This window comes from Enhydra lutris, unplaced genomic scaffold (assembly GCF_002288905.1).
Source record: "Enhydra lutris kenyoni isolate GAN:26980312 unplaced genomic scaffold, ASM228890v2 scaffoldscaffold58, whole genome shotgun sequence".
Lineage (NCBI taxonomy): Eukaryota > Metazoa > Chordata > Mammalia > Carnivora > Mustelidae > Enhydra > Enhydra lutris.
The window spans coordinates 12535630-12607718 of record NW_019154142.1 but is presented as its reverse complement, the minus strand read 5'-3'; positions in this window follow the sequence as shown (position 1 = coordinate 12607718).

Below are 72089 nucleotides of genomic sequence, written 5' to 3'. Positions count from 1 at the left end.
AAGCATCTGACTGTTATTTTGGCTCAGGTAATGATCTCAGGGTTACGAGATTGAGCCCTGGCATCAGGCTCCACACTGGGCATGAAACTTGCCTAAGATTCTCTCTCTCCCTCTTTCTCTGCCAACCACCCCTGTCTTTCTCCTTCTCTTAAAAAAAAAGAAAACAGATATAAGCCTAGTCATATATAAATACTAAATATATATTTTAATTATATGATATATAATATGTAATATATGTAAATATATATAAATTATATAATATATAAATACAAATTATATATGTATATATAATTTGTGTCTTTCAAAACATTTGCTCATTTCATCTACGATTAAATTTATGGGCATAGAATTGGTTGTACTATTCTTTTATTAACCTTTTAATGGCTACAATATCAGTAGTACTTTTTCCTTAAATATTTGGACTACTCTCTTGGTAAATGATTTCATCGGGGATTTTGTTTATGGATAAATTTTTTTTTTTAATTTATTTGACAGAGATCACAAGTAGGCAGAGAGGCAGGCAGAGAGAGAGGAAGGAAAGCAGGCTCCCTGCTGAGCAGAGAGCCCGATGCGGGGCTCGATTCCAGGACCCTGGGATCATGACCTGAGCCGAAAGCAGAGGCTTTAACCCATTGAGCCACCCAGGCGCCCCTCTAAAGTAATATATCTAGGGAATTTTATTAATCCTTTCAAAGAAGTAAGTTGTGGTTTTGTTGATTTTATATATAGGAATATATGTTTCTGTTTCACTGATTTCTGTTTATATCTTATATTTCCCTTATATTATCCATTTTATTTTATTTATTATGTTTCTTCATCTACTGTCTTATTAGTCAAATAAGATCACAGATTCCTAGTCTCTCTTTTTATTTTCATATATACACACACATTATACATTTATAAGACTGTATATTTAATTAATAAGCATATGATATAAAAAGACTTAGAGAGGTGGTACCTTTGCTAAAAGTAAATATATCTACTAATCTATATAATTAAATAAAATGAGAGTACATTTAAATTCATTAGAACTAAACATAATTAGAGAGGAGGCATTGCTATTTATTTAAAAAATGGAAGATAAGGTTATTGCAATTCTTGAAAAGAACTGTAACTTTATTTTCTTTACCATTTTATATTGTCTCTATTTTTCAAGGTTAATAATGCTTGACCTCCATGTTATGGCCTCAGAGAATATGTTTAATAAACTATATGATAAATTTTGTATCTTAAGAAGCTCATATGTCTAAAGCATTCCATTATAATATGACATATTAAAGCTCTCTGGTGATATATAAAAAGAATTATGCCATCTGTGATTTAACTTTTTTCTATACTGATGCTAAAATCTAAAAGTAGTAACCTTTTGGATGATTTTTAAAAGATAAGCTCCAGATGTTGCAGTAGGTTATGACCATTAGTAATTTGAGATTTTACACTGTAATTAACACCTGTGATTCTTCTCTCTTGGTGTACTTTATACACTCCAGAACAATCCCACAGGAAGCATCGCTGATGGTCACTGGATTGATTTACAAAGGACAAAAGTACAATGAGTAGAGGAGGAAATAAGCACTTTTAAGAAAATAGTGAGTATAAAAGAGGCATATGAAAAGACGTTGAGAAAAATATTTCTGTGGACAAAATATGGATACAAAATTGTGAAGATCTTTATAATAACAGTGTTTCAAACTCTAAATTATCAACATCCTTCCTCTAAATATTCAACACCAATATCCTTCCAATATTCCCTTACATTTTATAAGTTTCCTGGTACACTTTATTTATGCCTTCTCATTCTATTAACTTTTAGTAATTGGTAGAAATGATGTCAGGCCAAGAGAAAAATTTTTACTGAGCAGAGATTCATTCATATACGGTCTATTTACATAGACCTTGAAAATCAATATTTTTTACTACAGTTTTATGTTAGTTTATGTTATTTTAATAATTTTCTCATTACTTAGATTCATTCCATTAATAATTCATAAAATGGTACTTATGGGTTGCAGCATGATATGCCTGTAGCCTCTCCTCTCAATTTTCCACTCTGTGGCCCTCTGTGAGACAATAGTAGTGATATCTCTGTTTTCAACAAAAAAGGTGTGTGGGGACTGGGGAGGGATATGTTTATGCATATGTAACACGTATCTAGATTTATTTACTTAAAATTCTCAATTAGGACTACTTCTCCAGTGCGTGTCCTCTCTAAGTTGACTCCTATTTTTATTTCCAACACATTTCAAACATATTTGAAAACAATTTTGTTTTCTGACACAACAAGAGTCATTGTCTTTTGTCTTTGTTTGTAATGGTATGCCAACATTCCACCAAAGCTCTGATTTCCATCAGGATATGAAAGTGAGTTGGCTAGGGTCTGGTTGCTACACAGGAATTGATAAAATAACTACAGGAATTTCCAGCAACTATTTTCTTGTGTCACTGATGGAGTATTCTCACAAATTTTTAGTCATTAGATCACATTGATGGTCTCAACTGACTCATAATGTCTCCTTACACACACATAGACACACACTTCATAAAATTTGGTATTGTGCATTATATACTGTTATAAAAATGTAACTAAATTGTAACATAAAGGACTCAACAACTGGATTTAAAGACATTATAAAGGTTATATAATCAAGATAGTCTGGTGTTGTCAAAAGAGTGGACACATATATCAATGGATGACAGCGGGAATCCAAAATTACACCTCTGCACACAATTGATTGTATACAATGTGCCAAGATAATTAAATGAAGAAAAGTTAATCTCAATAAATGGAAATGGTAGTGGAACAATTGGGCATCAATATATAGGAAAATATAACAAAATTTAACTCAAAATGTAAAATAGATATAACTCAAAAATATCTAACTGTAATAATTCTAAAAAAATACACAAATATTTCTTAGGAAACAAAAATAACAACTATGGTTATCTTAACTGATTCACAGAAAATCTTGAAAATAGAAACTTTATTTTTGCCCTGATAAAAGATGTCTACAAACCCCCACAGCAGAGTGTTTGATTAAAAAAAAAAATACACTGGAAATATTACCATTATGGTCAAGAATAAACAAGTATTCCACTATTATCAATTCTACTAAACATTGTACTGTTTAGGAAGCTAAGAAAATTATATGAAAATTAGGAATATTAGAAAAAATGTGGAAAAAGGCAATGCTGTGGAGTTTCCTACTAATCCTTAACAATTTTACAGAATAGCAATGTCATACACAGTCATTCTTTGTTCATGATGGAGTGAGAGAAAATGGAATCACACTGTAGTATTGTTTATGAAGACAAAATTGGAGGGCTAGTCCTATCATACATCCTGATGTATTAGAAATCTATAGCATAAAAAAGAAATGACATTTATTATGCAAATAGAACAATTAAATAAAATATGAAGCCAGAAGAAAACCACCTACATATGGACACTTGTTATGTGACAGATGGAGTTGCAGATCAATCAGGAAACATGAACTTTTAAATAAGTGATAGAACAATGGCTAGCCATGTGGAAAAATAAAATACAGAGCCCTACCTCTCATTATTCAAAACAAATACATCTCATAGATAATATATGACTTAATATTAAAAAAGTAAAAGTCTAGAAGATAGGACAATTTCTTTATGATATTGGTATGTGAAATGATTTTTTAAAATAAAATCCAAAAGTGTAAATGATAATGGAAAATATTGATGATTTTGATGATATTTAATTATGAAATTCTGTTAATCAAAATCCATGTTCAAACAATGAAAAGATGTTTGTGATATGAGTAACCGACAAATGGGACACCTGGGTGGCTCAGTCAGTTAAGCGTCTGACTTTGGATCAGTTCATGATCTCAGGGTCCTGGGTTTGAGCCCCTTGTTAGACTCCCTGCCCAGTGGAGAGTCTACTTTATCTCTCTGTTCCTATACTCCACTCATACACTTTGTCTCTCTCAAATAAATAAATAAAATTTAAAAAAACCCACAAAAACATAAATAACTAAGAAATGATAAATGTCTATAATATATGGAAATACAGAAGACATGAATAAAAAAATGACATAATAGAAAGTGAACCAATGAAACACACATTTTTTTAAAAGATAGGCAAACTAGCAATATGTATTTGGAAAGGGAAATGCAAAATAAAGTCATAATATAACAACATTTTGCAAGAAAGTAATAGGAAGAAACCAGATAATTCGGAATGATGGTAAGAATGAAAACTAGTGTATTCTCTTCCCTTTCTAGCTTAAGTGTAAACTGATACATTTATTTTACAAAATAGTTTGTCATTCCCTAGTAAAGTTAAACGTTTGCTTCCTCTAAAAGCTGTAGTAACACATGGACATAAGAAGACATGTTCAAAAGGACTTATATCACTATTGTGTAAAATAGCAAAAACTGGAAAAGATAATATCAATAGTAGAAAGGAAGAATAAATTAGGGCATCTATAGGAGAGAGTAGTCTATAGTAGTAAAAAAAATGGCCACAACGATCAATCTCAAAACAAAATAAATATGTCAGAAAAATATGTGGCTTAGATTTCATTTATATGCACTTCAGAAGGAGGTATTATAAACAATATACTTGGGGAGGAATATACACAGTGATAGTAAACACTATAAAGGAAAGCAAGGAAATAATTCATAGAAAATTCAAGGTAGTGGTTGCTATTTGAGGGAGAAAGAGGCTATCCTGATGGGGACGACACCTCGGGGTCTTTTGAGATATGGTACATTTCTCGTTCATAGGTGTATGAACTGAGTATAAACAGTAGGAGTCCCAACTGTTATTATTCTTTAAGTTGCATAAAGTGTTTCTTGTGTGTTTCCTATGTTTATTTCAGTTTCATAAAACAGTATACAGCAAAGTACTGGTAGAGGCAGAGACATGGAATTAATTCTATGTACTTGGCATAAATATCATCTTGGGCACAGGTTCTGAGGAACCACATTTTGGAGATTATTTCTTAGAGTTAGGGTAACTATAAAATAACTATGTCATAGGAGAAATCTTTCCATTATGCAGTTTGGGGACAACCAGATATAGACATGAATATTATATAATAAATCAATGACATGAAAATCACTAATTTATTTCTAATTTTATGTAGGAAAAATCATACACAAGAATAGTAAAGCTGAAAAAAAGAAAGTTTTTAGGAACGAGTTTAAAGATTATAATCAAGGGTGATTTGACAGATTATGGCAACTATGATAAAATATGTAGGAGACTGAAAACATTATGTGATTTTGCATTATCTCTCCATACCCTCCTCCTGTTGCTTACATTCCTTGCAACAGAAACACAACTTTCCCTCCTTTCAATTGGGCCAAATGTTTCTATGATAAACTTAGAATCTTTTTTCCTAGTAATTTAATGAGGAAACTTGGACCAGCTCTCAGGGTATTAAATATGTGTAAACTGAATTACTCTTAATCATAGTAAGATAAGATGATATTAACAATTCTTGTGTGTTTTTTTTGAAGGACACAATATGTGTGACATGATATGTTTAGTTATGTGAGAATTCATAATATTTCTTTCATATTCATACATTCTTAACCTCAGACATTTTAAATCTATACCCAAAGTGCTTTACATAGACAGGGAAGGTTTGTCATATTTGTTTTTCTGAGCTCTCCAAAATCTTTGCTGGCCATAATGTAGCATTCTTCAGTGATAGTACTGTCACCCTGAGATAAAAAAAAAAAAAAAAAATATATATATATGTATTTACTTACACAACATTAAACACCCCTACATACAAACACAAACACAAACACAAATCCAACTTTCAAATATAAAATTGTTACTATAATTGAGATATCCGGGTTAAAAAAATTCTAAAGTTTACAAATAATAATTTTCTCGGTTAAAAATGTTTTGCATTATTTTCATCTTCTAATTTAATTAAAAAATCACTTATTGAGGTTATTATTTCTAAATACGGAAGGAAGTTGTTTAGTCTCCTATCCTTTCCTCCTTGAGCCGCCCCGCAAGATTCAAAGAGGGGTTAAAGTATATACTTAACTACTGAGAGATTAACAGTTAGATAGCAGATAGAATGGATTTAACATTTTCCACTCTTTATCTGTGTTTGCCTTCCAACTCTACAGATCAATAAACTCTGCTTTTAAAGTGAAAAGAAAAGAAATTTCTTACTGAAAGGCAGGGGAAATTATTCTTGAAACACAAATGATGGTGATATCAACAGTGGCAGCAGCAGCATCAACAAACCAATTAAAAAATCAAGAAATTATGTGTGAAATGTAAAAAAAAAAATTGCCACCAAAGAGGAAAATTATGATTGAATAAGAAAATAAATGAGTGATTATTTACATATTAAATGAGTGATTAAATTACATTTAATTGATAAAAATTTGGTGAAAGCCCGTTGTTTTCTCCAGTTCAATGAATCTGCTATTTCTAATAATCCTATTTGTTTGTGTAAATTTTTACTGATCAAGTAAGACATAGCCCCATCTTATCCCAGAGAAGAAAGTGAGAATTTATAACTGCACACAAACAGCTGAGGAGAACATGCAGAAGATTCTGAACAGGAAACACGTGAACCAAACACATGCACAATTCATGGTTTTACAGTGAGAAAACTTATAATTTTAACAATGAAACTTTCTTTTTCCAGTTAAGCAGTGTTAATCATTCGTTTGTAGGTAACTTCCCCAATTTAACTATTTTTTAAACTCTGCAATCTCTTCCTACTGGATTTTGTGAACAAATTTTGATTTTTTCAAATTTTGATTTCTCTTAGAGAAACCCTATTTTGCCATGAAGGCAAAGAAAAAAAAAGTTATGTTCACAGTCTCAAGCTGATTCCTATAGAAGCAAGGAAAATTAAATTGCTTGCAACTTGTCCAGACACATATGAGAGCATTTTTTAAAAACACTCTTCTGTCTTCTTCTCTTTGTTAGTTAACTATATCAAAAAGGTCAGTGAAACATTCCCTTTTCTAATACACTTTCCAGTTTTTTGCCCTTGATCTTTTGATCCAAGATTGGCAGATGTGAGACCCTGAGGCAAAGCCATTGACTTCGAGAATCCAACAGAGCTTAAGACTCATGCTTTCTATTTTTGGAATGTTAAACTTCCCAATTGGGTCATTTACTTTGGTGACTGTGATCTGTGACATACACAGTTCACCCTGGCATAACATGGGGCGGATTTTTTATACAATATCCACCAGGGTCTCCCAATTCTTCTTCTATCATGTCCTATCTCCTGGTTTGCTTTTCTTGCTTACTCCTAGCAGTGGTTACCTGCTATTGCCCCTTCCAGCAGCCACCAGTACCTTCTTTTATTTTCCTCCTGTGTCTTGGGTGCTATCTATGGGTTATAGGATTTTCCTAGTTCATTTTTTAATGATAATTACTCGCATAGCACTGGGTCTCAAATGGGTTGTCTGACCCACCCCCAAGAGGAATATGTTCTTTGCCTAAACATATAAAAGTCACCACCCTTTCAGAAAACTCTCACACTACTTTATTCCCAGTCTCCCTAATTGTCTATCATATATATATGTTTTAATGAAGGAAATAACTTCTTTATCATTCTTAGTCTTCTCCTATTTATTCCTTAGCATTTTCTTGCCTTTCTGGCATATTTTAGTTCTTCAAAAAAACAGGCCATAAACAAGACTAATCCCCTTAAAAGTCTAAGGCCACTAACTTTTGTTCTCTGGGTCTCAGTTTTTTGACAGTTCCTCTGGGAAAACTTCCTGTTAATCATGAATGGGATTTCATCTCAGTTATAACTGACCAAGTATTAAATATAGAATATATTTTCAAGAAACTCCAATATGTATTAATCATTTGCTCTGGGAGTAATACTATATGATGTTCTCTGAAGGGACACCAAGAAAAGATAGCTGCCCTCAGCTCCGGCGGTTGGGGGGGGAGGTATAGCTTGTGCTTTTTGGGGTCCAAGAGCCTCTCTCATGTCCCTACTCACAGAAACAAAATATTAGAAAACATTCCTGAGTCAGTGCCAACGACACACCATCCCTGCCCAATGCAGCCAATCAAGGCGGTGTAAGCTTGGATCATAGCATGCAACTCTGAATACCAGGCTAAGAAGCCTTAGAAATCCTCAAATATTGCCAAGTCCCAAGCTTTCTGCATTCTTAGTCCTACCTATACTTGGCCAACTCACTCCAAAAACATAAAGAACTTTACCAAGATTCTGTAGCTACCAAACTTCAAATTCAGAAAGTCTTCCTAAATATGTTTCTTGAATTTACCTACATGACAAGCTCTGAATCCATCCCATGTAGGAGATAACCTGTCAGGGACCTTAGCCGAAGCACTAAAAACTTGCTTTAAAACCCATATTTTATTTCACTGCCTGCTCTTTCACTGTGATATGCTCTTCAAGTGGTTATCATAAACCTATATCCCCACTTTACGTACTTTATTATTGGGGGAAAATGGCAAGACATGGGATGGCCACACGACTGGCTGAGGTTTCGACCATGATGTAATTATGAAAAGTTAAGAACTATTTTCCTGGCTAGATTTTTCTAACATTATATGAAATGTTTCTAAATATCATTTACTAAAAACCTGAGTGATTGTGAAAGCTTGAGCATGTTCAGTTTCAGATGGGTAATTGTTGGCATGGCAACTTTATGCTTCATGTTTATGCTATTCTTTTGTTTTACCCCAAGCCAGAGATGATCCTTGCTTATTGCTTCTTAGACATTCATACAACAAATATTTATTGAGCTCATTCTAAGCATAAGGCACCATAGGTGATGTTAATTTGGATTAGATGTGGACTCTACATTCAAGAAGAATGCAATCTAATAAGAAAGATCAGATTGGCACATTCTTAAAATAGAAGGTAAAATAATATAAAGCTGCAAATATAGTGCTATGGATTTCAAGTCAGGAATTCCTTCTAGTGTTACTAATAATAAAATCTCACTTCTTAGTTTTCTTGATAGAAATCACTAATCTGTCCATAAGCTGTCTAAATTAAAATACTCAGTATAATTTTGCTATTCAGAATTTTTTAAAAAGAGGTTACCAATTTGTAATATTAATAATGTCAATTTCATATGAACTTTACCTTGAATATTTTAATTGTCTATTAAAATAATAACATCCAGCTAATTCTAAATAAGAATATATGAACAGAGCAATCTAAGAGTTTGTTATTAGAATAATTTGTATATGTGAGTCTAGTATAGTTTTCTTCATTGTTTTTGTTTGTTTATTTCTTTTCTTTTTTGAGGAGCATGTAAGAAAATCAAGATAGTCTACTGACAGAAATATAGAACTGAACATAGCAAAGGCAAAGATTAAAAAAAAAATACTACCATCATTGCATTATCTGTAAAGTTAAACATCTCCTTGGAATTTACCTCAAGGTTTTCTTCTTTTAAGAATTTCAAAAGTTTTTATATGTTTCTTAAAAGTATTGTTCCCTTGGCAGCTACTAAATGAGATTGTGGCAAACAGGTGCTATTATCCTTACCATAGAAAATACAGTGTGGATTATTATCCTAAACTCTGATTGTCTCCTTTTCCCCACTGGGTGAGAAATTACTCAGATAACGTGTGTCTGTATACAGCATTTTTATCTTTTATCTAGAGTTCCTAATGTTCTGTTACACAGGTGAGGAAGGGGACAAATGCCAACCAAACATATGAGTTTCAAAAGAGCTGTCACAGTTTTAGTCCGTAAAGAAAATCTAGACAATAGTCAAGGTCAAAGAAATGAATGCACTAATAGAAATTTCTCCATAGAAGGAGATAATTTCTAGGCATGGCATGCTCGGGCTGTAGAAAAGAGATGATGGCTGGAAAGCAAATAGATATTGTCTTTGGTATCAAAGATATTCTTAGGCTTATAATGCATTTATAAAAAAGATGAGCCCAAGATCAGATTATGTGTACAAATGCTTTCATTGTCCAAGAGAACCCGTCAGCACTAGCAATATGATAAAGAAGATTTTGCTTGGTTGAAGAAAATAAGAGAGTGATCAAAGTTGGTGAGATTAATTAAAGACATGTTCACGGTTAGACCATAGATACTATAAACAAAAACCAGTAACTGGTTTTTAGAAATTGTTTAAAAACCATAACCACAAGTGTGTAATATGCCTGCCTTAGTAGGATATAAGAAGGTGGATGGGGAGTTGATATGGTAAAAGTAGGATATAAAGGATGAAATTTATAACAAATATATGGTAATAAGCCTGAGGCACCTCTGTCTCAAGAGATTAATCTGAGACTCACACTTGTAGACAAATCAAGGAGTATATTTGGCCAATTTTCAAAAATGTGATGTTTTTGATCTGTAGGGTTTTGGCCAGGTTATTAGCCTCCTGCAGTGAACTAGCCAGAGAGGATAGGACTTGGAGAAGTTAAAAGGCTTCAGTGATTCATTGCACTTCAGGGCAATTTCAGAATTTCAGAAACTAGGAGGTAGCACTGAACTAAAAGTTTAGGGTGAAAGCTCAGCCTTAGTTACGTGGCACAGCTGTGCAGGCTACACACATTAAAAATATCTTTTCTTCATTGTTGCTAAGTTATTTGCATCAATAAAGGTCTCCTAATCCAAACACTTGGAGAGGGGGGTGCTTTTCCTTTTGAGAGATAAAATATGCATTGTTAAAAGACACAGATAGGTCCATAACCTAAGAGTTAATAATACTCTAAGTAAAATTACTAACATATCTAAAACAAACAGACCATCAGAAGCAATGCTGGCACAGATAAAGGAGGGTTAGAAAAGTAAAAATAAATAAATAAATAAACAAGTAAGTTAAAAAAAAAAAAAAGGTAGTATGGCTCTACGCCCTGACTTGGTTGGAAGGTGCTCTAAATATGTGTATGGGGCCCTTTCAGCAGCTCTGCGTCTTCTCTAGGATCTGTGAATAGAATAAACTGTTTTCTTGTGCCTCTTCTGGGTTCCCTTTTGCACTTGTACCTGACTGGCCTTTACCTAAAAGAACACAGAACACAAAAATCATTCCTTTGCCTCCGAGTTCACTGAGAAATCTGATTAGAATTAGACTTCCTATGTGGATATGCTCACAAGGAGAAAATAAACAAGTTGGTAACATGGATATCCAGTCCACTTGATTATCGTGTTTAACTGTATATAAATTCATAGACATTATTAAATTTTTATCAGTCTCTTTGAGTTTTGTTAATGTAAATGGGTGAGTACTCTATGAGATTCTAATAATCTCTTGACATAATAATAACAGAAATCTTGAGACTCCAGGGATGAGGTCCAGCTCCTGGACTCTAACAGCCCAATTCAGCACTAAGGTAGTGTCACAGGGTTGAATTAGACCAGTGGGCAGTCAGTCTCCTATAGGCAACACTCTCATCTTGGTTAAGCATCATCTTCATAAAACTGTAGTTCTAAAACCCAGCATAACAAAACTTGACGAGGCAAAATGTCAGGCAATGAGCTATTGTAAAAAGACATAATTCAAGAAGGAAAAATTGAGCACTAAAGATCCCAGAAATTTACAGAAAGAAATAGTCCTGATGCTGGAGTCAAGAGCTCAATTTAGCTAGTCTACATTGAAAGTAGACTGCATTGAGCTAATTCTATTAGACATTCTCTCTTTCTAAATGTTCAGTATACTTTAAGTTGTTACTAATAGGATTATTTAATTGCTACTTATAGAATTATCTTAAATATATTTGGAGAAAAGTAATAATATTTATTTTAAAATAATAATAATATAACCTTAAATAAAATATAAGCTGTAGGTATAAATGTGCTAGAAAGAATCTACAAAAGGTGTGAAAAAAGAAGGGCTATAAACCTTGAATGACTACTGGAAACATTAAAGCTCTCTTAGAGTTACTAATACACCTTAAAATAATATGTGGCCTTAACTACTTAAAAGTGCTAGATTAAATTTTCATGTAAACTCCTTTCTAACTACATGATAAAACTTTATGAAAGTATAGTGGAAATCCAAGTTCATAGCTGGGAAGATTTAGGACACCAAAACATTTCTACCATATATCAGGCTATCCTAAAGCAATGATTTAATAAAAACATTTTTGGTTCCCAATTGTCTAATTGACTTAGTTTTCTGTTTGAACCTATATTGGGCAAACGTAGCCAAATTATAGAGCCCTTAAGTCCTCCTACCCTCAGGAAAATAAATGATTTTTTTTTGGAGAATACAGCCATATTCAACCATATCACTTTCAAATAATAATCCATCCACATTTTGGAACCACTTTTGTTAATATTGTCACTAAGCACAAGAGATATATAAACCTGAGGTTTCTTCCCAAGAATAACAAGAAGTACAAAACAAAAAAAGGGAAGATAAAAATGAGGTAAAGGCATACAAGTACTGGTAATGAAAGCTGGACAAACACAGGATCCTGTGGCAAGGTGCATCACAGTTTAAAGGGGAAATTAATGCCACAAAATAATAATGATAATGACAATGATAAATAATGTAATAAATACAGCAAGTACAACTAGATTGATAATGAGTCAAGGTTTTTAGAGTTTGGAGTAAAAACAAGAAATAAAATTACACTGGGAGGGAAAAATATGAAAGAGACAGGTAATAAAGAATAAGAAAAAGTAAATAATTTAGAATATGGTAGATTAGTATCTGGAAGATGAAGAGGGACAGAAAACTGGCCTGTAACCGAGACAAGGTATTTAAGAAGCTGAGTAAGAAATCAGATACCTGACCTTAGTCATTTCAATGTTTCATCAGAGGGAAGGTACCTTTAACACCCTCTGTAATTCTAAGAGCGCTTAGGATCAAGTTTGGCCTCAGTTTCATTTAACTGGTATCTGGACATATGAAAACATAGGTGTAAATACAAGGTGTGATGTATCTTTAATTTTCACATATACTTGAAAAAAGTACTTATAATTTTATGTAAGGTTGAAATGAGGCTCTTCCTAATTTTTTTAATATACACATATTTGATGTGGATAGTTACTGCAATATTTGAGGTTGGGAATCTATCCCATAATACTTAAACCTGGTCGTCATTCAGATCATCTGGCATGCGTGTCCTTAGGCCCATCTGTTAGGTTGTCATGGTGCCATACTGAGGAAGTGGCAAGCTAGTTTCAAGTAGACACAAATGCCAACCAAAGATTAATTTAGCAGGAGAGCTTGTTGAGTGCAAAAAGTGACATCTCCTATAAGAGGAAACTCTTGACTAACAGTGCCAAATTGGGGCCTTGTGCTTCATTACATGTGAGTGCATCTGCTGCCACTTGCAGGCCTAATGCCATAAAAAAAAATGACTTTCACTGTGAAAGCTACTTTAGAAAAAATAGAAGCATAGGTAATTGCATAGTTTAAGAAAGATAAGCCTAACTGTTACATATCTATGAAGTTGCTGAGATGGACACCTCTGAAAAGCTGATGAAATAAATGAATATACAATATTTCCTTATAGTGTAAAACATTTGATCAAGAATTTAAAAGGGACTGTTAAAAAGAAAAAAGTGTACAGAGGAATGTGTAATTATTAATGTTATATTAAAATTAGAAAAAATGGGTAATATATGGAATGGATGTTAGCATTATAGAATTATATAAACACCATGCTAAAAAGAGAAAGGTACAACTAATGGTATAACTTAGGACATCACTATTTGTGAAATTTGTGTGATTTGGAAACTGACATAAATCATTTAAGATGTCAAATGAGTGAAGAAAAAGGGTTAGTTGGAAAACTAGACCCAAGAAATAAATAAAGGTAATAGATGTCTATTTTATTTTGTAAAATGCAAGAATAATAAAGTGTTTAGAATGAAATTAACAATAAAATTCAGGATGTCATAGATTTTATGAATATGGCAAAGTTCAGAAAGTTAACTCTTCAATTCATTGATAATTTATTGACAGATTCCTTCTGAAATATTTAATGAACATCTAGAAGATGTCAAACTTGGTGACTGAGTTATCTTATTGACTGACCTGAAGTAAATCTAAGTTAAATGATTTTTTTTTTTTTTACTTCTAGATGACAAGGTTTCTTAAACTTAGACTTTTGTAAAGATAGGTAGCTATTGTTAAATGACAAAATACATCATAACCAAATGGAAAATAATAAACTCTTTTCTCCTCTTTTAATTTCTATAAACTGATGCTTTCGAGATTTGCATTTTACATTATTGTTCTCTTAAAATTACCTGAACTGAGTCTTTGACTTGAAATCTCAAAAAGATACCTGGAGAGATCAATTGGTTCCATATCATCATAATGCTCTATTATGACATGTATCATGTGACAACTTTCCAGATAAGAACATGCTTTCTAAACCTGGCATCAAATTCACAAAAATGCTTTCTTCTTTTTTTAAGTGGTTTTTAGGAAATATGCCATAGAAGTTGAGGCTTTTTCATATGTATAAAGTACATAAACTAATTATTTTGAGAAATAAGCCAAGAGCTCTGATTCCAAACTTTGCAAAGTCATAAGCAACTTAATAATTACTTAACCCTGGAAAGCTTCATCCCAAGTCTTTGAAGTTAAGAATCGTATTTTTTTTTTTTTTGTATGATGTCTTTAAATGTATTTGAGGGCAGAATTATTTCCTATAGTAATATGACAACTCTCCACCATATCTGCTGATTAAAATGAATATGTTCTCTGAAATCAAGGCAACTCTACATAATGGACCAATTTGAAATCATTCTTTCCTTAATCTCAGAAGAATTGTTTCTACTTCCTGAAAACCTCATGTTGGATTCAAATAGTTTATTTTCTAATTTTGGTTCTGAAATCTGATCATTTTATTATATTAAAAAAACCTGAATCTTTCCATTTCCAGCACTATTGATTACCAAGTGGTCCATCAATATCAAAAAATGCATGATTTTAACTTACATTGTATATAAGTTAAAATCATGCATTTTTCACAGTTAAGCCATGATGCAGTTATTATTATTTTTCTCCAATATACAGATGAAAAAACTGAGAACCTTGGAATTTTTAAGAGTTTGTTCAGAGTCTTATAACTGATAAATGGAAGAGGTAGGATTCAAACCTAAGCAATCTGGATCCAATATTATTCAGCTAAATTAAATCTTAAATGGTGTGCTGAAAGACTTTTGCAACCACATTAGATAAAGTATGAGAATCTTGGTTTTGACTGTATAACTGCGTTGTAAAGAGAGCACAAGGAAATCAGAGCCCCCAGAGCAGCACGAAACCAAGATTATATGGAAAGAAACTTGCAAAGAATCTGGCAGTTGCCCTGGGGGCATCTGCTAACTTCTGGTGACTATCCCAGACCATTGTTTTCACTGGGAGCAGAAGACAAAGCCTAGGGCCAAAACAAGGACTGAATTTGGTTCTGAGGTTCCCAAATCATAATTTACGTTGGTATGTAATCCGCCAAAACACACACACACACACACACACACACACACACACACACACACACACCTGGTTTGCTGAGAGTGACACCTGTCTCACACTGGGCTCTGGGTGAGGATGGAAAAATAAGTCTCTCCTTACAATTTCTAAAAAAAAGCTTACTCTTATAAGGTCCTCTGACTAGGTTAAGTTGGTCATAGATTTTTAATTCCCCTCTAGTAGCTGGCCGAAGCAAACCACATCCTCTCTGAGGTATTACAGTTTATAAGTGGAGCTCAAAAAATGTGCAGTGTTAGAATTGCAGGTAATGTGAGCTCATGATAAAATATGAAGCTCATGAGAAAACAAGCCACTCTTTATAGCTGGAAAAAACAATGAATTTAGAATTACGCTTGCCAAGACTGTTGTTACTAGATTATCAGTTACAGATTATTAAGTACATGTAATATATCATGATATTATTAAGCAGCAAGGTACCTTGAAAGTGAATTAAGCAGATACAAAAATGCAACTAATTTTATAGAGATAAATATTGTTGGGTTGGAGGGCTTCAGGAGTGCAGGAGGAACAATAGAAATGACCACCGGGTCCCTCCATCTTCCAGCCTCCCCCACCCCCCCCTTTCCTTAACCCTTGACTCTCCTGCCAAAAGGATGTATGCCCAGGTCATGTCTCCATAGGTAACCTGATACCTATGCAGGAAACAGAGGTATCAGGACCCTCCACCCCATACCCTCCGATCACCAAGTACCCTACCATATATGGATGTGAGCCCATACCCTACCTTGGCCCGATAAAAGACCACCACCAACTCCCTCCCAGTGCGACTTCCCCCACTCCTCTTTCCGGAGTCGAGGAACCTTGCTCGAGGGTGCCCACCTCCTCCCCGCGACTTTCCTGGCTCCCCTTCTCCCAAGCCCCGAAACTTCTTCGCTGGAGAGTGCCTTTAATAAATCTTGCCTTGCACCCACTTCGCCTGGTGTTGTGTTTATCTCGCCTATAAAACCTTACAAATATATGATTAAAAAAGTCATAAATGAAATAAACATAAAACATACATTAGAAATATCAGAAAAGAGAATTAGTAGACTAAAGATACATTGTAACAAAGTACAGATAATTCGGTCTAGAGTGGAAAAAAGACAAAATATATCTGCGAATTTAAAGGATTAGAGGAGAGAATGAAATGGCCCAACACCTACCTAACCACATTTTCATTTGGAAATAATAAAGAAAAAAAGGGAAGCAGCAACTGAGATTATGATGAATATGAGTATTTTGAAAATTCTCAGGTTCAAAAATCTCAGTAAATATCCAGAAGCAGTAATAGAAAGAAATCCACATCTACACACATATATGAAAGCATCAAATTCCAAAAACAAAAATAGAATAAAAAATAGATTTATCAGAGAAAATAATAGATTCCCTAAAGATAATAGACTTCTTAAAGATAAGTTATAATCAGATTGATATTTAAATTCTCACTATCAATATGGAAGCTATCAGAAAGTAGAAATACATTCAAGTACTGAGAAAAAATAACCAACAACCTAGAATTTCATATTTAGAAAAAATGTCTTTTTTAAGAATGGAAGCAAAATAGACTTTCTCAGATAAATAAAATCAAGCAAATTTCTGCCAACCGACCTTTATATATATAAAAACAGACAAATAAATCAAAGGAATATAATCTAAGAAGGAAAATGATACCAGAAGATGATACAAAATATGATGTATAACTTTCCAATGGGCTTTATGGCTCACACTACATTTAAAAGAAAAATAAAAATTAAGTTATTTGTAAGCAATTGGCAAACTGAACCATGGAATCTATTTTAACCATCTGTCCTTTTTCTCTTATATAATTAGTCAATATTATGCAAGGATATCTGATTATTAAAATGGAAGACTAGATAATTTTACAACCTTCCCTTTGAGTGATAGAGTAACCAGTTAGCTAGATAGGAGCAGGAAACAGGACTTTCCAACTGCTGAAAGATGGAAACTGCCAACCAACTCTGAAACATGAACAGCCAGGGAAAACCCCAAGGAACACTCATGAGGTCTTCCCTATAACCATTGCCCTAAAGTAACCTATAGCTTCATTATAATACATCTGTATTTCGGTTTTGGACCTTCTTGTGGAAGGTCCATAATAGTTTTGACAAGGACCATATTGGGCCAAAAACTCCCTCTCCCCATTGTTAGGAGAAGTTCTTTAGATGATTGAACCTCAGTCAGAGACAACCCAACCATGACCCATAACCCATGCAAGTATAGCACTCAAGACAACCCTGACCCTGACAACCTTCTGGCCCTGCTGGCTCTTTTGCCTTGAAAGTGTACTTTTGCTTTGAGCACTATTAAATGCCTGCTTGCTTAAGATTTGGCTCTGAATTCTTTCTCAAGAACCCAGGCCAGGGAACAGGGCTTTCCACTAACATAAGAAAAATGAAAATATGAGAATTAAAAAAAAAAAAATGTAAGGAGGCATTGGCTTTTTAAAAGTGGTGAGGAATTACAGAACCAAGAGCCAGAGAAGATAGTGATCCAGAGAGTTAGGTTGGCTAATGTGGGGCTATTTTTCCTCTAGAGCTATTTTTTAAATTCTGGATGAGGTAAAGAAGCCAAATCACACACTTAAAAGCATCTCATTGACAGACAGGCAAATATTGGAACTTGAGGTCTTTTAAGATGAAGAGGTATACCTGCAAACCTGCTTCTGAGTTGGAATCCCATTAGGGGCAACACTTTGGGACTAAGAGTGCCAGCTTCCCTTGAGGCTTGCTGGATGTAAGCAAAAAAACCTCTCGAGAGAGATAATACAATTCTAGGCCTCAAATTATATTTACAGTTATTTCATGAACAATATGCAAAACACAATAAAAAATTACCAGGCACAAAAGGTGGAAAGAACACATAAATGCAGCAAAGGAAAAGAAAGGACAACAGAAAGAAAATTAAAGGGATTCCAGGTGATGGAGTGAGTCATCAGACTCTAAAATATTTTTACTTAGGTTACTTACCTTAATAATATTTTGAAATGTTCTCACCTGCATGGATATCCTACTTCTACCTAAATTATTCCTTATATATTAGCCAAGTACTGCAATCTTAGTCTGAACTACCTTGGGCCCTTATTTAAAAAAACCTTAGGCATGATGTGTTTTGCTATTCAAAAGATCTCAGAGGTGAAGAAAGGTGATATAGAATAGATTATGTAACACTGCCAGTGAACAGTACTGCATAAGCAAGCACTTTAATATTTCTTCAACAAAATGATGAATATTCACAGCTGATGAGATTTTTAAAAGACTATAAATAATCTAAGCCAGTGCAGGACATATTTGCCATCAAATAAATGTACTCCAAAACTTTGAAACAAAGGTTTTTGGATTTCTGAATAGTAAATAAGGGATTTGAGATCTGTAGTATATCCACTACGGAAAGAATGAAGCAATATGAAAATAATTGTTTTGTGAATTTCTTTGTTCTTTAAATGTATATGCTAAAAGAAAAAAAATGAACTGAATTACATACATTTATGAGTCCACAAAGTTTACAATTTTAAATTTAATAAACTTTGTATAATTTAAAATCTTAGGTAACATGCATATTTAAAAATTAAAGTTTCAAAGTTCAAATCCAATTCTGGTTTTAGGCCATAACATTTTTACAACCTTGAGGGACATTTTGGATTCTTTGTAAACATGTGGAGTTAGAATAAGGAATTTATATTTGCATTTATTTATATTTATATTATCCCACAGAGAGAATAGTGAATATTTATTTCGAATGCTGGAATATAACCTTAGGACATTACAATAGCATTTCAGCATGCAAACTTGATTTGCAAAATCTTTTTTGACTGGGGATTATAACAAAATGCATTTTATTGTTTTATTGACAAGTGCAGAGATCCCAGTACATTTTATTTTGCTATTTGACATGAAGTACCAATTGAATATGTGTGTAGGCTTTGTGTTCATTTATCCTCTTAATGAAATCTAATATGACTGTCTCTTTTAATTTAAATTTTTAATATATTGAACAAATTTCAGGTCTATTTATCAAAACTTCTTAAAGATGTTTGAAGATTTTCTTTTTCCATTCTTCTTGCATGAAAAATTTGTAATGTGCTCACAAGAAAAACGTAAATTAAAAAAAACTGAAAAATCAAACAGACCATGACTCTCTACTAATTAATGCTTTTCTTTGGGCTTTCCTCCTTTTATATTATTTGTAATAAAACAAAACATTTTCCATGAGATATAATTTCTAATGATACATATTATTAAAGACTTTGGAATAGGGATAAAACCTGGTTGGATGATAAATAAGTTTTATTAGGGCCTTGAAGTAGGGCTGAAGTAAGGTAGGATCACACAGCTATAAAGAGATCTTCTTAACAACTTTGACAAAAACTCTGTGGGGGGAGATATGGTAGATAAGATTTTTTTTTTTTTTGCCTACATTTTCAGCTATGACAAATGTTGGCAATAAAGTGATTTTCCTAATATTCCAAGGCATTTTAAGGTATCAGAACCAAGACTAAGCCCAGGCCTTCTCATTGTATATTCTCTGTCATTTTGGCAAAACTGCCAGAAAAATTAACTTTGGACAGGATTTCCAGTCTCTTAATCTTGTAATAAGACTCCTTCTAAAAATGCACTGGACAATTGCATAATTCAGTGAAGTTTTATGTGTTGGTTTGAGGTTTGAATAGGTCTAATTTGTTGTTTGCTGTGAAGTAGAAGACTGAACCAACTAAGCACATATGACTGTTAGGAAACAGAGCTGTTTCATGTTAATATAAAAAAATAAAAAAAACAAGTCTTATGCCTCTTTTTATTTCAGTTATATTGATTGTTGTCACTGTGAGGACCTATTGCTAAAAATGCTGCTGATCCTCTGACCAGAGAATTAGACGTTACAAAGCGTAAGTTAATATTATCAGAATTTTAATACTTTTTCCTGCTGGGCAGTGGAAGCACTTTCAAGCTTTTCCCCTGCATAATGCAATACTTATTTGGACAAACTACACACAAAAACATATCTTGAGCTCACTATTACCTTTACTTTTATTTATTTATTTATTTGTAAAGATTTTATTTAATTTATTTAATTATTAGAGAGAGAACATGCCGGGGGTGGGGCAGAGGCAGAGGGGAAGGGAGAAGCAGACTTGCTACTGAGCAAGGAAGCAGACACCAAAGGCAGCCACTTAACTCACTGAGCCACCCAGGAGCCCCACCGTATAACATTTTACTTTTAAATAAACCCCGAATAAACACCTTGAATGAACACAGCTAAATTGTGCATAGGCTTTCTTAAGAGAATAGCAATAGTACAAACAATTCTGAAAGTAACAGATTATTTGATTCATGAAACAAATAAGCTCCTCTACTTAAGACGGCATTCTATAGTGTTGTATTTCATTCACAATGTGACTTAGGATCAAGAACTTCTCTACTTGAATAGATAAAGAAATTAATTTATGTAAATCTTAAAATGTATCATATTTTTATTTTGTTGAGGGAAATTTACTGGAATTAAAGCTCAAAGCAGGTGTACTACCCCATGATTGAAATAGTTTTCTGCTAATCAGGTTATCACTGGCTCACTCAAAACCTCTCATTTTCAAACTACCTATATACCTATATAAATAAAGGCACCTGAGGGATCTCAGGTCATGATTATTTTGGGCTAGTTTTAGAATGAATTTAAAAAGCATGTGTACTCTTATTTGCTTTCTATTTTAACTCATTTCCTTATCAATTCTCTGCATATTGCTTGACACAATTTGATGAAAATTGCTGAAGTGATGGATTGTGTTCTCATGTTTTTAAAGTCAATTTAAATCCTTTTACAGGGATTTGGTTATTATCTTTGGTGAATTATTTCTGCTAAAAACATTCTTTCAGTTTGCCAGAAAGAACTTTTTCTACTTATATATATATATTTTTTTTAAGATTTTATTTAGTTATTAGACAGAGAGAGACAAAGAGAGGAGGAAAACAAGCAGGGGGAGTAGGAGAGGGAGAAGCAGGCCTCCTGCTGAGGAGGGAGCCTGAGGTGGGACTCAATCCCAGGAGAAGCTTAAAAGCTTCTAAAAAATCTACTGCCTTGAAGATAAGCCTGGCTAACCTATTGGATAGTAAGAGATATATGTTAAGTTATTCAAGTCAATCCAATCAGCAGACACAGCTATAAGGTTATCATAAGCCATCTATCCCCCAAGCCAACTGATAAGTTAGCAGTTGACAAATGAGTAACTCTGGCCAAAGTCAAGGGAAAATGGCCCACATTATCAAAACCTCCCAGACAAGGTGTAATTTCCCAAACATTAACAGTGCTTATTCTTTTAAGCCACAGAATTTGGGGAGATAAGTTATGCAGCTTTAACTAACCAATACACAGGTTATTTTATTTATTTATAATTTTTAAGATTTTAATTATTTATTTGACAGAGAAAGAGAGATAGCAAGAGAGGGAACACAAGCAAGGGGACTGTGAGAGGAAGAAACAGGCGTCCCGCTGAGCAGGGAGCCCTACGTGGGGCTGGATTCCAGGACCCTGGGATCATGACCTGAGCCAAAGGCAGACCCTTTATGGCTGAGCCACCAAGGTGCCCCCTCCAGGATAACTTTTAAATGCATTAGTTTTGTTGTAATTTTTTTTCTTAGTTGACAGTTTAATTTAGAAAAAGGTAGGTATCTCTAGAAGCCTATACATACTCTACTTTTTCCAAATGATTGGTCTATGATTTAGTAAAATTGTACTAAGTAATTACTTGATGTGAATTGCCTTTTGGAGGATTTTATAAGAATGTATATTATTGTATCATAAAGATAACAAAGTTTGTTCAAATATATGTAATCCAATTCTTATTTTAAATTCGTGAGAATAGATAACACACATTTCAAAGGAATTGAGTTCACCCTATTTACAGATGTTTACTGAATTTGTGCAAATGCAATTGAGTTGAAAATACCCTAAATATTTTAAGAAAGTAGAGTGACATAAGAATTATGTAAATACATACAATATATTTACCATAATATAATGGAATAAGAACACCAAAGTTATGTGGTGAGTTGAACTAATCCATTAAAATATTTTAAAATAAATCATGTGTTTTGATCCCAAAAAAATTAGCCTGTAATAAAGTAGATAATTTGTATGTTTGATTAAAAAAGATTCAAATGGGTCATGACATCATTTTACCTATCTTTATGACATCTTCCTCAGAGCAGTATATCTATCATACACTCCTATCAAAATATTATGTGAAGCTTTCTCTTCCTTCTTCTGTTTTCCTCTTTTTTAAAATTTCTTTTTCTCCCTCTCTCTCTCCCTCTGGCTCTGTCTTCCTCTTCCCCCCTTCTTCCTTCCTTCTTTCTTTCCTTTCATATATGTAAAATACAAAAAAATCCCATTACTATTTAGAGTTCCCTTAAGCATTCTGCTCATCCTGGCTCAATTCATTTTCAGCCAGCATTTGCAACAGGACTAGCCCACTACTAAACACTTGAAGCAAGGACAATAGTCCTTTTCAGGACTTTGGTGTTTAGTGTTTTAAAAGTGTTTGAAAGAGTTTAAAAAGACTTTTGATGGCTTCATCAAGAGCTTTTCTTTGCAAGGAGAGAAAATTTTGGAAGGTATAGTGAAGTTTTTCTCTCACTCTGGTGTTTATTCTTTGGCTGAAATCCATTGAAATTGGGTACATTTGTAAACTGCAGAAAGACGGATTTTTTAAAAAGTGTGATAAAATTCCCATTTATGTTAGATTCAATGGTCTTTAGTTGAATTGCTCATTTCAGTATAATTATTTTTTTACTAACCAGTAACAAGAAGTCAATGGACTGTCATCATTTATTGTATCTGTTTTTGTTTATTGTTACTTTCTCCCTTTTATGATATCCAAAGTTCTTAGTTGAGATATTGACTCTCTTTCAACCTACACTGCTCTTATCTCAATCCAGGGAGGAGTATCTAAATCAAACTGACCAATCCAAACACCCAATCCAAATACTTCTTCCATCTGCATATTTAGCTTGTAGATTGAAAGAAAGTATGGAGAAGAATACTGGAGATTTATTTTGGTCCCAGAAATGCCATATATCACTTTTGCCTAAATTCTACTGGTCAGAACCCAACCACATGGCATCTGCTAACTGCAAAGAAGGCTTAAAGATGATGTCTACCTGTGTGTTTAGGAGGAAATGGATTTCTGATCACTTTGTAGGTTCTGCCTCAATGCTTAGGAAGTATACAGATGAACAAGAAAAGCAACATAAAAATGTAAGTGAAAAGAACAGATGTTGGGATAGTCAGATAGTATGAAAATAAAAGGAATTGGGCCAATGGGATTTCCCCCCCATAAGAGTCCATGAATGAAAATCTTAATTCAACAGGGTAGAATGAAGAAGACCTGTACTTTACATCCTACTCCTGAGAGTCATAGTCTGTGAAAAAGCAATTTTCTTCCTCCTGAAAGAAAAACCATGAAAAGTATGTCCTCAAAATGGAGACAATTTTCAATTAAGTTGTAGTAAAGTCTTCAACAAATTGTCTGAGGATGCCAGGTATTGGTTTACAAAATAATATGGGTTTGATCTAGCACATTAGACAGTGATGGGGCAGCAAGGGAAGGTTGGGTTGGAAGAAAAGTAGTAAAAAACTAATATGGCAATGAGTACATGAAGGGACACATGCCCAGGGTCGCTTCTGTCTTGTGTAGTGACCATGGATAACAGTGAGATGAGGATGGTACACTTAGTTTAATGATGTAATATATCTGAATTATCTAATGAAAAAACTGATAGTAAAAGATTAAATGATATCTTCTAAGGTTATGTAGATACTTGGGTAGTAAATAAGTAAGAGAAAACACATTTTCTTGACTATATCAAAAACATTAATTTCAGGAGCACCTGGCTGGCTTAGTCAGTAGAATATGCAGCTCTTGATCTTGGGTCATGAGTTTGAGCCCATGTTGCATGCAGAGATTGCTTAAACAAACTTAAAAAAAAAAACACAAAACACATTAATTTTAATAGTGATTTATATAAATAAAATCAATGAAAGTTTATCAAGCATAACAGTTAAATCAGATGGATAAAGTAATAGCAAGACATATTTGAATGACACAAGCAAGAATGAACCATTTTGAAATGGTGCAAAACTGGGGCACTTGGGTGGCTCAGTCAGTTAAGTGTCTACCTTCGGCTTAGGTCAGGTCCTCAGAGTCCTGGGAGGGAGCCCCATGCTGGGCTCCCTACTCAGAGGGGAGCCTGCATCTCTTTTTCCCTCTGTTGCTCCTTTGCTTGTGTTCACTCTCTCTCTGTCAAATAAATGAGAGAAAAAGAGAAAGAAAGAGAGAAAGAAAGAAAGAAATGGTTCAAAACTGTGCAAGGAATTAACTGAGAAGTGAATGAAAGTAGAGAATGATAGTATCAGTAAAAAGAGAACTTAGCAAATTTTAAGAGACAAAGCACACATACATCCAGATGGATGTAAGTGGCAGCACCAGGCTTTGAAGTTAAAAGGAGAGAGTAATGCCTTCCCTTCAAATTCTGCTGAGATCTCTTAAGTTCCACTCAAATAAATAGCCCACCAACATTTGTGTACAGATGTGTAGCCTGTAGAAGACAGACAAAGAGTAAAAGAAAGACATCAGGAAAAATGTGCCAGGGAACAAGGTGAAAACAATGCTAGGGATCTTTTGTCAGTTCTCCTCAGGTTGCCAGGTGAGAGGACAAACCTTGGAGAGAAAGCTTTGATTGCACAACAACTGAATAATTGAATATATTCATTTGACTGAATTTTTGTGCTAAAGAGATGAAGTTGTAGGATTTTAGTCTAAGAGAAGTGACAGTGAGGAAGAAAATTGTATTCAAGATCATCAAACTAGATCATGACAAAACTGACATGAGTACTTGAAATACTTTGGTCCAAAAAAAATCATTAAACCTTGTCTCTCCCTACATCTCTAAAGAGGCAGCTACCCACTGACAACTCCTTTCCTTATTCAACCTAGACTTGAGGTTTCCACCCTAACCAAGGGCAGTCAATTAGTTTCACTTCCTTTTCATTATAAAATGTCTGGCAAAACACTGAACTTGGATTAATTTATCTGTACTATACAATGGTTGCTGGGAGCTGATGGGGAAAATATACAAGTTTTCACAGCAGTACAAAGAAAATATATTCTCCTCCAACTAGGCTTTGAAATCTTCCTATAAGTTTCACTTGTATCCTTAGGCAATTATTTCTCATATGTTGTAAATTGATTTGTTCACACTTTATATACTGAAACATCCCACATCTCTGCACACTCGGGAAATTTGCCTCTTGTTAAAAGCTAAACTCTCAATTGCTGCTTTAACCCTTTCTTATCTTTCTAGGCTCTTACTCTATAGCTATCAGCTTGCCTTCCTATGTCTTCAACTTCTCTTTTTCTACTCATTTCTTCTCATTAGAATTTGAAATGCTCAAGTGTCCTCTACCATTGTAGCAATCACATCTTACCTGAAATATTTCTTTTTGGTTTCTGAACTCTCACAGATTATCTTACCGAGTTTCTGGTTATTCATGTAAAGTTTTCATTTTTTAAAAAATTTTGTTAAGATCTATTTATTTATTTGAGAGAGAGAGAGAGAGAGAGTGAGAGTGAGCACGAGTGGGAGGGATAGATGAAGAGGGAGAGAGAATCTTGAGCAGACTGCATGCTCAGTGCGAGCCCCATGTGGGACTCTATCCCAGGACCATGAGGTCATGACCTCTGCAGAAACCAAGACTCAGAGGCTAACCTGACTGTGCCACCCAGGCACCCAGGAGCCCCTCATATAGAATTTTTAGATAATCTCTTAAGTACCTAAGTGCATATTTGTGAAGTGGATGCACTAGAATTACCTAATTTGAGTATGAGAAAATATAGGTTCCATGGCTCCATGCCATATTTACTGTGTCCTGGGGTATAAGGATTTGTTCATTAAAACTCCTCAGGGCTTAGCTTTACTGCCAGGCTTATGACATTGTTAAAATGCTTTCCTTCCTTTGCCTGTCTCTTCTATGTTGGTATTCTTCAGGATTCTGTTCTGAGCCCCCAGTTTACTTTTCTCTGTGGGCTATTTGACAATTCCTCTGCCATCAATTATGATTGAAAGGTGAAATCCCATTTTTATATAATTATAGACAGGTTATATCCATTATTTCTTTTGTGACTTTGGGCATGTCTCTAATGTGTCTGTTTCAGTTTCCATTGCTCTAAATAGGAATAATAATAAAACTATGTAAGAGTTCTCAGGAAGAATTATAATCATTGCAAGGCTCTTGGAAGAGTACTCAGCATGTAGTAAAAATAGATAGATCATAGATAAATAGATAGATGAGTGAGCACTTAGCTGAACTTATCTTAAATGGCTGCACAGAAAATTGTGAACATGAAATTTGCTTAGTGTTTTAAGAAGTAACATTTTGGGGTAGTTCACTACACAGAAATAGATACCATACAAAAGTGCATGTTTAGATTTTTTTCTTTTTAATTAATGTGTTCTGTGATAAAACCTTTTGTGATTTTTAACCCATAGGATAATACCATACTCTAACTTAGAACTGAATGCCCCCACAATCTGGAGGAGATATTAAAATATACCACTCATTTGTTGATAGATCAAAGATATCAAGTTATTTCTCTAACTTATTTTGTTTCCCATATATTCCACCTTTTAGCCACCCCTATAATGCTTTATACACTACTCTTTCTATAAGATTTTAATATCTCATATTATTTTCCCATTTACATTAGCCTTCCACAGACTTTTTTACCTAACTGAATTCTATAATCCCTTACGAATCCAGTTCAAAGTTCATCTCCTTTGAGGACATTTCCCTTCGAGGCACAGAAATATTTTGTCTGTGATCTGTTTTAACAAGGATAATTGTCAGTTGAATCTACCCCCAAGGCTTACTTTTCCAGAATCTTCCAGAGAGTATTTGCCTTAAGAAATCTTTCTGCTTCCTTTGCCCCAGGCTCAGGCCATGACCCAACACTTTCAGACCATCAGAGGAGAGACTTCTGACCACTTCACAAGAGAAAAATAAATCATATAGCTGGGGGAAAAAATTATGACTACTGATTTATTTTGCCCGTAGTATGTTGGTATGATTCTAAAGTTTTAAAATCCTTAACATCACATAGAATATACCTGAGCACCTATAATTGTAGATAATAGTTCATTGTTGAAATTTACTTTAAAAATGCATTAAAACTCTCTTAAAATAAGAAAATGTATTTGGTTTTCTAATTCTAGTAATATATTCTAGTATTCTAATTCTAGTAATATAAAAATTTCAGTCTTACTAAAAAAAGAAACAACATGGAAATCTTCAGATTTTTCTAGAGTTAACATAAAACTATATAAAAACATATGTTTATAATAATCAATTAATAGATCAGAAATTAATATTTATCAATGACTATAAATAGCAAGAACACTAAAGTATATTTGCTTCATATTACATGGTTAAATGTTTCAACTGTTACTTGGTAAATAAGTTTTTTTTATTAGATAATTAAGTTATCCATTAACACAGACCCTACTATAAAGCCAAGGTTTTAGTGTTTAACCAGTTCAGCACTTCTGAAGACTATTTTCCTCCTAATCGAGCCATTAAAGAAATATTTCACTTTTCTGACTGCATATACTTCAAATAACATTAAAAAAAGGAAATGTATCAGTTTTTAAAATTGAGTTTTTCTGGGGTGCGAGGGTGGCACAGTCCGTTAATCTACCAACTCTTGGTTTTGGCTCAGGTCATGATCTCAGGGTCCTGGTATGGAATATCCAGTCCTGCTCTGTGCTCAGCAGGGAGACTGCTTGTGGATTCTCTCTCCCTTTCCCTTTGCCTGTCTCCATGCACACATGCACTCTCTTCCTCTCTCTCTCAAAAAAGAACATCTTTATAAATAAATAAATAGATAGATAGATAAAGGTTATTGAGTTTTCTTAATAGAAACAAGATCTACTAAGTACAAGCACTAGTTAGTGTTACTCTCCCTATCAGTTGAAAACCTTGTAACATTGTAAATGAAAAAAATATTGTTAATTTCAGTTGATTCCTGATTTAGCCATGTTGCTTTGGTGATTTTTTTTTTTTTTTTAAATAGAGGATCTGAAGCACTTTTAAGTGAAAGAATTAACCATGATCATGTAAAGAAGAAACTCACAAAATGAGATAAACCAAATTATTTAATGCTGTTTTTATTATTGCTTAGAGTTCTGAATTCTATAAATTATGAAAATTAGAACTAGTACTAATGATACATATTTTAGTTCTCTTTTGTAAATTTTATAGAATTACAGATTAAAATGAGCGTTGGATGTGCCATTCATATAAATGTGTGTTAAGTCAAAAATCCCACAGAAACTGGTTATCTGCCCTGCATATATTTTTTTAATATGGAAACATCTCTTTTGCAGAGGTTTTAATAACTACTTCCTGTCTTGCCATCTCTTTCAGCGTCTAACTGCACAGATTTAAAATGTTTTCTCATCAACTTCTTCTGCTGAGTGTCATATGTTTATTTATTTAGATTTCATCTAGGAATTGGCATTTTATAAATGATTAACCACTTTATCAAAAATCTAGATGTTCTTTTATATTTTAAAAGCCTCATTCAAGGTAAGGTCCATGTTCTAAAATGGACTAAGGGATTTTTTTTTCTTCTGGATGAAAAGAGGCTCATTTATTTTTTTTCCCCAGATTTTAACCCTCTACATGTATGTTTGACAAGACACTCTACTGTCTTTGCAATTTCCAGGGCTAAAAGCTATAACTTTATACTGCAAGTCACATTGAAGGGGACACCCTGTACTTTCATTTGACAGTAATAAAATGATATTCCTTAGGAAATTTAATTAACAAGTTGGGGTTATAAAGTATTTAATGGCATTTCTCATCAAAATATTTCAAATTGCTTTTTAAAGATTAACTCATTAATTCTCATAGCACTCATGGGAGATAATTATGTACTCAAGAATACTTCTTCATTTAATTTCTATTCATGGTCATTTGTAAAGTCCTTTCTTATATCCTAAAATAAATATTTGTGATTGTGTGATTACACAATTAATTACTTTATATTCTCATATTCTTTTTCCTGATTTATTCAAAGTGCTGTGTTAAGTTGAAGAAAGGACATTGGTATAAAAATAAATAAATTGTGGCATCTCCACTCTCTAGGTTTAGACCTTGTACCGATTCAGTCTCTCCCTAGCTGGTATCTGTGTTTTACTGTGCTTTGGAGGAATGGAAAATATAATGAATTTGGCATTTAAAAAGATGATAAAATGTCTGGGTTCTGGAAGATAACTGGATAGGACTGAAAAAAAATGTGTCAGTTTCAAAGCCCAAGAAGGCTCATGTTCAAATACATCCCTTGTGTATTTCACCAGTGGAGATCTTATTAGATTAAGAGACTGAAAAAGCAACTCTACCATGAGTAACAGTTTGAAGACTTATAATTTAATTTAAATTATTTCAATATAATTACTTTATTCAGTTTTGAGATAATGTGTGCATGGAGTAGGGTAGGATGGGTTAATAAATATTTACTTAATGATTGACTGAAATCAGTAATAACTAATTGGTAAGTTCAAGTGAGACACAGGCCCTTTTTAAAGCTGCAGACGCAGTCTGTTGAGGAGTAAAAAATTGGGAAAAATACAGGGTAGGAGAGGGAAATCAAAAGAACTGAAAGTACTAAAAACCTTTGCTTTATGCTTTTTTACTGAAAATGCACACTTTCAAATAAGTCAGTATCATGTGATGAATAGGTTCTCATAGATCATATAGATGATTCCGAAAGTGTTTTTGAGAGCATACTCTATACTCTTTGTTCCATTTGCATGTACTTCTCTTCCTCACTGATTAGCTTATCTTTTCTATCAACAGTCTAGTAAAACAGAACTCATTAATATACTCACAACTTCATTCTTAAAAACTTCATTCTTTTTCTGTACTTACCTTATTGACTTCTCTATTTCATTGCTTTCACTTGACCATACCTGCTGCCAGCTTCTGACACTAAACCCTTTAAGTATTCTTCAAACGTTTTAGAGGGCTACCTATTCTTAATTTCATTCATGGGGCCATCACCCTTTACATAGCCCTTGAATATTGATTTTCCTCCCAAGATCTTATTCTTACCTCTCCATAAAATTTGTAGTAAACGTCATCTATAATCAGCATTCCAACCACTACTCATATTCTCAATCTATTACTCTTGTCCATCCACTACCTTGGTACATACATTTGGATGTCCAGAGACACTGAACACTCAATAAATACAAAAAGGAATTTAATTTCTTTCTCACAGTATCTGCTCCACTTTTTGTATTTTTTACATTGTAAATGGATTGAGTCTCATTCATTTATCAACCCACAATCATAACAAACATTCTAGATTTCTTATTATCCCCTTATCTACTACTTATTCTCTGGTCCTTTATATTTTCAATAGATATAACGTCCTTAGTATGTCTTAAATATATTTCACTGACTCCAATCATATTTTTACTATTCCTATCTCTTTCATGACTTCTCACCTAGCAACTGTTTGGCATCCCTTTATTTTATCCTCTGTGTTCTATAAGAATGATCTTTCTGTAATGCAAATTAGACTATATAACATTTTCTTACGGGTATTTTAATGTTTTGTTGTATTTTTCATCCAAAATTCAAATTCCTTAACTTACTCTAGAAAGCATCTCATGGAGTAATTCCTGCTTACCATTCTAGCCTCAAGTTATACCACTCCAAACATCTCCCCTTTGTTCACCTACATAGAATTAATTACAGCTTTACCCAGGGCTCATGGTTTTAATTAAAAGTGGTTCCCTCTTCCTGGAATGCTGTTCTCTCTCCACTCCCTGTATACACTTAGATGACACCCTGCTTGACACTAAAAATGAAACTCAAATAATACTCTCTATTGGCTTTTTGAAGTTTTCTTCAAAACTTCTCATACACATCGATTCCCAGTTACTTTTTTTCTGTCTTCCTCTGCTATAAAGGACGAAAATTGGAAGTGTTAACTAACCAAGCAACTCTATTGTTAGAGTAAGCATGTAGTAATCCTGGTCAATGAACTGTTACCAGAAATTACAGGGCTCGTTCCCTCGGAAATATTAAGATAAAGGTGTAGAAACTGTTTTCTTCTTTTTGGAATATGGAACCATATGTGTCTCTTGGAGAAGCAGCAACAATCAATTTGTGACTATAAACCAGAGGCAAGGGGAAAAAAAAATGAAAAAACATATTCACAGGATCTAACATTGTGGAGCTCCAAAATCGTTGCCAGAACCACGACTAGTCAACATTTAGGTTATTTTCTCTTATTTTCAGGGTAATGCATTCCTAGTATACCCTTTTAGTTTGATGCATTTACCTTACCTTATAAAACATTCTATTCATGCCTCCTGTCACACAATAGCATATTATAGTGTAACATATTGTAGCAAATGATTCACTTGTCTATATCCTCCATTTGATTTGTTAGGGTCCAGAACAATGTTTTGCCTCTCAAGTACTTGGTCTTACATTATTTATACTGATTAAATATGCAAGTGAATAAATCAACAGTGTTGTATGTTTTGATTGACCAAAGTAATAATTCCTCAAAGAGAATTACAAACTATACAGAGAAACTCTTAATTTTTTAAAAAGATTTTATTTATTTCTTTGACACACAGAGAGAGAAATCACAAGTAGGCAGAGAGGCAGGCAGAGAGAGAGGGGAAGCAGGCTCTCCGCTGAGCAGAGAGCCCAATGCAGGACTCAATCCCAGGACTCTGAGACCGTGACCTGAGCCAAAGGCAGAGGCTTAACCCACTGAGCCACCCAGGCCCCCCGAAATTCTTAATTTTCGATGGACTACATTTGGTTTTTATATTTTTATTGGTGTACCTATTCCACACTTAGCTAAGTATACTTAATGTTCATTCTGCAGAATAAATACCAGAATTCATCTTCATGGACTGGACAGTATACTTACTAAATCTTCCCAGTAACATGAATAACTATAATATAAATTTTTTCATTAACATAGTATGTCAGGTGCAGGAGAGTCAGCACTAATTCTTAATTCATGGTACACTATTTATTATATTAGGTGCTCCCTTCGTTACCAATTTTTTGTCTTATTTCTCACCAATAGATATCTTTTCTGATTTTTTCATAATACATATTTCTATGTATATTGAATTTTGCATACATTGAAAAATATGTAATCATGTTTTATAAGTACATTTGCTTAAAATTTACACAAACTTTTCCCCCAGTTAATATCTGTCCTGTGATAATAATGGCTCTTATTTTTTCTAACTTTTTCATTGAGAACTTTTTTTCTCTTAACAAATGTTTTTGCTGTTTTTATGCCAAATGAACTCCATGTATTGTTTCTTTGGGTCATTATTACATTTGGAGATTCTTTCATCCTGCTGCATGTATTAATAGTTCATTCTTTTTCACTGCAAATTGTATTTCATAGTGAACATTCCAGGAATTTGGGGGGACTATTTTTGATAGACATTTTGCTTAATTCCAGTTTTAGTTAACATGAATAAGGTTCCTATAAACTTTTTTTGAGATTTATGTCCTTATAGATCTATGAATGAATTTCTGTTAAATATATTCCAAAGAGTAGAATTGCTAGGTCATAGGTCCTATGTTTCACTTTCGTACAGACTTCTGGTTTTCAAAGCAGTAATACTAAATACCAGAAGTAATGAAAGGCCCTAGGTTTCTATATCTCTAGCCAAACTTTTTTTTTTTTTTCTTTTTCATGATAACTATCTGGCATCTTGTTTTGGTTAAAATTTCATTTCCTGAATGACTAATTAGTCTCAGTAGCTTATAATGATTTCTGTTGTTTTGAACATGTTATTTGCAAAGTCCCTGGTCAGGTAATTTTCCGATTTTTAAACATTTATTTTTTTACATTCTTTATTCTGTAAGCATGCTGAAATTCAAATCTGATCCTGTTACTTCTGACATGTTTTCTGATTTATCTTAGGATAAAGTCCAAACTTTCAAACGTGGCTTCTTAGGCAGGATATGAACTTGTGCTTGCTTTACTTTCCAAATTCATCTCCCTCTGTCCCACTGGTACTTAACCTTTCATCATATTGAATTTCCTCCCATTAACTGAATGCTCTGTGAATCTCTGAATTCTGTATGAGTAATAACTGCTACAAAGAGCTGACTGAATTAGACACAAATGTTATATACCCACACAGGTTTAGCAACTATGTTATTATTCCAGAGGCACAGCCTGAGTCTCACCTTGGCTGAGCTATCCCAGCTAGCTAGTTCCCCCAACTAGCATGTCCCATAAACTGGATGGAATCGGTTCTCCACTGCCACTGAACAAGAAGCATATCACAAGATAGTATATGGTGGACACTACAATGAGTCACTCGTATGCCCCTCCAAAACAAGGAACTTATTTCTTTAGTGGTAGGAAATATTGCCTACTAGGAACAAAGCTGAGAGTTTTCTAGGTGTTGCCTTAGCAGAAAGACGTGGTTCCTGTTAGGTCTCACAATCAGTCTGGATGTGGCCTGCCTAGAAAGACTGGCTAATACAGAAATAGGAGTCTGGTCCCTTTTCCTGGCCTGTGATTGATTGATGAAGGGGCTCTGTAGCTGGGCTGAGCATTTTGTTGTAACTGCTTCACTGCTCTGCTTCCTCCTACATAGTTTTTCTAAGGAGCATACCGACTAAAATTTTTGCATTCAAATTTCCACCTCTGAGCCTATTTTCCTGGGGAATCTTACTTGTATTCCTGAGCAGCTACAGAAAGTCAGAATGAGGTAATAAGGAAGTGTCTGCGAGTTCACTCACTTTTATGGTTAACTTTGAAATGGAAAATTATGAACAGGAGAGAGCTGAGCCCATGAAGTGCTCTTCCTTCATGCTTAATATATGTTGTCCCTTGAAATATGGCTTATCAAACTTGAGGTGAGGGGGAGGCAAACATCTCCTTTTTTCACTGGGAGAGGAGAGTATATATTATAACATTCCAAAAATATCTTCCATGTGAATTTCCCAACTTCTTCAACATAAGCTTTTTTAGAGTAGGGTGAACTAATGGCCACAAAGTTGGTTTTAGGGCATTTCTTTGCAGATTCTGTTTAGATTATCTAGATTAATCTGTGGGTAAATGACCATTGTAACCTCAGCTAATGATAAGGACAGTCTCTCTCTCTCTCTCTCTCTCACACACACACACACACACACACACACACACACACACACAGCTATATAGATAGGTAAATGGATTTTTTTTTCTTTATTTTCCCCCAAACCCTTAAATATGCTATTATGTTTGCCTGGAAAATCTGCCCCATATAATTACTATTCATTCTCTTCCTTCAAAACTTCCCCAAGGAGGACATTCCTGACCTCACAGAATAGGCAGTATGCCTCTGTTCTGTATCTCAGAGCACCTTTTCTTTTCTGACAAAACACTCATAGCAATTTATTGCTAACTCTAGTGCCTGAGGTTTTCTTAGGGGATATAAAGAGGAAAGGAAGTGAAGGAAAGCAGAGAAAAACACTGTAGCAAGTCTCCAAAACATTTAAAACACTATACACATATTCCCAGAAGTATTACTTCTCTGGGGATTACTTGAAATTGAGGTTTGTTGTACAATTCTGAAGCCAACTGAATTCCTAGCCAAATCTAGGGATGTTCACAAGGACTAAAAAAGGAGTTTATAGAATCCCTAAGCTGTATTTACTAATTTATTTTATAAATACTATGTGAAAAATAAAATTAATTTTTTGGTGATAGTGGTTTATATATTAAGAATACATGTGGTTCAGAATATAACACACTATAGACCGGAAACTTTATCACATATCCAAAGAAAAGTAGATGACCCACTGTGTTAATGATAACATAATAATTTTAATTGACCCTACATGAATCTTAAGATTAGATTTTAATATTTCTCTACTGCTTACTGTTTTAAAGTAAATGACAAAATAACTTGTAAATATTAAATATCCATAAATTTTTAAGGTTGTAAACAAGATCAACTCTTTATCATACTTGGGTTTTCAATTCTTCAATAATGTAAACGGGTCCTAGGTTTTTAAATATGCCTCGTTTAATGATAGAACTATGACATAGAGTTTACTACTTTGACCTTTGGAGAGAATAACTTAAAGATATTACTTTATAATACAACAAAATAAACACATACCCCTAAAGACAGTGAACCTAAAATACTATAAAGGATTTTTCCAGGAATTTTGAAAATCTTAAGAAGAAAGACAACTTATCTCAATTATTTTTTTCTAGATCACACAATGAATCTTCAGTTTGAAATTTACTATTTTTGTGCTATACTCTTTTGGTTCATTAATTTGGATCTTTCTAAATAAATATTTATGGAATTCTAAATATTTATCACTAAACCAAGCTTTTAAAACAGGAAAATGAATAAAATATTTTTTTCTGAATTTCAATGAGCTCATGATCTTTGGTAGGAAGGTAGAGGGGTAAGAAAATGAATCATTATGTGATTTAAGGGGAGTGTCAGTATAGACGGAACTTTATTTAGACAGAAATTTATTTATTTATAAAGAAAAGCTTCTCAGAGTTAGTGATACCAGTGGAATCTTGAGCTATGAGTGGAAGTTATCCAGGAAGCCTAGGGGATGAGAGGAAAGTCAAGGAAGCCTAGCACAGAATATAGTGGTAGAGAGAACATAGCACATTTGGGAGTGATTCAAACTTAAATCCATGAGGCTGAGAAGTTAGGAAAGATCAAAACACTAACAACCTGTCTGCCATGCTAAAGATTTTGGATCTTTCACTGACACAAGCGTGATTCATAAAGGGATGATACTTCTGAAAATGGTCATAATAAAATTTACCAGTTTCCCATAGATATTATAAGCTAGTCACTACCAACCTGATAAAATAAATGAAACTTTACTTAGTCTCCTCATTAAGAAATTCTATTTTAGGGGCACCTGGGTGGCTCAGTGGGTTAGGCCTCTGCCTTCAGTCCAGGTCATGATCTCAGGGTCCTGGGATCGAGCCCCCCATCGGGCTCTCTGCTTGGCAGGGAGCCTGCTTCTCTCTCTCTGCCTGCTTCTCTGCCTACTTGTGATCTCTCTCTCTGTGTCAAATAAAATAAATAAAATCTTTAAAAAAAAAATAAAAAAATTCTATTTTAAAATCTTTGGAATTAACTTGTTTAGAAATTAAGATTTCTACTTGATTTAGAAAGCATCCCCTTTATTTTTAAAATAGATTCCACACAAATACATACAACAATTTTGGATTTTTAATTTATATGGAAATGATGAATGCTAGCAATTTGAAAGCATTCTAAAATTAGGGTATTCTCTACATAGGTAATTAAGTTCTATAATGATCTACACTTCAAGATAAGTAATATTTAACTGTCACTAAAATGACTAATCTCCAAAATATAATAGCTCTTATTTAATTTTTATAAGATAGTTTTTATAATAAAAGTATTAAATGTACCTCATGAACATATAATTTGTTAATAATTAATCCTTTCTATTGATATCAAAATTATTAATAGCCTAACTACAGTCTTGATTTGTGTGGGATATACCTGAAGGTACAAGATGAATAAGAAAAATGTGTGTATTTAAATCAAGAACAATTATCAATAATAGTCCTTAAACAGTGGTCTGCACTGTAAAAACATTCTTGGTTTCTTTTTTTTTTTTTAAAGATTTTATTTATTTATTTGACAGAGATCACAAGTAGGCAGAGAGGCAGGCAGAGAGAGGAGGAAGCAGGCTCCCCGTGGAGCAGAGAGCCCGATGCGGGGCTCGATCCCAGGATCCTGAGATCATGACCTGAGCCGAAGGCAGAGGCTTTAACCCACTGAGCCACCCAGGTGCCCCAGATTCTTGGTTTCTAATGCTCACATTTTATAGATGTTTATCTCTAAAAACTAATACTAAAAAATAAACTGGATGATTCTGGCTATTGTTATAAGAAAAAGTATGGGGGCATCTGCATGGCTCAGTTTGTTAAGTGTCTGCCTTTGGGTCAGGCCATGATCCCAGGATCTTGGGATTTAGTCCCACATTGGGCTCCCTGCTCCAAGAAGAGTCTGCTTCTCTCTCTCCCTCTGCTCTTCTCTCCTCATGCTCTCTCTCTCTCTTTTTCTCAAATAAATAAATAATTTTTTTTAAGAAGAAGTATGCATTTTGCCTAATTTAATACGATTCAAACAAAACGATGACCAAAACAATTCTCAAGAGTCATCCTAAAAATGAATGTTGATATTCCAAAAGACCACTAGCACGTCTAGCAAATGAATGTGCTTTTTGAATTTGGCTCATGGTAAGACAGGCACCACAGAATAGTGGACTATGTAGGCTCAATGATACCCATTCTTGGTACCAAAATCTGCACGAGGTTTCTCCAGAGAAACAGAAAATGTATATGTATATGCATATGTATGTGTATATATATGTACACACACATATATATACATATACACACATAAATGCATTTTTATATGTATGTGTGTATTGGGTAGATGTATATATACATACAATATGTATAAAGAGATGTATTATGAAGGATTGGCTCATGGGATCAGGGTATCTGCAAGCCAGAGGATCAGGAAAGTTGGTAGTGTAATACTAGTACAAGTCCAAAGGCCTGACAACCTAAGGTGTAAGTCCAAGTTTCAGGGCAGGAGTAGATCCATGAAAAGCCAAATCAACCAGGCAGAGATTAAATTCTCCCTTCCTCTGCCTTTTTGTTTTATTCAGGCCCACAACAGATTGGAGGATACCCACTCACTTTGGAGGGCAATCTGCCTTATGCATCTACAGTTCAAAATGCTAATCACACCTGCAAACACCCTCTCAGACACACCCAGAAATAATGTTTAACCGAATACCTGGGCATCCCATGATGGAGTCAAGTTGACACATAATTATCATGAATATGAAAGTGATCTGTTGAGATGAGTTTTGTTTAAAAGGAATGCAAGATCTTTCATCAGGTAAGGAATTTACAAACATAAGCACATTTATACACAGAACACGTTTGAATTTTTCATCCTAAATGGCACATCACCTTAAAAGAAGATTTTTCATAGCCATCCTTTTAACAGCATCAAAACAAAAAAGATTATCTACTAATTCCTCTGAGTCTGGGAGTTTGCTTGAAATTGATCCTTCACTCAATGCTCCTATGCAGCACCACCTTCCACACCCATGGCAATCACTGCTTCTACTCCCTTCTTCCTTCAACTTACTGCAGCTTTATTGTCCAACTTGGTGTGGAGCAATAAATTGCATTGATTTTTACTTAAATATTTTACTTGCTTTCTAATGTATTTATGTATTTCTTTGTGTGATGATGCTTATGACACTGTGCGCAAACTGTGTGTGTTAAAGGACACGAGCCAAAAGCTTAACAGCCCATTTTCATCAGTCATCAGGAAACTAAGTTCTAAGTATTTTACATAATAAATTGCTACACAGGTGCTTTATTGTATTTAATTACATTTTAGGAAGTTAGTTGGGGATTTTAGGCTAATGTGGAATTCATAATACACGTCCCATTTCGAAGAATGGGAAATAGACCATCTGATAGCATCTTGTGGCATAATTACTGCTTTTCCGTAATGGATTACTGAAGTTCTGTGGGAGATGCCTTTATATTTATGCCAGGAAGCCTGTTATTTTTATTGACACACTAATGGCCTTTCATTACATGTAAGATTTTGAGCAAACAAACAAAATGATCTAATTTTCATTCTGAAAAGCCATGTGCACCCTTGAAACCTTTCAAGAAACCAGATTTTATATGTAATATTTTGCAGTGGTAGTGGAACATTATTAGTGCACCTTTAATACATATTGTTCTATATGTAAAGCATAAAATGGTTCATGTTCAATCCCTGTAATTCAGTAACAATAATAATATAAGTATTTGAATTAAAAAATTGATCATCACAGGGCACCTGGGTGGCTCAGATGATTGAGTGTCTGCCTTTGGCTCAGGTCATGATCCCGGGTCCTGGGATTGAGTCCCGCATTGGGCTCCCTGCTCAGTGGAGAGCCTGCTTCTCCCTCTGCCTCTCTCTATCTCTCTCTCTGTCTCTCTTGAATAAATAAGTAAAATTTTTTAAAAAAATTGATCATCACGAAATTAACATTTGAATACCACTTACAACTGACCATTCCATTCTCCTATTTTATTACTGATAATAATTATAGTATAGCTTTATTTCAGAATTCCAAAAGAAAATACCTGTCTCTGAAGTGTCTTGCAAATTTTCATTTACATATTTATTCCCCCTTTCCTTCTGGAACTTGAAAAAAGTGTCTTCTCTCTTCAATTCATTCTACACACAATTATCATTTCAGTATCTGTACAAAATGTTTATTATATATTTGCTCTGTTTTCTAAACCCAAATATCTCCATATTCTAAAAGTTTTATACTGAATCTTACTCTAGGTTTTCGATCCAAAAAAAAGTTTCTCTAATGTTGGCTCTATATCATACATTATTTTCAGTGTTTGGTTTCTATTTAGAATACATGAACGGGGCACCTGGTTGGCTCAGTTGTTAAGCTTCTGCATTCAGCTCTGGTCATGATCCCAGGGTTCTGGGATGGAGCCCCACATTGGGCTCTCTGCTCAGCGGGAAGCCTGCTTCTCCCTCTCTCATTCCCCCTGCTTGTGTTCCCTCTCTCTCACTGTGACTCTATCAAATAAATAAATAAAATCTATTAAAAAGAATACACTTACAATATTTATTCATTCCTATAATCGATGTATATCTATTTATTAATAATATTTTTCTTCAAGATTCAAATAGTCTAAAAGTAGAAGAGTAATAATCAAACTACTCAGAAATATGGAAAGAATATCTATCATCTATCTTCTATTTAATATATAGATATAGATATACACATAGGCATCAAAATCACCTCTAGAGAAAAATACAAAATAAAACAAAAGAACGTAAGATAGAACATAAAAGGAAAAAGCCAAACTTGGTCAGCTGGGGTGAGAATGCAGACCCCAGGATGGGTGTCTAAGGAACACAGATGATAGTTTGGCTAATATTTGGACTTTTGTTTTGCCAAGTCACATATGCAAGATGAAGTTGATAGCTTAATTAATAGGACAACAGAGGGTACTATTTCAAAGACTCAGTGTAGGAAGGGAAAATGAGCTCTCTGAAGGAGAAGGATAAGGGAACTGACTGGGTATTGTGTTTTGTATATGCTGCTTCATATATCCATGACAACTTTCTTAAAATATCCATTTGGTGGTTATTCTTTGGGGTCTGAATCTTTGTTTCTTTTAGTTTTGTTTTGTACTTTTTAAATGTGGGTCAAAATGCCAAGCCCTGTTTCAAGGGGGTTGCAAACAAATCCTGCTACAAGTACTGATTCCATTTTTTGTTTATAGTTCTACTGAAAGATAAGAAATGCCAGAGCAGAGAATATAATAAGTGTGGAGGTATAAAAATGATGTCCAGCAAAAGAGGGATGTAAGAAGTGACCACTGAACATAATGGAAGGGATGTTTTCATTATCAGAATGTTCTTTTGAAAATTTAACTTTAAAATACTGCACTGTCTTGCTCTTTTTTTATTTCGTCAATTTCTTTTGGTGTATGTCATCATTTCAAATGTATATATTTTACATATTGTTTTGTCATCTAGCTAGTCTCTTCTTACTTTTTTTCTGCTTCTAATAATTATTAAGGGTCATTTTTTCATGTATTTTTGTGAAGAACTCTCTAGGAACAAGTATAATGATATGCTTATATAAAGTGGTTTTGGGATTTCTAGAGTTTTGAAAGTCTTGGAACCTAGCTTATGCTGACTAAGACTACCTTAACGTTCTCCTTAAACTGGATTCTTCCTGGCTATAGTCTCCTCACCTCCCTTAGACTATTTACCAAAAAAACTTGTAGGTGTAAATTCCGTCTCTGCCTTGTCAAGATGTAAATATCCTCCAAAACTTCTGCAAGTTTCATGGGACCCAAGAGCCATATCTTTGAAATGTAACTACCAGGAAAGAGAGCACTGCTATTTCCCTATTTCTGTGGGAGGGTGGGAGAAACACTTAAACCATCCTGTAGATTAGTAATAGCCCTTAAGCATTTTGCTTAGATTATATGAATGAATCTTTTATTTGTAGAGGCAACACTACACTAATATGTCATATATCACAATAACATAGGATTTCAATGGAACTACCACATCATAATGACTAGTAGAATAGAAACAATTGCATTTATTAAATGTTGAGCCAGTTTACCGTGCCCTGTAGAAAACAGCTTTTAACATTTTCTAAACTTTAGATCAGAGCTAAGTTCATGACCTCATTATGTTCAATATTAGTTGTCCACATTACAGACTTTTGTTTTTAAGGTTGCTTTGGCTTTACTGGAATATCATGCTAAACCAGATGCTGGGAGAAAGGAAATTACTTTCCCAAATAACAATTCTTGGAATATCAGTGTAAACTGTCTAGTTAAGGACCAGGTATTAAGCCAAACCAGTCAGGCACAGGGTCATTCATATTTTTTCTAGCTCAACTTCTTTTGATCAACTAGTTAGAATACCATTCTATGAAGGAAAAGTCCCATGAAAGTGAGCAGAAAATAAACTAGTAACTAAAGAGCAATCAATCTGAAAGTATAGCCACTATAAGATGCTGTTAACACCACAAAAAAGAACAGAGTCTACATGGTTAAAATAATGGATGGAACAGAACTTAATCAACTGCTACCAAATGAGCTTTTTAAAAATGGCTTTTACTTTGCTCACAGAAAATTGCAATCCAAATATAGTATTTAGAATCTTTTAATATTTATTTCTACTGTGATGAAGACTGTGAAAATAGCAGTAGGTGGACATTAAGTGAGAGAAAACTTGGTTTCTGGGAAGCAGTGCCATGGTCTTAATCATACTTTTAGTAGATTCTCAAGAGTGTATTGAGTATGTGGATCTTTATCTTTGACCACAGTAAAATCTTCTGTTCCAAGGAGCCTTCTGCCAGTTATAACATAGAAAAAACAGTAGTTGTTAACTGGGATCTCACTTTTAATTTATGAACAATCTTTTTTTGCCAGACAAAATGTTAAAACGGACTGTCAATCTTGAGTATTGCAAGAAGTCTATTGATAGATATTTTTCGTAACCTTTTTATGTTTCTGAGAGTAGAATATGCATGCAAATTAACCTATTTATTTTAATTCCTACTGGTTTGATAGATTTAATTGATGTGGACAATTTTTTCTTGCTGTGTTATTGATAATTGCTCTTTTATTGCCATCTGGTATCTGTTTGCTTTTTTTTAGGTCATTGTGCCTACATAATATAATCAGTTAGCTCTGCTCCAGATTATTCATGGGTAACAAAATAGTTTTTCAATAGTAATGCAACAAGATATTTTCTGTCTTTAGAATACAATGCAGCTTTCAGCAAATGTTTGGAATTTTTAGTAAAATTTTGAAAATTAGCTTAATAAATATACTAGAATAACTCCAGGGGAACTATGACTAATCTACACATTTTAGAGATACGTTTTAACTGCTTTATTCATCTTCTAAATTATAACTGTTTACATGTACTTTTATATTACTTGAATTGTTGGTTTATTTCTCCCCTACACTTTAAGACCATATGATTCTAGCTCCCCTCTGCACAGTCTGATATAAAAACAATGGCTATAACCTCTTCAGATTGCTGGCCAAATCCTTATTTCTTCTTTAATAATTTTTCTCTAATTTATTAAACTCAAAATGTAAAACAATCTGTAACATATTATTTTCCCTCACTTATTAAATGTGAATTTGGAAAAATAAATTTGACATGATAATTAGATTTTTTTTAAATATATTTCATATGTATATCAATATTCCTTTATTGGTCATAGAAACAATAATGGGAAAAAACAAGCAATTAAGAAATAGAAGTACTAGATCTTAACACATAATAATAAAACAAGAAATATCATTTCTTAAATAACAGAATTGAAAATACATTAGGCTCTATGTAATTCAGATATTTTGACTGAATGAGATGCTTGTTAAATATGTAAATGAAGAACACAGTGGATAGAGTAGCCTTAAATGAAAAAAAAAAAAAAAAAGACAAACACATGTAAGAAGGTACACTTCGTTTACAAGGGCTGTAAAGTAGCTGTATATGGTAGTTGTCACAAAGATTTTAAAGATGTTCTTGTAAAGAGGTAAATTAGTAACACAGATATCTGATGAACCATAGAGTATAGCTAGAATTCTGAACGACTGTAAGAAATTATATAGCAGAAAATGGCCAGTCTTTATATTACACATATATGGCTGGCATTGATTTATAATGTTCCCATGAGTTTCCTCTAAGACAAAGGAAAAATATATAATAAAATCATTTCTCTTTATTAGGGTCTTTAGAAATCATTTCAGGTTTACATAAGAACTAGAAAAACTGAAAAGTACATTATTACATACTGAACATTCCATTTAAAATTAAGAAATCATTGACTTTTACTTTGATCTAGAAAAAATGAAAAATTTCTCTGCTTGGTAGTAAGCTTCCTTTTTTTTATCTTTTTTTTTTTAAAGATTTTATTTATTTGACAGAGAGGGATCACAAGTAGGCAGGCAGAGAGAGAAAGGGAGAAGCAGACTCCCCATCAAGCAGGAAGCCCGATGTGGAGCTCGATCCCAGGACCCTGAGATCATGACCTGAGCTGAAAGCAGATGCTTAACCCACTGAGCCACCCAGGCACACCTTTTTTAACTTTTCTAAGTTTAATTTCTTTAAAACATTTTTTTTAATTAGAAAGAACTATAATATTATAAATATAATTTAAACAATATGTAAATAGTTAAAAAAAAATAAAACTGACATCATTGAATCTCCAGTGTTCATTCCAAAACCTAGGGTATATCACTGGCAGAATTTGCTGTATAGCTTTCCAAATCTGTTTCAGTATATATTGAACATCATGTTCAATACAGGTATTTCTATGCACACACACACATACACACACACACATACACACACATATGAGGTACAAAAATACATACTAAATTTTATGTTAAAAGTAATCATCTTTTGGGGCACCTGGGTGGCTCAGTGGATTAAGCCTCTGCCCTGGGCTCGGGTCATGATCCCAGGGTTCTGGGATCGAGCCCCACATGAGGCTCTCTGCTCAGCAGGGAGCCTGCTTCCCCCCACACCCCGCCTGCCTCTCTACCTACTTGTGATCTCTCTGTCAATAAATAAAATCTTAAAAAAAAAAAGTAATCATCTTTCTATTCTTGAAATCAATCTTCTCAGAAATTACTTCTTATAATACATCTCTATATAATGTGGATATTATATATATGTGTGTATATATATATATATGTTTGGATTAAAGAACACAAATGCATTCAACATCTATGTACCCAACAAACTTTCCTATATTTTTCCTATATTTTTTAATTTCTTTGTTTATAAAATAGTTAAAAAGATGTGTTATTGCCTTCAAACATAAATTAAATTGAACTATGTGCATATTTCTCTATAATTTTTTTACAATAGTATATGTAGGTTTTCTTCATGCTGATTTAAATAAATATTATTATTTATTATTATTATTATATATTTTATATTATATATAATATATTTTATATTATAATATGTATAATATATATAATATATAATAATATATTAATAATAATATTATTATTATTAAATGAGTTTTAAAATTTACCTTATTCCATGACTTGGCACAGTTTGGGGCAACATTTTCTTTTGAAGCAAACATGGCAGCTACATCCTTTAAAAAATTCTAATAATGCAGGACTGTTGCAGATGAGGGATAAAGGTATGTTTTTTATTACTACTATTTTTATCGGCCATTAGTCAAATTACATCTTCCATTTCTTCTTTCACTTTGCATTTTACATTTTTTAAGGCATTATTTTATAATTTGTTACATTAAAAATTTAATGACGTAATTTTATAGTATTTTATTATTTGAAAACTTTTTTGTCTAAAATTATTTCAATATTTCATTTTAACTTACTTGTGTCTTATATTTTGCTTATTTTAATCAGTTTTAAAAATAATTTCTACAATAATCAGTGCTTATGCTGTTATGCATATATTAGAATATATGTAAAATTTAACCATACATCTAAAACTACATAATAAGGTGTTATTGTATGGCATTAAACTGTACTTTTGGACAAAAATAGAACTTTAAATATGGGGAAAAGACAGGAACATGAGTAAAGATATCATAATTTTTAATGTGCAATTATTATGATGTCTCCAGTTTTGTAATGAGACCATTCAAATTATTTATTATAGTATATTAATGGGGATTTCATTTTTTTAGGTTGGGAGTATACATAGTTGTCTAACATTCTGTTTTACTCTTAAATTAATAACTTAATGGTGCCTAGTTATTAGCCTTGACTTTCTTTTTATATTTTTTTCTATGGCTTTCCTAAATCGATTCTTCTATTTCTTGAATCTCAACTTTTTTTATTTCTTGAATAAGGTTTTTCACTGTATGGAAGTATGAGGAGTATTTGTCCATATAATCCCTTAACCATAATTCACTGATATTTTGGTCAAGCACTCCCTATTTTGAATATTGTGATCTATGTTTAAATTTTTTTTAAAGATTTTATTTATTTATTTGTCAGAGACAGAGGGAGAGAGAGTGAGCGAGCACAGGCAGACAGGCAGGCAGAGGCAGAGGGAGAAGCAGGCTCCCTGCCGAGCAATGAGCCCAATGTGGGACTCGATCCCAGGACACTGAGATCATGACCTGAGCCAAAGGCAGCCGCTTAACCAACTGAGCCACCCAGGCGTCCCTCTATGTTTAAATTTGACTCAAGCATTTATCATAATTAAGATGAAAGTTTGAGAGTTAAACTAGCATATGTGTTAGAACAGATTGTTGTTGTTGGTTTTAAAATTTCACATTAAAAACTCTGGAAAGAGTGAGATTTCCAATTACAGAAAGATGGAATAGAATAATTCCCCATCCACTCATCATGTATGGAAAAAAAACCCCAACATTTTATGTACACACACACACACACACACACACAGAGATAGAGAGAGAGAGAGATGGGTTCAAAAACAAGGAAAAGAAGTTATACTGGTTAGGGATATGAGGACCTAAGGAACAGAACAGTGTTAAGTCCCCTGGGTTTTCTTTTTGCCTCATGTTTCTCAAAGTTGGAGCTAAAGAAGCTGACAAACAAGAAACACCAAGAGATACAAAAGAAGACCCCCTGACTCCGCCAAAGCCTGCTTCTTCTAGCAAAATGAAAGGAGCAACCTATCAAAACAACAACAAAAAATTTTTAGATATAAGCACTCTACTCCACCAAAACACAATAGAAAGGTACCTCCCACCTCACAACATTGTAAGTTGAGTGTGGAGTGAAACTATAGAAAGTTACTAACAACCTAGCTGGAGGCATGTTGAGAAAATGACAGGTAGATTGCTGGGATCCCATCCCTGCCGATTTGAGAATATTATCAAAAACTTAAAGAGAATCAACATTTTTTTCTACACAATCTCTCTCAGTAGAGGAGGGAAAACTTCCTAAATCATTTGAAGAAGCTAGAATTACCTTGATACCAAAACAGACAAAGCCAGGGCAAATAAACAAGTAAAGCCCTTGCAGATCATTATCTTCCATACATAAAGTCACAAGAAATTCTTCTTTTTTTAAAAGACTTTATTTATTTATTTGAGACAGAGAGAGAAAGACAGAGATAGCGTGAGAGAGCACAAGAAAGGAGGAAAGGGAGAAGTAGGCTCTCTGCCAATAAAGGAGCCCAACATGGGGCTTATTCCCAGTACCCTGGGATCAAGACCTGAGCTGAAGGCATACACTTAACCATCTGAGCCACCTAAGTGCCTCACACACACACACACACACACACACACACACAATTAAAAAAATAAAAATAAAAATAACAACAAAATATTAGCAGATAGAATCCAGCAAGGTATAAAAAGAAGTATATACCATGAACAAGTGGGATTTATTACTGGAATAAATCAATCCATGTAATAGAATATTAATAGGCTAAAGAATAAAAATTATTTGATCATATCAACTGATAGAGAAAAAAAGCATTCGACAAAATTAACAAGCATGAAATGAGAGATGTTGAAGAGGATGCAGAGAAAAAGGAAGCCTCTTACACTGTTGGTGGGAATGGAAACTGTACAGTCATTCTGGAAAATAATATAGAAGTTCCTCAAAAAAAGTTAAAAATAGGGCTATCCTATGACCCAGCAATTGCACTACTAAGTATTCACCCAATGGAGGCAAACATAGTGATCTGAAGGGGCATCTGGACCCCAAAGTTTACAGCAGCAATGTCTACAATAGCCAAACTATGGAAAGAGCTCAGATGTCCATCAACAAATGAATAGATAAAGAAAATGTAGTATGAATATACATAATGGAATATTACTCAGCCATAAAAAATGAAACCTTAGGAGCACCTGGATGGCTCTGTGGGTTAAGCCTCTGCCTTCAGCTCAAGTCATGATCTCGGGGTCCTGCCTACTTGTGACCTTTCTCTGTCAAATAAATAAATAATAATAAAAAATGAAATCTTACCATTAGTAGAGGGTATTATGCTAAGTGAAATAAATCAATCAGAGAAAGATAAGTATCATATGATTTCACTAGTATGTGGAATTTAAGAAACAAAACGGGATCATAGGGGAAGGGAGGGAAAAATGAAGTAAGATGAAATCAGAGAGGGAGACAAACCATAAGAGATTCTTAAGTATAGGAAACAAACTGAGGATTGTTGCAGGGCAGGTGGGTGGGGGAAGGGGATAACTGAGTAATGGGCATTAAGTAGGGCACTTAATGTAATGAGCACTGGGTACTATATTCAACTGATGAATCACTAACTCTACCTCTGAAACTAATAATACATTATATGTTAATTAATTGAATTTAAATAAAAATTAAAAATATTTGTTTAAAAATCTTTGGACAAAATTCAATATCAATTAATAATAAAAACTGTCAGGTAAGTAGGAAGAGAAAAGGACTTTCTAAATTTGATAAAGAACATCTAACATCAATCTATAGTCAACATCTCACTTCTTGATGATAGACTGAACACTTTCTCCCCATGTTTGGGAACGAGACAAAGATGCTCACTCTCACCCCTCTTACTAGACATGCTACTAAAAGTTCCAGCTAGTGCAATGATGCAAACAAGAAATAAAAAGGCATATAGATCAGAAGTAAAAAATAAATAAATAAAATGACCCCTAGTTGTAGGATGACATTATTGTTGCTATAGTCCATTCCAAGGTATCTATAAAAAGAAGTAAAACTGGAATTAAGAAGTAATTTAGGCAAGTTGTGAGATAAAAATATACATACTATTTATAGATAGCAGAAACAAACCCATGAACACCAAGATTAAAGAAATAATACTATTCACAATCTCTCAAAAGTTGAATACTTTGGTGCAAATCTAACAGAATATGTACAGAACTTCTATGTTAAAAAATACAAAATGCTGGTCATCAGAGGCTTAAAAATAATATAAAGAGTTGATTAATGTATATTTTGTGTGTTATATATATTATATACTGTATTCTTAGAATAAAGTAAGCTAGGGAAAAGAAATGTTATTAAAATCATAAAAAGAGAAAATACATTTATAGTATTGTACAATATTTATAGAGAAAAAGATCTGCAGATAAATGGACCCATACATCTCAAATTCATATTGTTCAAGGTTGTTGTTTGTTGTTGGTGTTTATTCACTGCACATTAAATTTTGGGTTCCATAGTTTTAAAAACTTTAATCAGCTTTCTCAACTTTCCAAGTTTGTCTATTTTGTAAAAAAAAAGTTTAATTACATAGAAGAAATAGGCATGTGAAGTCCAATTAAAAAACTGGGTAGAGCGAAGGAAGATTTTCCTATATGTAAGAATGTCTGGCACCTGCCATACTACATACCAAAACTAGACTGAAAGTTCTTAATTGAAAAGACCAAAAATATAGTCAACAAAACCAAAAGACAACCAACAGAATGGGAGAAGATACTTGCAAATGACATATCAGATAAAGGGCTAGCATCCAAAATCTATAAAGAACTTATCAAACTCAACACCCAATGAGCAAATAATCCAGTCAAGAAATGGGCAGAAGACATGAACAGACATTTCTGCAAAGAAGTCATCCAAATGGCCAACAGACACATGAAAAAGTGCTCAACATCACTTGGCATCAGGGAAATACAAATCAAAACCACAATGAGGTACCACCTCAAACCAGTTAAAATGATTAAAATTAACAAGTCAGGAAACAACAGATGTTGGCGAGGATGTGAAGAAAAGTGAACCCTCTTACACTGTTGGTAGGAATGCAAGCTGGTGCAGACACTTTGGAAAACAGTATTGAGGTTCCTCAAAAACTTGAAAATAGAGTTACCTTATGCCCCAGCAATTGCACTACTGGGTATTTACCCCAAAGATACAAATGGAGTGATCTGAAGGGACACCTACACCCCACACAGTGTTTATAGCAGCAATGTCTACAAAAGCCAAACTGTTAAAAGAGCCCAGATGTCCACTGACAGATGAATGGATAAAGAAGATGTGATATATATACAATGGAATATTATGCAGCCATCAAAAAAATTCTTGCAATGATGTGGATGGAAATAGAGGGTATTATGCTTAGCAAAATAAGTCAATCAGAGAAAGACAGTTGTCATATGATCTCACTAATATGCAGAATTCAAGAAATAAGACAGAGGATCATAGGGTAAGAGAGGGAAAAAAATGCAACAGGGAAAAAAAATGAAACAAGATGAAACCAGAGAGGGAGACAAACTATCAAGACTCAATCTCAGGAAACAAACTGAGGGTTGCTGGAAGGGAAGGGGGAGAGAGAATGGGGTGGTTCAGTGATGGACATTGGGGTGGGTAAGTGTTATGGTGAGCACTGTGTGTTGTGTAAGGCTGATGAATTAAAGACCTGTACCTCTGAAACAAATAATATATTATATGTTAATAATAAGAAGAAAAGAAAAGAGCAAAAATATTGATACCTCTCTTATTTGACAGTTGTATGAATTAAATTAGTTAAAATATTAAGGCAATTATTTGTAATGGAACGTTATAAGCACTGAAATGGAGTTAGCTGTTTTTATTCACAGTGCTCTCCAATAATTGTAGCAACTAAATGAACCCAAATATTTTTTAATCCTTACTGAATACCACTTAACCACAATCAAAAGCAGAACCTTCTATTCAACAAGGCCAACCCTTTTTACCAAATGTTTACAGAAGAATTTCTATTGCCTCATCATTAAATATGTTTAGGCAATTGAGAGTCATAGATACTTGAGGAGACCTCACAATGTGAAAGAGGAAGGTCAAAATATAAAAACAGGAAAGATGATCACACAGGAAACCTAAACTAAAACAACACTGAGGACAAAAGGAAAAAACAGCAAAAACAAGGAAATGTCAGATAATTGTTTTAGAGTAGATCATGTTAATTAAAGATTCATATAGTAAAATCTTAGAAAACAACAAAAAATTAAAAATTAAAGTGTTATATTGATTAACTCAATATAGGAGAACTACATAGTGAAAAATGAGCAATTAATTAAAAAGGTAAGAAATATGAATGAAATTGAAAGCAAATGGATTAAATACTATAATTGAAATAATTAAATACTAAAATACTGGCAAACTAAATACTGCCTAAAGAAATACTTATAAAAGACAGCTATACAGAATAATTAAAAGTACAAAGATGGAAAATGATATAACATACAGACCTAATGGTGAGAAATGGAATTAATTCCATTAATATGAGACAAGAAAAATTCCAGAAACAAGAATAATATCAGGAGTTAACTCTCAAAAGAAATGTCTAGAAATCTATCATGTAGGACATGAAAGTTTGATTGGGAAGTGGTAGGGCAGAGTTCCATTTTTTTTTTTAATTATAAGCTTTTCTTAATCTCTAATTTTTTCTTTTAAAAAATATTAAAGATTTTATTTATTTGAGAGAGAGAGTGTGAGTGAGTGAGCATAGGGGGAGGAGCAGGGGGAGAAGCAGACTCCCTGCTGAGCAGGGATTCCCTCAGAACCCTGGGATCATGACCTGAGCTGAAGGCAAACACCTAACCAACTCAGCCATCCAGGCACCCCAATCTTTGATTCTTTCTGATTGTGTATATGCATTACATTAATAAAAATAAAGAAACAAATGCATAAATTTGAGTGTTTAAGAAATTTCTAGAATAAGTATAACTTCTAGAGATATCATCAATTCACTGAAGAAATCATTCAACTAAACTTAGATTTGGTGATGAGAGAGAAGTTTATTTTTATTTGCATTAGTCTTTCCATAATATCTATTTTTAATATATATATATTAAATTTAATATATATATATATATATATATACACACACATACATCTATTGATAAATAAAAATGGTTAAAACTATCTTCTTTCAGGTGGAGATAGGCTAAAAAACTACTGGCAATTACCCTAAGAAGACTTCCACAATATCCATCATTTTTAAGTGATATATGGGTTAATCATACAGTCATGAAAAACTTCCTAGATATGGATTTCTATTGTAAAACACAATTCTATGAATTTACAGTTTATTCAAAATATTGCTCATATTGATTTGTTTGTAATTGAATACATAACTTACAGATTTTTTGAAATGGAAATAATCTTCAGAATATGGCCCCAACTTGGAGAGCATAACGTCTTACTCAGTAGCTTTCAACAAGTGTTTGTTGGATTACTAAAAGACTGGAAATGTAGTAAGTCAATAACGTTACTATATGCAAAGGTCAAAATTTTTTACAAATCTTCAAATTTTATTTATTTTATAGAATTTATTATAACTATTGAGGAAAGAACAAAATAGATATTGCAGGAATATTTCTGGATTTCCTTTTTCTGTTTTTTAGATTTATAGCTAAATTAAATAGTTGCAACCTCTTCAATATGAAAATACATCTGGTTCGGTCTTCTGTTCAAGCCCTCTGTGAGTGAGTGTTAGAAATCGGGTAGACCCCATTTGCTCATTCTGGTAGCAGTTTGGTCAATAAATACTCAACACTTGATTGGCTATTATTTCCTATAAAAAACAAGTGGTTTAGTAGTGCCCCAATAGAAGACTTTAATCAAGCAATGTTATCATGCTAAATTTCTAGGAATTTTTTCATTAATGCCACTTATAATATATTAAATCAGAGAAATGATAGAAACCTTCACTAATCATCTGTTAATTGGCTTTATTTTTATTTAAATCATGAGATAAACCATCAAAAATGTGTGACTATTTTCTTCTGGAGAAATTTGGGGATAATTATTTTTAAATCCTCAATGGTACTCTCCAGAATTTTTTCAGCTTGATAGACATTTTTCTTCCAAATTACGATATATTTCTTTACATATTAATGAAAGCTGGTAGTTAATTTTCTCATTTTTCTTCCATGAATTTGCACAATGCCTTATATTTTTTATATTAATCACCCAAATAATTTAAAGTCCTTAATAGTTTTATTTTTGTTTTCTGAATGATTCTAACCCAAATTTCTGGTATCTTCCCTTTAACCATATATTCTCTATCTTCTATATTGTTCTGATACAATTAAAATTGGAAAACCAATAATGATTGAATTTATAATGTATGTTCTTTCTCTCTCTAAAGCCAGCCTAAACACTATGTGCTTTAATTAGATGTAGTAAAATAGCACCTAGTTTTGAACTTGTTTCTACATTGTACCATGGGGGAAAAAAAAAATCCCATCCTTAGGCAGTTCACAATACACCAGGGTACAATCAAGGGACTATAACAAAACCATCACATATGGTGAGTAGATTGTGAATAGAATGGCTATCTAATCTCTTCCAACTTATATGAGCTATTATTTAGATTGATCATATTCCAGAGGTTGTTAGAGGATATGAGTTGTATTCCTAAAGCCAGGATCCTAAAGATCAGTGAACTCAAGAAGCTGGCACTTGAGAAGTTCATTCCTACATCTGGGTCTTGAACATTATATGTTCAGAGAAGTAGTGAGGCTAACCCTAGTTTTAACCTGTTATTGTGTCTTTGTTATTTAAAGTGCTCCAGGAAAAGAGCACAGCAGTACCCCTAAGAAATAGCTAACATCTCCACTGCCAAGAAAAAGCAATGTGGAAGTATTTGGAATTAAAAGAAAAATCTATAATTATCAAATTGCAAAAGGGAAAATCCCTCTTAAAAACTTAACAGCTTTCCTTAACACTTAGTCCTGGTTTGGAGCCAAATAATTTGAATTGTATTTTAAAAAGACTTATCAAAATAAGCATTCCAATACATTCATGCATACATATGGACAGTAATCAGTTGGTTCCAGGTGAGTTCATGTTTTTCTTTTTTTTTTTCTGTAGTTAACACAAGAAGAAAATCTGTCTAAAAATACATGGTGATGGACTTGTTGACCACCAGCCAAGTTAAAAGCTTTTAGGGTCAGTTGAAAAATTCATATGTTAATATAAATGAAAAACAAATCTCATAATTTGAAGGGATTAGTTCTTGGTTAGTTGCATAAGAATTTTACAAAAACTTTCTCTGAAAATATCTAGAATTTGATGTGTCTGTTGAACAAACATCAGAGTTTTGTTAAATTTGATGTGATGTTAAACAGAGTTTTCTTAACTTCCTTGTGCATTCTCTTTGTTTCCTTCTACCCTGTTATGCAAAATATTGGATAAAATAGAAAGGAGGGAATCACCAAGAAGGCTTGCAAACCGATGTCTATTCCTACTCCTTTTTATTTCATATACGAATGCATAATATTCATAAACTTTCTGTTGTTTTATTTCTTTTCTTCCTTGAAGGTGTGGTACTCAAGTGATAGTCTCCTCAAAATGTTCTTGTCTTAGGCATGGTCAGCAGCTGTCCATTCACAGTGTTGGAAAGATCTCACTAGACCCACAGCAGTAAAATCTCTGTCCTCACCGCTAATGACTATCTAATTACCTTAATGAATCAACAATGTTATTTAAGATGAAAAAGTTAAAAAAATAGAAGAAACAATTTCTCTTTTTACTCCCTACTGTTCTCTTGGTTCAAGCCATTATCATTTTTTTTTCCTTTGACTACTACAGTCAGATTTGTTAAGTAGTCCCAGTTGTTGCATCATATCCGCTTCATTCATTCTTCCTGCCTATATGCTCAACAACATATTTCTAAAACAAAGTGTAGTATATGTTCCTTTTCTATTTAAGGGTTCTCTCATTTTCCAACTGCCTGCCCAAACTTTTTTGGGGGGGGTTGTTTGTTTGTTTTTTAGATTTTATTTATTTATTTGACATAGAGAGAGAGAGAGCACAAGCAGGGGGAGAGGCAGAGGGAAAGGGAGAAGCAGGCTCCCTGCAGAGCAGTGGAAGCCTGATATGAGACTCAATCCCAGGACTTCGGGATCATGACCCGAGCTGAAGGCAGTGGCTTAACCCACTGAGCCACCCAGGCACCCCAAGCCCAGACTTTTTGATTTAATATAGAAGACCTTACAAAGATTAATTCTAACTTACCTTTTCATATTCATTATACTGTCTTCTCTCAAAATACACATTTATAATAACCACACCACAGATCTAAATCACAGTTCTTTCCTCTTGGACAAAATGGTTTATTTTGTTGAAATATCTTTTTCCTTTCACTTTTCCTGGTTAATTATTGTACATTCGTTTAAAATCTATTAAATTAGTAGCTCCTTTGTGAAGCAATGAGGCTTTCTGTAGATAACTAGTCTTTTTGCACTCACAGGCACTCCATATGTGATTTCTTTATACATACCTATCCAGAGGTATTAGAATCTTTTAAGCTTTATTTTTCCTCTATGAAACTTTGAAGTTCTGAAGAACAAGAACTGTACCTTATTTTTCTTCATATATATAGTGCCTAGTATATCAACTGCGGGATGTGGTAGAGTCTCAGTGTGATACATGGTAGATTTCCTCTTACATATGCAGGTTGGCACAGCCTTAAAGAGTTACATATGCAGGTTGGCACAGCCTTAAAGAGTTTTGGAACTGTTGATACAGATTTTTATGATGAAGGAGACATGAAGCCATTGGATACTCAATAGTGGTGGTATAAATATAGAAAGAGGAAGAATGGAAAGAGATAGCATATTAGGGGGCACCCAAAATAGCATATGGGTTTATTTTTCCGTACTTGAAAATTTGCTTTAGTAACTTTCACAAAAGAATAGTTAATTACTTGAGAACTATTTTGGCAGAGAGTGAGGTAAAAAATGTGAAACCCCTGGGGTGCCTGGTTGGCTCAGTGGGTTAAGCCTCTGCCTTCAGCTCAGGTCATGATCCTAGAGTCCTGGGATTGAGCTCCACATCGGAGCCTGCTTCCCCCTCTCTCTCTCTTCTTCCTGCCTACTTGTGATCTCTGTCTGTCAAATAAATAAATAAAATTTTATAAAAAATGTGAAACCCTTTATTCTTTTGTATGTGGCATTTTAAACCAAAGAGAATAAGAAGTTATTATTTTCCTAAATAGGACTGAGTTAAATATGGAAGAATTGATGTCAAACATTGAGAACACAATGTGTGTGTGTGTATGTGTGTGTGTGTTGCAATATTTTTGGCATTAGATAGAGTAAGTGAGAAAATAACACATAAAGTAACTATATGGTTAAGGAAACATTCCTATAAGTATTTATTTAATCAGATCTTCAGAGTTAAGAATAAAATAGCAGTGATTAATAGCAGTAATTAAAATGTTATACAAAATTATAACATTTGAGATAACTTCAGAAATAAGAACATAAAGGCCTATCTAACATATATTTAAATACTTTCAGATGCTTATGTACTTGATTCAGCATTTCTGCTGCTAAGCATTTATTCTGATGGACAATTAAAATGTTCACAGAGTTTTGTATAGAATAATTTATTTGAAGCATTATTTATAAAACTCTTCAGATAGAATATTAAATCTAATGGAAGAGTGATTAATTGAAATATGTATTATTTAGTAAAATTGGTTATTTTATAGTCTAAAATTCATATTCTATAAGAACATTGATGACATGGAGGATGTATATGTATTTTTATAGCATATAAATTCTAAATCAGAGATTGAGAAAACATGGCCAACTAAACACAAGTCTGTCAGCTCAAACTTCCTAAAATGAGTAAGCATATTTTTTATAAATGGTAAGTCAACAACAGGTTTGGATAACAGCATAATATACACTAATTGTCCAGATAATTGGGAAAGTCCTTGAAAGATTAAAAAAAAAAAGGAAAAGAGAAAAATCATGAATAAACAGCTGAAAGAAATCACAGAACAATATGCACACAGAACATTATTACAGAACACTATAATGGGATTGGAAGCAGACAAAAACAGTGATAAACTCAAAATCAACTCAAGAGTTCAAAAATAAAAACTGGACATACTCTCTTGGAGAAAAAAAATGCATATTTTATAGTAGCATTAGTAGAACAAATACCATTCCACATCATAGACACAGAGAGAGAATACATGTGTAATGAACAATGAATAGTGGCTATTATTCACAGGCTATGGCATTGAGTATTGATTTAGAGACTGAATGTGTCCAAAATGTCCATTACTGACTTATAACTTCAGGGACTCAAAAGTATAGGGAAGTCCTTAGCAAAAATTAATCCTTTAAGTTGCAATAAACTTCTGAAATCAAATTCAATTCATTTAACTAAACAATGATATCAGTAAATTCTGGCAGACGTAATAGAAACCACAAAAAAATAATAATCTACACCTCATTCCTACATATTTTCTGAATATTTGATATAACCTAACCTTTATATTAATGGGTGTGGAAGAATAAATGATATAATTTTTGCAACTCTGATTAATAGAGTCTTAAATGTTTTCCAGGTATCCTTTCTAACGTGACTTATTTAGCTAATATTATTTACCTTAGTGGCATAGGTTATAATTTTAATATAGCTAAGTGCTAGAATTATTATTTATATATTGTGCTTTTTATATTATTTCAAGATGACTCTCCTACTTAAATGTTATGATAAATATACTGTCTTCTTCTTTTTTTTTTTTTTTTTTGTATGATGGGCATGGATTTTTGATGACTACATACTTAGGAGTGAATTATTTGATTATAGGTTTTGGAAGACTATATTTTCAAAACATGACATTGACAATCCCCCTTCAGAAGCAAAGGCTATATTCTCTTCCCTTGAGTATGAGTAGACCTTTGAAATTTTTTCAACCAGTAGAATGTGTTTGAAATTATGCTGTGTGACTTCTTTGGTTAGATCATAAAAGGCAATATGATATCCACCTTGTTCTTTCTCTTGGACCACGTGTGTGAAGACTCTGAACTGATGGGTAAGAGGTCTGCTTACTCTACAGTCACCATGCTAAAGAGATTATAGAGAAAAACCTACATTGATAAAGAAAAATGCTTCATTTTCTAGTTCTTATCAGTTGAAGTCCAGGCACAAAACATTTGAGTGAAGAAAATCTTGAGATGATCCAGACACTGTATGTCTCTAAAATCCTGCCAAATCACACTTGAATCCCTCGCTCCACAAAAACACAAAAGAAAATAAATGAATATTTTTGTTTTAGGCCACAGAGTCTGGGAGACTTATTATGCAGTAATAAATAATTAACATATGTGGTATATATGTACATATTATTTGATAAAGTCAGACTGTTTTCCAAAAAGATGCTTACAACTGTAAGCATCTAACCAGAATGTTAAAGGTTCTGCTTCTCTACATCTTCACCAACACTTTTTTTCAAATTTTTTTTTTTTTTTTTTTTTTTTTTTTAAACATGGGGCTCAAACTCATGACCATGAAATCAAGAGTTGCATGCTCTTCCAACTGAGCCAGTCAGGCGCCCTTCACCAATACTTTTAACTTTAGCCATCTTGTGTATGTACTCATGTGTAACTAACTGTTGATTTACTTTGGGTATCTCTAATCATTTTTGAGGCTATACCTTTCACTGTATGTGTGGTAGACACTATCACTGACCTTGCATCACTTTGTTTCCATAGATTTCTATTACTGTATTATATAGTCAATATTAAAAGATTTTTCAGCACTTCATTTTTTCCATGTTTATTTATTTATTATTTGAGTGTAGTTGGCACATAATGTTACATTAGTTTCAGGTGTGTGATAAAGCAATTCAACCTCTGTATACATTATGTTAAGCTCCCCACAAGTGTAGCTACCATCTGTCACTACACAATGCTATTACAATATCATTAACTATATTCCCTATGTTGTGACTCTTACTCCCATGACTTACTCATTCCATACCTAGAAGCCTATATCTCTCATCCCTCATCACCCATCAGCATTCTAAATATATTATTTTATTTCCGTTGTTCACCTATTAGGTCTATTAAGGGCACATAATTCAGTTTTATTGTGTTTCAGTAAATGTAATGTGTCTTTTATTCTCCATCTGCTTTTTAATTTATGAAATGCCATATAAAGTGTAACATTTGAGAAGAACTAGAAAGATTTAGTTTAACAAGTTCTGAATAATAGGTGTTTCTAGCTCAATAGTATATGTGGCTTATCCTTTTCCATACCTGTATTATCCTTTGTTTAATCAATATGCTCCGTTTTTTTTAATTTTATTTTTATATAATTTTTGGTCTATAGAAAGGTTGTAAACATAATACAGAGTCATTATTGCCTTTCATCCAGGTTTTCCTTATAATAACAACTTACATAACCATAGACCATTTATAAAAACACTCTCAATAGGCTTAGAATTGTCACTAAGTTCATTCTCAAGGGGTCCCAGCATGTCATCTTCCCTTCCAGATTGCCTGCCCTGTCGGCTTTGGCCTTGCTTAACCTGGCCCACAATTGTTGTGAAAGACAATTCTCTAAATATCTTTGTCCATCTTTCTGATTCTTTCTGTCTCTTTTATTTTTCATATATATGTATAGGTACATACATACATGTGATAGATGATAGATGATAGATAAGTGAAAGACAGATATAGATGATAGACAGATAAATAGATGATAGATAGATAAAAGGTACAATGGGAACTGTGTGGTAGGTGAAATAACAGCCTTCAAAAGATAACTACATTTAAATCACTGAAACTTACGAATATTATGACTATGTAATGTTACATGGCAAAAGAGAGTAATAGTTGCAGAAGAAATTAAAGTTGTTAATTAGCTAAACTAGGATAAATAAGTTTTCCTGGATTATCTGGCAACACCAATTCAATCACAGGGACTTTATAAAAAATTTTGAGATGTACAAGACTCAACTGTCCACTGCTGGCTATGAAAATGGAAGAGGGCTAGGAGCCAAGAAATGCAAGGAAAACTCTAGAAGCTGAAAACACACACAACATACATACACACACACAAATGAATTTTCACCTATAGCCTCCAAAAGAGTGCAAACCACAACTTGATTTTAGCTCAGCTGACCTGTTTTGAACTTCACCTCCAGAACTGAAAGAATATAAATTTATTTGCTTTAAGCCACTGAGTTTGTGCTAAGTTTTTATAGCAGTAATAGAAAACTAATAGAAACCACAATTTAAAAAGAGATTATAATATCAGGAAGGTTTATATGTCTAGGATTATTAACATTTACAAATTTCTCTGCATAATTCATCACATATATGAGCCAAATGATAAAAATTACATAATGAATTGACTAAAAATAGACAAAACGTATTTTATATTCAGAATACATTAATGATAAAGTTTTTTTTAGCAGGAATTCAAGAAATTATCTTCTATTTGCTAAAACCTGTTCAACTAAAACCCAGGAATTCACAACATAGTTAATGGAATATCTAAGATGCATTTTCTTTAATATCACGAGTAAAAAAATAATACCTACTACCATCATCATTGTGCAATATTTCCTAGATCAACTAAGAAGGCATGATCTGAGATATAAAATTAATTATATTATGCTAATCTGGGATTACTCCACACTATGTTTTTTGAGAATGACTTTAAAATGCTCTGCTTTTAATCAGTTTTAATATTTTAGGCCTATTTTATAAATTATGGTTATTTTCAATATGACAGATTCTTAATGGAATTACATTTTAAATAAACTTATGAGTTTTTTCAAAGGATACAAAAATAGTGATTCAAAGGGGCACATACACCCTGATGTTAAAAGTGGTATTATCAACAATAGTCAAATTACGGAAAAGGCCCAAATGTCCATTGATTGATGAATGGATACAGAAGATATGGTATGCATATACAATTGAATATCACTCAGCCATCAAAAAGAATGAAATCTTGCCATTTGCAATAACGTGGATGGAGCTAGCGTGTATTATGCTAAGTGAAATAAATCAGTCAAAGAAAGACAAATACCAAATGATTTCCCTCATATGTGGAATTTAAGAAAGAGAACAGACAAGCCTCAGGGAAGGGGAAAAAAAAAAGAGAGGGAAGCAAACCATAAGAGACTCTTAACTACAGAGAACTAACTGAGGTTTGCCAGAAGGGAGGTATGCAGGGGAATGGGCTAGATGGGTGTTGGGTATTAAGGTGGCAGTTGTTATGATGAGCACTGGGTGTTATCCATAAGTGATGAATCAGTAATTCTACTCCTGAAACCAATATTATATTATATGTTAACCAACCAGAATTTAAATTAAAATTTGAAATAAACAAACAAACATGGGTTTTTTAAAGTACTTTAAGAGAATCGTGTCATGAATAATTTCACAAATCAAAAGCATCTTTTGTTAATCTTTAATCTGTATTTCCTTTATTAGAGTTCTTGGATTGTCTTATTCTTCCATACAGCAATGAGACTAATGAAAGTAACCTAATGATGAGATTGTGCCACTTGAGACAATGTGTATAGACCTAGATGATACTATGTTAGGTGAAATAAGTCAGACTTAGAAAGCAAATACCATACGTTTCCATTCATAAATAGAATCTAAAAAAAATGAGTAAACAAAAAGCAGAAAAAAATAACTTAATGAAATGCACAAAAACATACTTTTTAAAATAACTGATAATATAAAATTATATAATCTCAATCAGAAAATCACAATTTAGAATTGGTTATTATGTTTTGTTGTTTTTGTTTTGTTTTGCTTTGTTTTGTTTTGTTTTTAATCAGTGAATAACTTGGAATTCGAACAAGTAGTTTGGCTAAATTTGCACTGCTGACAAGTAACACCGATAGGACAAAGTACCATTTTTTTTCTTCCACTTCCAACCTCTCCATCAAGGAAATCTTCTATCCTTAGAACACACAAAAAATGAGTTTCCACATTTCAAGTATCCTTTTGTCATTAAATTCTGAATATGTTTTTATTTAATCTATGACTGTACTTATCATGATGACACTTGACCACAACTTTACCTGAGAAATGTATATTTCATATACATTAAACTATTCCATTAACATCCTCTTTTAATGGGATTTTATCCAACTAGAAAGATAAAAATTAGAATAATACAAACTGCAAAATGCTTTTGTATTTAAAGAAATTTCATACTTTACTTTCTACAATCTATTGCTTTTAAATATTTTCTTTTTGGAAATAAGAATGTGAATTGCTTTAATAAAGAAGTGGAATCTAGGGCACCTGGGTGGCTCAGTGGGTTAAGCCGCTGCCTTCGGCTCAGGTCATGATCTCAGGGTCCTGGGATCGAGTCCCGCATCGGGCTCTCTGCTCAGCAGGGAGCCTGCTTCCCTCTCTCTCTCTGCCTGCCTCTCTGCCTACTTGTGATCTCTCTCTGCCAAATAAATAAATAAAATCTTTAAAAAAAAAAAAAAAAAAAAGAAGTGGAATCTGTTTACAGAACCCTATACAATGTTGAAACTTCAAGGTCAAAATTCTTAGTACAGGATGACATAGAAATAAATATGTTCCTATAATAATATGTACTCCTAGCCTAGCCAAGAAATTGCCTGCCTGAATTTTGTGCTGTGTGAGAGAAAAAAAAAAAAAATGTACAAGAACTTCATAAGCAGGTATTGGTTCTTATTCGGGTTTTAGTTTCAAATTCACACTTGTTTGGATAGTCCCCAAATTGTAAACTAAGGGTTTAAAGTAGTGCTAGATTATTTGTGAACTTGGGCAACTGGCAGAAGTAAACACAGATCCTCTCTGAAGAAACCCAGATTTAACACAGGCAGCAAATATCACAAATGAGAGGAGTATGAATTGGGTCAACTATCAAATTAAAAAAAGAAAGATAGTGTGTGGAAGATTTAACATAAAACCAAGTTATATTCAAACTAAGAAGTTGGAAAAAATAGGAAAACTTGAAGTAAGTAAAAGAATGGAAATAAAAAACAAGTGTCATTCATGAAAAAGAAAACAAATACAAAATACAGTTTTAATGGATTCCCTAAAAAGACTAATAAAGTTGATAAAGTACTGAAAATTTGGTTGATTAAAAATAAGACAAAGCACAAATAACACTAGAAAGAGTGTAGGAGTGAGGTTGAGTTGCTGCAAATTTAAATATATGATTAAGAGAATGCTAAATCATTTGGTGCCCATTTTTTAATTCATTAGTTTATGTTGAAATATAGAAAAGTGGAGATCTTGATATTTTGCTCCAAAATAATGTTTGTGAAAACAAGAAGAAATTCTATTTGAAAAAAAGACATTATTACATGTAATAAAATTAATGACAATTGGTTAACGTTCCATATTCACATTTTTTCTTTTTCTCCAAATTGTTATTTATAATAGTTTTTCCTAACTATTCAGTCCAGACAATGTTAGTTTTGTTCAACAATTCTATTATTTTTCTCTACAGTCTATTTTTTATGATACTTAGTAAAAATCCCCAACTTCCTGTGATTTTATCTTGTTTCTCTGTCTCATATATTTCATGTTAATTATAAAATTAATACACAGGATTAACTAGATTAAAGTATTTTAGTTTAGTACAACTTATGTGGTGTGATATAATTCATACTGCATTATATTAGCAGACATATAATATGTGTCTTCCTACCATTACTAATACTAATATTAACCATTGGGTTGAGGTGATAACATCCTGATCTCTCCACTAAAAGCATATTTTCTTTTTGTAAACAAAAAGTATTTTGTGGGATTACGATTTAGGTGTTAATAAAATTTCTATTTTGAGACTTATGGTTTTATCATCACTTGACAATATTATGTGGAACAAAATTTCATTAGGTGCTAAAAAATGATGGTTTTCTTATTCTCTAACTTATTTCAACTTACATTTTTAAACTATATGTTCTTTTCTGTAGTAAAAATTCCATTCAAAACTGGCATTCTTTGTTTTCCATAATTAATTGTTTCTAACTTATAAGATAAATGTTTAATATGTTTTAATTTGTTTTAATTTGTTTGTTTTAATTTCAATGATTTCTTAAACATGCATTTTTAAGTACATCTAATCTATATCTATCTATCTAATTATCTATTACCTATCTATCTAATATGATCTAGAAGGGATGAAGGCAATTTGGTAAAAATTAATAGTCAAACTATACTGAAATCTATCCATTGAAAGTTGTGCTTTTATTCTGTTCATAAACAATATTCCCCAACACCTGAAGTAAGCATTTTTTCTAGTTTCATAATAATAGATGCAAATGCATTTACATGTGTTTCCCCTTTTTGTTTAGAAATAATGGTTTTAAAAGTCTGCATTTTTATTATATACATATTATATATAAATATATATTATATATATTTTCTTATATGTTATATATGTTTAAATATAGTTTAAATAATATATAAATATAATTTATATTTAATATGTAACATAAACATAATTTATATTTAAATATAAATATAATTTAAATGCATAATAATATATTTATTGGGGCGCCTGGGTGGCTCAGTGGGTTAAAGCCTCTGCCTTTGGCTCAGGTCATGATCCCAGAGTCCTGGGATCAAGCCCCACATCGGGTTCTCTGCTCCGTGGGGAGCCTGCTTCCTCCTCTCTCTGCCTGCCTCTCTGCCTACTTGTGATCTCTGTCAAATAAATAAATAAAAATCTTAAAAAATATATATTTAATATATATGTACATATGTATATGCATACACACATATGTAGAAATATAATACACACATATATATATTATATGTATTGGAATTCTTCAGCAGTGCAAAACAACCAAGCTCATCTTTCAATGTCAGTATAGTACTCTGTTGGGTGTGTACCACATTTTATTCAACATTTCCTCTATAGGTGGGCATTTGGGTTACTTCAGGTTTTCTTCATTATAAATAATGACACATCAAACAAATTTGTACATGTCATGTTTTCTCCTTTTTTTTTTAACTAGTGTAAATGTGTCCTTCTCTAGGATACATTTCTCCATTTATGACTGAAGAAATAAAGTGCAAATTCATTGATAATTTTGTTACGATGCCAAATCCCTCTTCATTGGGATTGTACAATTTTGCCTATATGAGTATTTTGTTACTTTTTATTTCTGAATGGTTATATCACATTTTGTTAATCTAGTCATTAAGTGATAGTAAGTTTATTTTCTATTTATTGGTTATTGCACATAAGTCTGCTATGAATATTTAAATGCAAATTTTGTGGGCACCTGGGTGGCTCAGTGGGTTAAAGCCTCTGCTTTCAGCTCAGGTCATGATCCCAGGGTCCTGGGCTCGAGCCCCACATCGGGCTAACTGCTCAGCAGGGAGCCTGCTTCCCCTCCTCTCTCTCTGCCTGCCTTTCTGCCTACTTGTGATCTCTGTCTGTCAAATAAATAAATATCTTTAAAAAAAAAATGCAAATTTTGTGTGGACATATGTTTTTATTTCTCTTGGAAATACTTGGCTATATGGTAGATATATTTTTAAATTATTTTTTTAAAATGTCAAATGGTTTTTATGGTCCCACCAGTAATATATAAATATTCAGTTTCTCCACATCTTTGCCAACACTTGGTCTTTTAAGCTTTTGGGTTATAGCCATTCTGTTGAGTATGCCATGGCATCTCCTTGTTACCTTGTGGCTTATCTTCCTAATAATGACTAGTCAGAAACTATACATTTTACTATCCTATTCTATAGTTTGTTTCATGTTTTTAAATCAGCATTTTTTGAAGAGTAAAATTTTAAATATATTGGTTATATTTAGTTTCAATGCCTACTATAACAAATACAATAAGCTTAGTGGTTTAAAACAGTATACATTTACTACCCTACAATTCTGAAGGGCCAAAATCCTAAAATTAGGGTGTTGTCTGCTTTGTGTTCCTACTTGGAAAATGTAGGGAAGTATCTGTTTCCTTGACTTTTGTAAATTCTAAAGGCAGCCTAAATCCCTTGGATTTTGGTCCCTTCTTCCATCTTCGCAGCCAGAAGCTTAGATTTTCAAATCTCTTTCTGTGTTACCTCCATTTCTCTGTCACATTTCATCTCTTCCCTGAGCTTTCTGCCTTCTTCTTACAAGAATCTTCGTGAATTATATCAGACCCACCCTGATAATTCAGGATGACTCCCCCCATCAAAAATTCTAACTTAATCACAGTTACAAAGTCTCTTTTATATTTAAGGTAACTACACTCATGGATTCTGTGGATTAGGAAGAAGCCATTTTTCACTCTACCATAAAGCCATTTGCAAGTTCATCTGTGCATGTGTGTGAGTGTGTGTGTGTGTGTGTGTTTATGTGAGGGTGTTTGTGTGAAATGTGCATATATCTTATACATCTTATTGGGGTATTTTCCCCCATTATTAAGGTTAGTCTTTTTTTTTTTTTTTACAGGTCACAATTTTTCCAAATCTGACATTGAAAATAGCTGATTTTTTTTCCATATGATTTTCTTTTAATATAGTAGAATTTGGTCCTTAGTTTCCTTACTTTTAATTAAGCTTTTAAAGAACCCTTTTAAACTTGAGGTCATAGAGAAACACTATACTTTTAATCCTTCTATATCACTTCACTCTAGATGTATTTTTGTATATGGTTTAAAGATACATGACTTTCATTAGGAACAAATACAAGTTTTTGGAGCATGAGGGTGGCTCAGTTGGTTAAACGCTACTTTGGCTCAGGTCATGGTCCCAGTGGCTTGGGATCAAGCCTTGCATTGGGCCGCCTCTCCCTCTACCTGGCTCTCCCCCTGCTGTGCTCTCTCTCTCTGTCAAATAAATAATAAAAAATACAAGTTTTTGTCTTATAATATGTGTACTTAGTGCATTAAGAATTCTTTTACAGGGACGCCTGGGTGGCTCAGTTGGTTAAGCAGCTGCCTTCAGCTCAGGTCATGATCCCAGCGTCCTGGGATCGAGTCCCGCATCGGGCTCCTTGCTCGGCAGGGAGCCTGCTTCTCCCTCTGCCTCTGCCTGCCATTCTGTCTGCCTGTGCTCACTCTCTCTCCCTCTCTCTCTCTCTGACAAATAAATAAATAAAATCTTTAAAAAAAAATTATTTTACATTTATACTATATAATAATATTTTGTATTCTTTCAAATTGTATAGCTTTAAAATATTTCACTATAATGTGTTTTTTTTGTTTAGTGTTCTTTTGTGCATGTTTGATTTGTTACTCAGAAAGTTGTGCGTTTTAGTTCCAGTGATTATTTTTCTAACAGCAAATTAATAATAAGCTTAATTATCTCATTTTAAACCATATCTAAAAATTCTCTGCTATGATCAATTATGGCATTAATAAATCTCTTCTATTCCTTTGTATGCAGCCATTTAATTTTATTGACTTATTTATTCTGTTAAAATACATTTTTAGGATTAAATGATATTCTTTGAATTCGAACTATAAATAAAGAGAAGAATTCACCATATCTGCTCTAACCGTAACATTCACTTATCACCTACCTCTCAATTTCCCTTAATTATTTTATTTCTATATATGCAGAGAATATAACATATATATTATGTTGTGGCTATCTGGCATATTGAGAAAGGTTTATTACAGCAATAAATTCTGTTAGTTCCAATATATTGGAATTTAATTTTCTGTTGGTTTCATATAAAATCTTTAGATCATGCTCCATGTTCTAGCAATATGCAGATTTGTAAATTTGTAGAAATTTGTAGGTGTTGCTTCAGTGTCACCTAGTAATGACTATTGCTGTGGAATTTAAGGCCACCTTATATTTTCACCTCATAAATGACTTGATTTTTGGCTTGCCACCCCAAATAATTCTTTATGTACTTTAGAATTCAATGACTTTACTGTGCTATAGCCAAGTTAGCTATTTTGGACAAATTTCCCTTTGGACTCTGGACATGTTTTCAATATGTACCACCACATTTTACTTTAAATGTTTTATCTTATTTCCCTTTGAAGATTTCAAGTATAAATGTTTTGTATTTTACTTAAATTCCATATTTGTCATTTTCTCTGATCATTTATAGTTCTTTTTGGCCTTAATTAATCACTGTGCTTGATGGATTCCTTTTTATTATTATTAATGAGTTGTGACTGATTTCTTTTGTTCTCCTTCCAGTTTTACCTTCACTGTAATTTTTTAATGATTTGTTTATTTATTTATTTATTTGAGAGAGATGGAATGGGAGTTGGGGGAGGAGCAGAGGGAAAAGCAGACTTCCCGATGAGTAGGGAGCCCTATGTGGGACTCCATCCCAGGACCCTGAGACCATGACCCCAGGCCAAGGCAGACACCTAACCTGCTAAGCCAACCCAGGTGACCCTACCTGCACTGTTATGGTGGTAATTCTTTTTAACTTCTATCCTTAGCTTTTTCCGCTTTTGTTTCATCTTTTCTTACTGCCCTATCAACTCCCTGAGGACCTGCATCTTTGTATTCCTGCTTCGTACAGATGATTATTTCAGTAAGTCTTTTGTTTCTTGTTTTTGTATTTAAAGTTTGTGGTCATAATTTTCATCTGCTTCATCAATAATTTCCTAGTACATATTATCCTTCTATCATATGGATTCAGGTTCTTTGATTCTTCTTTGTTTTCTTGTAGAATCTGATGTAGATGTTATACTTCTGGGAACCACTCTTCGTATAGACAATTTCCTACTTGCTCTATCCCTTACTCTAGCCTGTAAGGGAATAAATAACTTTATCATTCTCACTTTTGCAAATTAAAAAAAAAGGAGGTGTAATACCTCAGTTTGTGTTTGCCAACTTTGGCAAGTATAATTTATAGCTCTTAGCTCTACTGGCTATTTCTGAACTTGAATCAAAAAAATAAAAAAATAAAAGCCCCCTATTTATCTCAGGACCCCTTTATACATGTTTATGTGGATTATACTCATTGATATTTACTGCATTAAAAATTAAAAATGAAAAAAAGAAAGAGTGAAAATAGCATTAATATTTTATTTTCTTAAATTTTTTATTTTATTTTTTCAGTGTTCCGAGATTCATTGTTTATGCACCACACCCAGTGCTCTATGCAATATGTGCCCTCCTTAATTCCCACCACTAGGCTCACCAAACCCCCACTTCCTCCCCCTCCAAAACCCTCAGTTTGTTTCTCAGTGTTCAGTCTCTCATGGTTTGTTTCCCCCTCCATTTTCCCCCAACTCCCTTTTCTCTCCTTCTCCCAATGTCCTCCATGTTATTCCTTATGCTCCACAAGTAAGTGAAACCACATGATAATTGACTCTCTCTGCTTGACTTATTTCACTCAGCATACTCTCTTCCAGTCCCATCCACATTGATACAAAAGTTGGATATTCGTCCTTTCTGATGGAGACATAATACTCCATCGTATATATGGACCATATCTTCTTTATCCATTCGTCTGTTGAAGGGAATCTTGGCTCTTTCCACAGTTTAGTGACTGCGGCCATTGCTGCTATGAACATTGGGGTACAGATGGCCCTTCTTTTCACTACATCTGTGTCTTTGGGGTAAATGCCCAGTAGTGCAATTGCAGGGTCATTTGGAAGATCTATTTTTAATTTCTTCAGGAATCTCCACACTATTTTCCAAAGTGTTGCACCAACTTGCATTCCCACCAACAATGTAAGAGGGTTCCCCTTTCTCCACATTCTCTCCAACACTTGTTGTTTACTGTCTTGTTGATTTTGGCTGTTCTAATTGGTGTAAAGTGATATCTCAATGTGGTTTTGATTTGAATTTCCCTGATGGCTAATGATGAACATTTTTCATGTATCTGTTAGCCAATTGTATGTCTTCATTGGAGAAGTGTCTGTTCATGTCTTCTGCCCATTTTTTGACATGATTATCTGTTTTTTGAGTGTTGAGTTTGAGGAGTTCTTTATAGATCTTAGATATCAGCCCTTTTTCTGTAGTGTCATATGTGAGTATCTTCTCCCATTCCGTGGATTGCATCTTTGTTTTGTTGACTGTTTCCAGCATTAATATTTTAGATTAAAAATAAAACAAAAAAAAATTATTGTAGGGCTACTAGTCTTTCCATTTTAGAACACATGCAGAGAGCTAAGCTAAAATCATTTCCCAGATGGTATAGTATAAGCAAGTGAAGTAAGTTTGGGATGGGCAAGACACATGTGTATATTAATAAGTGAACAGTTAAGTTGACACTGGTAAGTTATTGTCCCATTTATAATGTAGGATTTCAGCTGTGACTAGACCTAGATCATAAACAATAGCAATAAAATGTTGGAGGAAGAAAACCAGGTATTATAGATTAGTAGTTGAATCAGTACTCCCTTGAAGAATAGGCAGGCTGGTACAATGCCAAAGAAGAAGACAGTGAATGTGTTACTCATATTTAAGTGATATAGTGTAGGGATATTGGCCTGTAATTCTTTTTAGTGGGGTCTTTGTCTGGGTTTGGAACCAAGGTCCTTTGGGCCTCGTAGAATAAGTTTAGAAGTTTTATTTTTTTCATTTCTTTTTTTTTTTTTTTAACAGTTTGAGAAGAATAGGTATTAATTCCTTTTTAATTGTCTGGTAGAATTTCCCTGGGAAGCCATCTGACCCTGGACTTTTGTTTGTTGGGAAATTTTTAAATATTGATTCAATTTCTTGGTGAGTTATGGGTCTATTTAAATTTTCTATTTCTTCCTATTTCAGTTTTGATGTTTCTATTTATCCATTTCTTCCAGATTGTCCCATTCATTGGTATATAATTTTTCATAATGTTCTTTTATAATTGTTTATATTTTTGTGGTGTTGGTTGTGATTTTTCCTCTTTCATTCATGAATTTATTTATTTGGGTCCTTTCTCTTTCCTTTTTGATAAGTCTGGCTAAAGTTTTAACAATTTTATTAATTTTTTCAAAGGCCAGCTCTGAGTTTCATTGATCTATTCTACTGTTTTTTTGTTTGTTTGTTTCTATATCATTTATTTCTAGTCTAATCTTTATTATTTCCCTTCTTCTCTTGGCTATAGGCTTTATTTGCTTTACCTTTCCTAGCTCCTTTAAGTGTAAGGTTAGGTTGTATATTGGAGACATTTTTTTCCTTTTTGAGGTAAGACCGTATTACAATATACTTTCCTCTTAGAACTGGCTTTGCTGCATCCCAAAGGTTTGGGGCTGTTGTGTTTTCATTTTCGTGTGTGTGTGTGTGTGTGTGTGTGTGTTTCAATGTCTTCTTTGATTTCCTGGTTAACCCATTCATTCTTTAGTAGGATGTTCTTTAACGTCCTCTATTTGTGGTTGTTCCATAATTTTTTCCTGTGGTTGACTTTGTTTTATAGCATTGTGGTCTGAAAATATGCATGGTATGATCTCAATCTTTTTGTACTTATTGAGGCTTGATTTGTGACCTAATATGTGATCTATTCTAGAGAATGTTCCATATGCACAGAAATGAACATATATTCTCCTGCTTTAGGATGAAATGTTCTGAATATATCTGTTTGTATGTTATGGGGAAAATATATGGATCTTTCAAATTCTGGGCATCAGAATATTAATTTTAATAGTTATATACAGAATCCTTTCTGGCCAAGTAGTTATCTCTATCAGTAGTTGTAATAATTACTAGGATGCATACATATTATAATACTACTAAGTATACACACATCATAAATGAATGACAGAGGCACTATAAGATCTCATTTATTTTCCATTGTATAACTGGTGAAAACCTTAAAGCCATATGACTAAAATAATATTTTCTATTTTGACACAGTCTGTTTTTATTTTACAAATTTCCCTCATATGTTTTGATCCTATTCCATATCTTGTGACAGAGACCTTATTAGTCTAGAGATGGCCCTGGCTGGTCCTAGATTAACACTGGTTACCAACTTGCTAGTATCTATTTGCATGGTTGATTTGCATAAAGTGAAGAAATTTTCCAGGAAAAAGTGTATATACATGTGCTGGGAGTGAGAGACAAGAAAGAAACAGATATGCAACAATTATCCTGACATCATGGACCTATGAGTTTTGAGTTTGACAGAACAGAAACACATACTTGTGTTAAATACAGAGTGGTCCCAGGGTTCTAAATACAGAAAGAAATGAGTCATTATTTTTGATTCTTTAAATCTTTTGCAGATTGGTCCTGAGAGGTGGCACTCTGGGCAGCATAGCTGATTTAGAGGAAGTAATGAGAGTAATGAGAGAGTAGCAGTGGAAACTTTGGTGTCCAGGATATAAAATAAATGTCCATCAGAAAACTGGCAGTAAAACAGCAGTGGC